Consider the following 72,089-nt stretch of genomic DNA (forward strand, 5'->3'; position numbering starts at 1 on the left):
CCACCTGCTCCAACAGATAAATACCTGTGTATTTAATTGGATCGCTGCATATGCTCGATGCCAGCACGTAGACTGTATTCGTTTTCGGTATATCGCAAGAGAGAGATGCGGTAAAAATCTGTCTGATAAAATTAACGGAGCTTTTATAGTTCGTAATTTTTCTCTTCTTGATGGTACAGAATAACGATGATAGAATGTTTGGGTGACAGATGTGCATGGATCCTGAGGGTCGGGGATCTGCTTCGATGTTGAGCCTGCCTAATTTTCCCAATAAGAAACAACACCGTAACTGTTGCACTGTCCTTTATACTATGTCGTGTTGCAGCGGGCTTCTTTAAGCGCTGACCTCACACATCGTATATGAGTGGCAGAGCTACGACGTTCCCACTTCCACCGAGTGGTCAAAACATGCTCCTATAGCATTAACTCAGCTCACTCTGTTTCTACACAGGTTGCAGAATGTGGTAGATACTGCTCTCTCCGACGTCTGGGTAAAATTGCTAAAATTTATCTCACAATCAACGGCGGTGAGTATTACAGTACATAGCTCCATATCAATGGTGTCTTTTCCATCCCGACCGTCCACGGGGTATGCTATTGATTACCGTATGATGATTGACTGACACCACTCCATTGAAAAGGAGGGAACCTTGGCAGAACACTGGACATCTGCTACTTGTCATTGTGGAACATGGGATTAAATGCAGAGGTCATCACCTTAATATAATTGTTTGGAATCATTCCTCATTGCTACAGACTCGTCCTATTTCAATATGCTGCGGTGCCCTACACATGTTTTTATTTTTACTTTACTTTTTTCACCAATAAGATAACAGTACCTCATTTTATTTGTGCTACCTCATGCGTGTTGTGAACAGCACCTTCCGGCGATGGTGAACACTGGAACATTAATCATGTACATGACTGCAAAATGAAGGAACAATGCTTTTCGAAACAGAGGACCGAGACATGCTCTACCCTGTCGACGGGAAGATGAGATTAACTGTACAGGTAATTACCTTCGAATAGCTGTTGAAAGCGTTCTACAATACCGCAAACTCTTCCAGTTTCCATATGTTGTTACGTCTTGCACATGTTTGTCAATGAGAAACATTGCATGTGTGTTTTATTTCTACCAGCCTGTGTTGTAGCTGCATAGTTTATGCCATGTGATCTTCAGTTTTCTGTGAGAGCCAGAGGACTGAAAAGTGTTAATGTCGGTTTAGCAGTAGCTGATATAGGTCTCTAAGCCATGATAGAAAAAACAAAGTGTATGGCGGTGTACACCGATCGGGCGCGTTACAACTGAAAAAAAAAAACAATGTATTAAACTACTTATGAAGGAGCAAGGCAGGAAACTCTCTCGTGTGACTGATAGTCTGTTGGATATGGTCGTCCGTCAGTACAGTTGATGAAACATTACCTAGGAGTGTGGAAGCAACTTCGATCAGGAACAACCTGCTCCAATGAACCAATACCTGATATGTAAAAGGATCGCCCCACATGTTTGGGTGTCGTACATGAATGCACCCTGAGAGACACAGACCTCCTTTAGACTACCTGTATGTAGTTTGGAGATGTATTGCAAAGCAGTAGCAAAATCTTCATCCTTCGCCCATGCCGTGTATGATGTGTAGTCTTCCTAATTTTCCCAACAATAAACACCACCATAACTGCTCGTGCTATCTTTTCTACTACCTCGTGTTGCAGGGGAAATCTTCGCTTGGCACTGGCCTTACACACTGTAAACTGTTGGCAGAGCTATGACACCATCTACCCATTTCCACCCAGTGGTCAAAACGCGCTCGTGTCGCATTAACTCAGCTCGTTCCGTTTCCCCACAGTATACAGAAGAGCTTAGATACAGCACTCTCCAACTACCATACAGGTCAGACTCAAACTGGAACGATCACTTAGGAGCAGCTATAAGATGCAGAGGGACTGTCTAAAAAACAGGGCTCGAGTTGTTGTTGTATGGTATCCTTAACAGATAGGTCCGAAAAAAGGTGACTCGTTTCGAGGTACAGGAGTATATGATTCACAAGCGGCTGTAATCATTAAAAGACATATCTCTACACTATCCAACGCAAATATGTGGTTGAATGGGTAGACTTGATTCCAAATTGCGGACAGCATTCCTGCCTGAAAGCGTAACACTACCAGTGACCCGTGTGTGCCTGTAGACTCAAGACTGCTTTTAACGCAGGGTGTTGGTAACATATGCGATATGATCGTGTTCTTAATAGTACGTTCAGTAGTGGAACAAGTTCGTCGCCACCTCCACTCTGACGTCATTAAAGATGGCGGCCGTGACATCAGCTGATGATGCGAGTACCATTATCCAAGACGGGGGCCCTGAAGTCAGCTGATGACGCGAATACCGTTATCCAAGATGGCGGCTTTTAGTGGGAAAGCGCCACGACCCTCTGGTGGGAGGTTAGAATTTTTGGAGGGAATTTGAATTATGTGCTTCTACAGGTCCCCCCGCCCCCTGTATCCAACTTTGTTGCATGATGGTGCGACATCCTCTTGGAAAATGGGTGGGAATTTCGAATTTTGGAAGTAATTTTGGTCTAAGAACCTACTCCTGCAGCTGAGGGGAGTTAGTATGGTGTTGCCCCCACCAAAGACTGCTAATGATGCCGTTAAATTCCAATATAATTTGTTTAAATTTGTTGAAACTTGTTTAAATTTGTTATTTACCTGCAGCACTAGTGGCTTTGTGTGGTGCTACTGCCACAAGAGGCTGACAAGGGAACCTCCCCATCGCACCCCCCTCAGATTTAGTTATAATTTGGCACAGTGGATAAGCCTTGAAAAACTGAACACAGATCAATCGAGAAAACAGGAAGAAGTTGTGTGGAACTATGAAAAAATAAGCAAAACATACAAACTGAGTAGTCCATCGGCAACATAGGCAATATAAAGGAGAATGTAAGCGCATGGTCACCGTGGTCCCGTGGTCAGCGTGAGTAGCTGCGGATCGTGAGGTCCTTGGTTCAAGTCTTCACTCTAGCGAAAATTTTACTTTCTTTATTTTTGCAAAGTTATGATCTGTCCGTTCGTTCATTGACGTCTCTGTTCACTGTAACAAGTTTAGTGTCTGTGTTTTGCGACCGCACCGCAAACCCATGCGATTAGTAGACGAATGGACGTGCCTCTGCAATGGGAACCGAAAACATTTGATCCAGTAAAACACGTCTTATATATTCCATACGACACTGGTGACGGCATGTGCGTCACATGACAGAAATACGTTGTGGACCCACCTAACTTGCACACTTGGCGAATGGGTAAAAAGATTCTTCTACCTTGCCCGATTTAGGTTTTCTTGTGGATGTGATAATCACTCCCAAAAAAGTGATGAAAACATAAGAGTGTGTCACATAAACTGCAACAAATGAATGCAACAGTTTCACAGTCGCACAGTTTCATCTGTGCTCTCTCAAAACATACGTTTGTAACGTTTTCAAATTTTTCCGTGTGTAGACCTGTATATGTCCAAGGAAATCTGAACATGTCCTGGAATTTTGGAGAGCGAAGTTGATTATGTTTGAGTGCCTGAACTCTGATAATTGCCTGAAAATAAAAATTTTCAGTTGATGGAAGACTTGAACGAAGGACGTCTCGATCCGCAGTTCCTCACGCTAACCACGGGACCACGGCGCTACTGAGCTCGGATTATTCAAAAAGTTGCCTATCTCGCACATGGACTACTCAGTTTGTATATTTTGATTACTTTTTCATAGTTACACACAACTTCTTCCTGTTTTCTCGACTGATCTGTGTTCAGTTTTTCAAGGCCTATCCACTGTGCCAACTTATAACCAAATCTGAGGGGGGTGCGATGGGGAGGTTCCCTTGTGAGTTATCAGTTGCTGGTGTGGAACGAGCATGAGGAAATGTTATTGCCAGACAGGGGGAGTTTTAATAGCTGTATTACATGCATTCATCCAGTCAACGAGTGGATCCATAACCTCCTGCATGAAGAATGGAAGCTTGCATTAATGCTTGAACATATGAAGAGAAAGAATACGGTCCTGCAAATAAATGCTTTGCATAACACAACACCAGGAAACATCTGTCTCAGCTCCCACCCCACTAGAGACAACTGCCTCTGTTCCTGCAGACCAAAGAAGTGAGTTCACGAGTTCACCACTAGGTCACGTGATCATGCATATCAGTCACGCTACGCGGTGTGTGTACCGTCTCCCCACCCTCTCTCAGTCGCCCGAGCGTCTGACTGGGCTGATACCTGTAACAACGAAGACATGCCACTTTCAGGCCAGCTGGCGCCAGTGAGAGTCCGACCGCGCTGATACCTATAAGAACGAAGACTCGCCTGCTTTCAGTCACGTAACACAAAGAGCTACCTGTGAGAGTTCAAGAATGCTTTCATAACAGCGACAACAAAGGCAACATGAGCTTTCCCAAAAACAGGTATGACGTGAACAAAGGCGATGCGCTGCTAGTGAACACACGCAGGTGTTCTTAACAGCGATGAACAAAGAGCTGCTTCAAAGCTCTTCGGTCGTTACGATTCATAGCATCAAGAAAACATTCCTGGACTTATCAAAGGATTGGAAGACCATGAAATGCGTCTATTAAATACAGTACAAATTTAGCTCCAGCTCTAAAGAGTTCGAAACATATAACGATTTAGTACAAACATGTTCATATAAGCCGTCGATTCCAGCGATAGCACTGCTTGAAATTTCATCTTTTCCATTGTACACATTTCCCAAATAGTAAAATTCTTCGTTTTTATCATTTGAAGGCTTCATAAATCATTTGCTTCCGTGTTTATGAAGCTAATCTAAATGTAAGAAACGCTAGCGTTAATGCTAACAACGTCAAATTTCTCGTGTGTAACATTCGCCGTGGAAAATCACGAAGCTCGCAGACTTTAAGGGAGGTGCAATACCCCATCAACCGCACGATAACTGTTGAAAACATTCTTGCATCCAGTATGGTTGTAAAAGATACTCCCTTCCTTCATCCAGCTATTTGCCACAATATATCTAAAGTGTTCCGATTTCTAATTGCATTCTCTGCAGCTGAAATATCTGCTGAATGCACTGAGCTCATAATACAGTGTGGTTAATTAATCGAATACACATAATGACTCCAGATTCAAAGGCTGAATTCAGTATCATCCAACGTGTATTCGAAATAGCATCATTACTAATAGTATGAATTCTATCGCTGTAAATCCATTAATTATCAGGGACTCAGGTCTCTTCGACGTTTTGGACACATCTGGCTAGTTCAGGTTCCAGTCGCTAGGGATGCTAGTGGGCTCACCCCAAGAATCTCAACGCCCAATGGTTAACATCTTGGTCACGTGGGAGGACGCTTGGCATCCTATTTAAACCCCAGCATCCTTGTGTTCCCCCTCTTTCCTACACAGTCAGCCAGTCCGTCTGTCTGCATTTCGTTTTTCTTATCCACAATAATCATGGAGAGATATTCGGACAACTGTAATGGCGAGGGGAAGAGCCCCCGCCTGAACGAGGTTCAACGTATGTTATTACTTTTGAATGAGTGTCATTTAGTGAGTGAAATCCCCGTTTAGAATACAGAACAGCTCTGTGCATGCGTGAAACTGAATTTGTTTTCTCCTCATTTCAGAATTCTTCGCTGAGGTGCTGGACAATCCGGATGATGGGCTGGGAAGTGGGAATCCAACACCGTCGCCTCAAAAACGTGAGTATTAAATTTGTTTTGTGTTTTCGTAATATCCCGAGTGTGCAATAATACTGTAATATAACGTATACTTCATTGATGGTGTTGTAGATGAATCGGGAGAAGGTGCACTGCAGCCCTCTAATTTAGATCATGGTGTTCTTCACCAGGGGGATCAGCCATCTCTCCTGCATAAGATTCGATTCCATCGATATGTAAATACATTTTTTTGTGTGCATACATTTTTCTAATTCTAATCCTTTTTTTTCCTATTGCTACAGGTCATTTGGATCGGCTCGATGATTAAACGTGCACTTTCAGCGCAAGGCATTTATCGATGCACAGTTTGTGGCGGATGGGGACTTCGATCCTGAGATTAATGATGAGGGTCTGGCTGCTGTGACTGAGGCGTGGTCTGGGAATGAAGAAGATGACTATTATTATAGCTTTCATATTCTTATTATCATTCATACTTCCGCATAAGTATATTTAAATATGCTCTATAACGCAATGCTTATCATTTTCTTCACGGAGGTGAAGCCTCTAAAGGCCATAGCGCTTGTGGCAGGTGTCAGGGCATGGCGCACTGTCATTAGAAATCCAGTACGACGAGCAGAGCCGTGTGTCACGCTGATCACCGTGAAGCTACTGGCCACAGTACAACTTGCCCAGACGTGCACGTTGTAACCTCTCCGCAAAAATTATTAAATGAAAAATGAGAATGGAGCCAAGTGTAACCTCCTCACACAAAAATTAATGAATGATAACTGACCATAAACCCTCACAATAATATTAATTAAATAATGAACCATGTACGAAATGTAACCTGCTAACAGATATAATAATATCTGGTAAATTTTATAAGAACAGCAGCACTGACCTTCGGCCCTGTATTCTGAATAAAAAAAGCAAAAATTCTTACCTGAATAAAACTGCGAATATATCTGCTCTTATGTAAAAATTTTTAGCACAGCTTCGTGCAATGCTGGCGTATATTTTTTTCTAATTCTTGGAGGGAATGATCATGCAATGGAAATATTCTTTAAATTGAAATGAATGCTTTTCTTTAAAAGAGTTACTTTATAAAAAAATTATTATTGGGGCAATTTTTTTCAACAAATTAACTACAATTAACATACATTATTAAATATGCGCAAGGCTGCTTCTTTACCTTCTACAACAATACTCATCCTGCAGAGTCCCGACCAGACCAGACTGCCGACACGCGCAGGCACGCGCCGACCGCCAACTACTGTATCCGACTGACTACTACTATCGACTCGCGCAGACTAGCGCAGACTCGCGACAAACAACAACTAACAATAAACTACTCTCTGGTCAGAGATTCTGTCATGCCTCGCCCATCGCCGGCAAAGCATACGTCTTACATAACCCTCCACTGGGGCGGGGGGGGGGGGGGGGGGGGGGGAATTTGGTAGCGATGGTGAGTCAATTGGACTTGCCATGAGCAACAAATTTTTCTTAATTAACTAACTTTACAATCACAGAATATATATATATATATATATATATATATATATATATATATATATATAGGTGCAGAACATGAAATAAAATATAGTGCATATGCACTGAGTACAGAACATATCAGGCAATGACAAAATGTATACACAATGAGTACAAAACATTAACAAATGGCAAAAGTGCACACACACTGTAGTACAGAACATATCAGGAAATCACAAATGTATAGGCAACGAGCACAAATCATATTGAGAAATGGCAAAAGTGCACACGCACTGTAGTTCAGAACATATAAGCAAATCACAAAAATGTATATGCAATGAATACAAATCATGTTAACAAAATGACAAAAGTGCACAAGCACTGTAGTACAGAACATATCTGGGAATCATAAAATGTATACGTAGTGAGTACAAATGGCATAAAGTGCACACGACTGTAAAACTCTCTAATATTTTTACAACAAATAAACATAATGAGTACAAATAATACTGACAAACGACAAAAGTGCACACGCACTGAAGTTCAGAACATATCAAGTAAAGACAAAATGTATACACAACGAGTACAAAGCATATTAACAAATGGCAAAAGTGCACAAGCACTGTAGAACTCGATAGCATTTTTTACAACAAATAAACATATCAAGGAGTGAAATAAAGTGCACATGCACTATAGAAATCTTTAGTATTTTTAGGACAACTGATCTTGTTAAGAAATGAAATGAAGTGCAGACGCACTGTATATGTCTTTATGATTTTACAAGAATTAGGAAAGGAATGGGAAGGATTGCGACATTGTTGTAGCACTTCAGTTTGCACGCAGCTGCACTGAAAGTCCATATCTTTCTACAGAAGCACAACACCAAGAGAGACAATCTGAAGCTCTTTTCCTTGAAGTATTAATCAGTGTAGCCAAGACACTGAAATGTCGTAATAATATTCCATGCTATCATTTTGGTAGTACGCTAGGTACACCAAACAGTGGGACCATAATAACATCTCCATCGCTCAAGGTGGTGGACAGCATGTCGTGTCAACACCACATTCTTGTAAGGTACACCAACGTAGAATTAGTGCAAAACCCAAATATATTGCTCCATGATCATGAGGATAGACAGGACAAACGGATATTGCAGTAATTTCTGGTAATTAGGTCAGAAGGTGAAGGACATTAAGTCACATAGTAGTCTTCATTGAGAATTACACTAGCCTAACAACTGATTTGAGTAATTGGTGGCACTCATCGCCCAGTTACTGAGCATTTTGTACCATGTATGTAGTATTACAGAATAATGTTCATAAATTATTTGAATATAGTAATTATTGGCACTCATTGCCCAGTTATAAACCATCAGAAGTCATCATTCAAAACAGAAGCTAATAAATGGCATAGTATTAACATAATTCACTTAATTATAGTAATCATTGGCATCATACGTCATCTTATTACAGTAGACAGTGGCATTGATTGCCCAGTTACAAAACTTTTTTCTTGTATTCTTCAGAAGTCATCATTCAAAATGAGTTAATTATTGGTATAGCATTTATACATAATTAATCTAATTATAGTAATCATTAGCATCATAGGTCATCTTATTACAATAAACAGTGGCATTCATTGGCCAGTTACAAAGCATTTTTTTTATGAATTATTCAGAAGTCATTATTGGAGTGACATACTATTCAGAGCTGATCAGTATTACTCAGAACTTTCTTAAACTAGTAGCATTATTTGAGACTGGTAATTCCTTTGTTTGTTTTCGAGTTATTGCTGCAAATGAAGATGTGTAACGTCATTCGTCATGAGTCAGCTGTAGCAAGGTTATGAAACAAGTAGAGTATATGTGATCACATTCATAAATGACATAGGGTTAATAAACAACTGCTTATAGCACATTAATTTCATGAATAATTTCTCCTGCAAAATATACAAAATGGATTATGAAACTGAAAGAAGAAACGCATATTATGCTGAAAAGTAGTGAACTTCGAATTAACAGGTAGTGAAATCATCATCATCATCATCATTTAAGACTGATTATGCCTTTCAGCGTTCAGTCTGGAGCATAGCCCCCCTTATACAGTTCCTCAATGATCCCCTATTCAGTGCTAACATTGGTGCCTCTTCTGATGTTAAACCTATTACTTCAAAATCATTCTTAACCGAATCTAGGTACCTTCTCCTCGGTCTGCCCCCACTCCTCCTACCCTCTACTGCTGAATCCATGAGTCTCTTGGGTAACCTTGCTTCTCCCATGTGTGTAACATGACCCCACCATCTAAGCCTGTTCGCCCTGACTGCTACATCTATACAGTTCATTCCCAGTTTTTCTTTGATTTCCTCATTGTGGACACCCTCCTGCCATTCTTCCCATCTACTACTACCTGCAATCATCCTAGCTACTTTCATATCCGCAACCTCAACCTTGTTGATAAGGTAACCTGAATCCACCCAGCTTTCGCTCGAATACAACAAAGTTGGTCGAAGGATTGAACGGTGCACAGATAACTTAGTCTTGGTACTGACTTCCTTCTTGCAGAAGAGAGTAGATCGTAGCTGAGCACTCACTGCATTAGCTTTGCTACACCTCGCTTCCAATTCTTTCACTATGTTGCCATCCTGTGAGAATATGCATCCTAAGTACTTGAAACTGTCCACCTGTTCTAACTTTGTTCCCCTATTTGGCACTCAATCCGTTTATATTTCTTTCCCACTGACATTACTTTCGTTTTGGAGATGCTAACCTTCATACCATAGTCCTTACATTTCTGATCTAGCTCTGAAATATTACTTTGCAAACTTTCAATCGAATCTGCCATCACAACTAAGTCATCCGCATATGCAAGACTGCTTATTTTGTGTTCACATATCTTAATCTCACCCAGCCAGTCTATTGTTTTCAATATATGATCCATAAATAATATGAACAACAGTGGAGACAGGTTGCAGCCTTGTCTTACCCCTGAAACTACTCTGAACCATGAACTCAATTTACTGTGAACTCTAACTGCTGCCTGACTATCCATGTAAAGACCTTTAATTGCTTGCAAAAGTTTGCTTCCTATTCCATAATCTTGTAGAACAGACAATAACTTCCTCCTAGGAACCCGGTCATATGCCTTTTCTAGATCTATAAAGCATAGATACAATTCCCTGTTCCACTCATAACACTTCTCCATTATTTGCTGTAAGCTAAAGATCTGGTCCTGACAACCTCTAAGAGGCCTAAACCCACACTGATTTTCATCGAATTGGTCCTCAACTAACACTCGCACTTTCCTTTCAACAATACCTGAGAAGATTTTACCCACAACGCTGATTAAAGAGATACCTCTATAGTTGTTACAATCTTTTCTGTTTCCATGTTTAAAGATTGGTGTGATTACTGCTTTTGTCCGGTCTGATGGAACCTGTCCCGACTCCCAGGCCATTTCAATTATCCTGTGTAGCCATTTAAGCCCTGACATTCCACTGTATTTGATGAGTTCCGACTTAATTTCATCCACCCCAGCCGCTTTATTGCACTGCAATCTATTGACCATTTTTTCCACTTCCTCAAATGTGATCCTATTTCCATCATCATTCGTATCCCATTCTACCTCGAAATCTGAAACATTACTGATCGCATTTTCACCTACATTGAGCAACTCTTCAAAATATTCCCTCCATCTGCCCAAGGCATCCACAGGATTCACCAGCAGTTTTACTGACCTGTCCAAAATACTTGTCATTTCCTTCTTACCTCCCTTTCGAAGACTGCTAATTACACTCCAGAATGGTTTTCCAGCAGCTTGACCCATAGTCTCCAACCTGTTTCCAAAGTCTTCCCACGATTTCTTCTTGGATGCTGCAATTATCTGTTTGGCTTTGTTTCTTTCTTCAACATAACTTTCTCTGTCTACCTGGGTTCTGGTTTGTAGCCATTTTTGATACGCCTTCTTTTTCCTTTTACAGGCTGCCTTGACTGTATCATTCCACCAAGCTGTTTGCTTCATCCTACTTTTACACACTACTGTTCCAAGACATTCTTTAGCCACTTCTAGTACTGTGTCCCTGTACCTTATCCATTCCATTTCCAATGACTGTAATTGACTACATTCAACTAACTGGTACCTTTCTGAGATCGCTGTTATGTACTTGTGCCTGATTTCCTTATCCTGAAGTTTCTCCACTCTTATCCTCCTACATATGGACCTGACCTCCTGCACTTTCGGCCTCACAATCCCAGTTTCACTGCAGATTAAATAATGATCAGTGTCATCAAAGAATCCCCTGAATACACGTGTGTCCCTCACAGTCTTCCTGAATTCCTGATCTGTTATTATATAGTCAATGACAGATCTGGTTCCCCTGCCTTCCCAAGTATACCGGAGAATGTTCTTATGTTTAAAAAAGGAGTTTGTGATTACTAAGCCCATACTGGCACAGAAATCCAAGAGTTGTTTCCCGTTCCTGTTGGCCTCCATATCCTTGAAATGTGTATAAAAAATATATATGTTCTCTAGCTGTCCTTTCCAAAACCTTCAGTCATCATACCATGCGATATAAGACATACTGTCAAAACGAACTGCAACTAATACTTAAAAGCTACATAGCATCTCTTAACTAACAGCAATTATATAAACTTCATCATTATTTTCATCTGCAAAGAAAAACTTCATTACCCATATCACCATAACTCCATTATCATCATCACCTGTAAAGTAAAACTTCATTATTCATAGTAGCACATTCTTCATCATTATTCATCGCCATTCATTATCATCTGCAAGAAAGTCACTTCATTATTCATTATACAACTATTCCTTATTTCTAGCATATTTCATCACTAAAACTAAGATGTGTTGTTCTGTATGACAGCCTGCATCAATCGCCTCGTATTCTGAAAGAAAAAATTAGTTAAGACTGCTATCATACGATGTGTATAGTATATTCTTGTTAATGCTTATTAATTTTGATCCATTTACTCTTCATCACGAGGTTTTGCATCCTCTTTCGTTCATTCCGAAGGTGAAATTCCCATTTCTGTTTAATTTATTTGGTTTACACGTTATTTCTTTCTGAAAATGATGAACAAAGATTAATGTCTTGCATTTAATTCATATACCCATTAGATAAAAACTGGTTTATAGTAACATAATTGAGCATACAGCATAGCGTGACAGAAAACGTAATATGTCAAAAACATCGACAGCGTTCAGAATCAGGTGTACCCAGTGTATCACAATGTAGCAGCAAAAAAAGTAAAGTAGTCACGATGTTGAGGTATCATATGGCAAAATGTTAAAGTCAACTGGTGTTTGTTATATCTTAAATATTTCATAGTGCATACAAACAAAACAGGAAAACAATCATACATACACGAAAAATGGAAAATGTGCACGGACTGATATATAACGACAAGAAAAGCGACCTGCTAACCTTACCTTGCCGGGCACTTGCCAAGAAAAAATATGATAGTCATCAGTAAGTAGTCACATAGATATAATTCCATAAGCGGTCAAAAAATGTGTAAGTTCATCTGGAAAAATATGCACGGTCTGATGTGTAACGACAAGAAGAGCGACCTGCTTACCTTACCTTGCCGGGCACTTGCCAAGAAAAAAATACATTAATATAATTCCACAAGCGGTCAAAAAAAAATTAGTAAATAGCACTACAGTGTGATAAATCATATAGTATGTTCATTCAATAAAAGGTTTGATGTTGGATATGTGGTGGTTCCCTTAGCTTTTTCTGGTTCTCAAAGTTTCGACGTGTACTACATTGGGGTGAGGAATACTGCGAATCCGATATGGACCTGCGTATAGTAGTTCAAATGTACTGCACCTACCTTTTCCTCTATTGGACAAATAGCGTGTACGTACTAATATCTTCTGTCCAATGTGAAAGTCACGGCGTGTACAAACCTGTTTTTGCTGTCCTCTCCGGCGCTCTGCGCCACGTTTGATGTTGTTCAGCGCAAGGTCAATTATTTCATGGTGTCGTAGTCAACGAGATGTAGGAAATGTTACTAATTCTTTAATTCTGTTAGGTGGTTCAACATTTTTCAGTATAACAGACGGAGATAGCATAGTAGATTCATTCGGTATGGAATTGATTACAACTTGGAATGAGAGTATGTGTGTGTCCCAGTCAATATGCTTTTTATGGCGGTAAATTCAACACAGTTTACCAATTTCTTTCATTAATCGTTCACAAGGGTTCGAAGAAGCATGGTACCTGGATATATAGACCGGAGAAATGTTTCTAGCTCGTAACATACGTGTCCATATAGCAGATCGAAACTGTGATCCATTTTCGGAAATTACTTTCAACACAAGCCCTACATGAAATAGAAAATGTTTTACAAATGCTTTCGAAGCAGTTTTAGCAGTAGTTTTGCGTAACGGAGTGAAGGTGACAAATTTTGAAGTGAGTTCAACAGCGACAAAGATGTAGCAAAAACCTCTATTAGTTCTGGGAATCGGACCAAAAATGTCTACAGCGGCCATGTGTCTTAATTTAACAGGTACAATGCGATGTAATGGAGGAATATGTGAAGTCGTATCTGATTTAGCTTTCTGGCAGATTTTACATGACGCTAAAACTCGTCGAATACGTTTCTCCATGTTGGTAAAATAACAGTTCTGTCTCAGTATAAGAAAACATTTTCTAGCTCCGTAATGTGCATAACTTAAATGAATATACCAGATTAATTTATTAACAAGTTCGCCAGGAATGCATAATAACCAATTGTTGCTGTCAGGATGAGAGCGGCGAAACAGAATGTCATTGCGTACAGTGTAATGGTTTCTAATGGTAACATTATTCCTATTTTGCCAAAGGTGTTTAATTTCTTTCCATACGTTGTCTTTACTCTGCTCTTGTGCTATGTCTTGCAATGACAACGAAATGAAATTTTCAAATGCTACTGGTTGAATGTACATGACGCTGAAATTTGCTTTGCAGAAGTTGGTTGTGATGTCTTGCTGATTGTTGCTGAGAGAACGGGATAGTGCGTCTGCTACAATATTTTGTGTGCCGGGAATGTGAACAATTGTAAAATTAAATTCCTGTAAATAAAGTTTCCATCTACTTAATCTGTCGTGTGTAAATTTAGCCGAAAGTAAAAATTGTATCGCTCTTTGGTAACTGTAGTGTGTCTTCCATAAAGAAAATGCCTAAATCTGGTAAAAGCCCATACAACAGATAATGTTTCAAGTTCTGTAACAGAATAACTTCGTTCAGCAGGTGACAGAATGCGACCTGCAAAAGCGATGTTTTTAATTACTGTACAACCATCTTCTTCAAAAAAAATGGTTCAAATGGCTCTGAGCACTATGGGACTTAACATCTGTGGCCATCAGTCCCCTAGAACTTAGAACTACTTAAACCTAACTAACCTAAGGACATCACACACATCCATGCCCGAGGCAGGATTCGAACCTGCGACTGTAGCAGTCGCGCGGCTCCGGACTGAGCGCCTAGAACCGCGAGACCACCGCGGCCGGCCCCTCTTCTTCAATTTCCTGAAAAATATGTACGCCTAAAGCGGTGTTAGAACTGTCGGTGGCAATGGAAAAATTTCTGGTAAGATCTGGGTGCGATAAAAGTTGTGCATTCAACAAAGCATGTTTCAAATAACATTATCGTGAACAAAATTCTGCTTGTCAAAAGTATTGCTTGCGTTACTGGAATATGCAACCTGTACTGTATTTAATCAAATTCTATCTGGCATGTTATTATTTTCAGGAGGATGCTGTGGCATTTCAACTATTTGAACAGTTCTGTTATTTCTTCCTGACGTATTACCTTCTGGATGATACCTACTGTCTGGTTCATTCATGATAATATGTTGTTGCTGATGTTCTTACTGCTGATAAGACCGACTGTTATTAAACGTACGCTGAAAATTGTGCTCATTATTTTTACGTCTGTCATGATAGTCATTTCTATACGGGGCATTGCGATAGGAACTGAAATAGTGTGTTTTCTATATGTACTGATATCCTTGTTGCTGTGTGTTACTATTTGTCAGAGCTGAGACTATACGTGCACGCGGCGAAACATTAAAGCTTGGTTGACCTTGTAGACTGCATTGTTGGTTAGGTATGCTAACCGGCTGGTTTTGTTGCTATTGCGGTGAAAAACCTCTATTGTTACTAAAATGCGTTCGCTATTGCTGATAATTTTACACATACTGATGATTAAAATTTTGCATGTTATTAAAGTTCTGGTGGTTGTCGTTCCTGGAGCGTCTAATGAAAACTTGTCACTTTCGGTAAAACTTGTCTTATCGGGTTTTCTTTACACTTTTCTTAATCCTAGATAGAGCAATAGTTGAAGAGCTGTTTTGATAGATATAAAGGATAGTAGAAGAGAAGGCAGCAGTGCAGAAAACTAAAGATGAAATAACACTACTACGGCTCGGGGCCCTGTGCACGCTACGGCACATATTCATTAAAGTGTAATGAATCCTCTGATTTTAATTACGTGCTGCAAATAAATTTTAGCTTTTACGTTACAGGCAATAGCGGTAAAAATTCAGAAGCAAATTGCTGTATCCATGCTAATTCTAATTTCTGCATTATAGGCAATGGCGCTGAAAGTACAAAAATAAATTGTCGTATACGGTTCCAAGCGTGTACCTGTGCTCTGTCATTTTCAAATACCTTAGACTTTTTTACGGATGAAAATTGCTCGTAATCAACGTTATCGTCACTGAATGTGTGAACAGGTTCACCATTACATAAGAATCTGTTTGTCTGTGTCTTTTCGGATTTTAAGTCACGTAGTTTCTGTAAATTACCCAAATTATACTGACTGTGTGAGTGTGACAAATGTTCGCAAAGTGGCGTCTGCTGTGATGTATTAAACGCTGAAACATTTTTCATATCTGTTACCTCTTGCTGTAAAGTTGACAATTTTCTACGTAATGTATTATTAGACGAATCTATCTCACTGATTGTCTGCTGTAGATTTTGGAATTCAGGTGTTTGGTTAAACGAAATCGGTGAGGTATCGTCTGATTTGCTATCATTATTACTTTCAATAACGTCAATACGACTGGCCAATTCGTCATATTTTTCAGTCAGTATTTTTACCTGATCATCGTTTTTAGTGTCACAAGCATTAATCTGTTTTTGTATTTTACGTGTGGTTTCGTTCAATTTTTTAACGTCAGCTTTGATGACATCGGGATCTTGAATTAGTTCTAATTGTTCAAGTCTGTCGGTCACTGTCTGAAAATCTACTGTGTATGTGTCTGTTTTTGTTTTAAGATCGGACATTTCATAAAGCAATTCTGTGTTCAACTGTTTGATTGTATTAATTTCGTCTGATACAGTAGCAATATTGTTGTCTACGTATGTTTTTGCTTTCGTAAACAATTTGCGTTTATCTTCCTGTCTCTGCGCGGTAATTGTTTCCATAACTTGTCGCTTTACTTTATTCTGTTCCTGTATAAAGTTACGGAAACGCATTTCACTGTTTTGTAGGTGGTGATTAAAACGTTCGTCAATTTGACTGTTCTGTTGGTCGAATTCCGCGTCTACTTTTGCATCCAGCGTGCGTGAAAGTTCTGCTGTCATTAATTTAAACTCGTCGCGTAACTGTGTTGTTTTTTCAGAGCATTGTTTACCGACTGCACTAATTTCGTCTCTAAGTGATTCTGTTGCAGCTGCTTGCGTATTCCTTAATTCTTGAGCAACAGATCAAATTTCTTCACTGCTTTTCCTAGCACAAGCCTCAATTTCCTCACGTAGTTGTTCTTTAGTATCATGACATTGCGCGGCAACGGCTGCAATCTGTTCACTAAGCTGTCTGGAATTGTTGTCTAATTTTTCATTCAACTGTTTGGAACTGTTGTCTAGTTTTTCATTAATGTTGTCATGTTTTTCATTAAGTTGTTTGAAATTTTCATTACGTTGTTTGTTCTGTTCACTAAGTTGTTTGAAATTTTCATTAAGTTGTTTGTGGTTTTCCTCTTGTCTTTCATTCGACTGTTTGGAATTGCTGTCTATTTTTTCATTAAGTTGTTTAAAAAATGCCATAACTTGATCCAACCCAATATTACCTACTCCATTCTCTGTGCTGTTTGATGGCGTACCTGCAATTGTCACATTTTGTGTGACCATTTGGTCATTCTGTAACTTCTGAAAGGGTTTGCCAATCGGATGTGCACTATCAGTCACTACACTGGAATTAAATAAATCTGTCGTACTCTGATTACACTGTTCATTTCCATTACAAAAATTTATCTGTTTGTCACGTAAATCCTGCAAACCGGGTGTGTTAAGCTGGGCAGCGCTCATTGCAACAGAACGTCCCGCGTCATCAATTGTCGTTACATTAACAGAGGACACAACTGAATTCGTCTGTTCATCACTAGGATCAAAATCAACATTGGTTGCCGGTACACAATGATTGTCTGTAATTGAAGGATTGTCATTATTACACTGCGTGTGGCAAGTACTATCGGTCAAATTATTTGAGTCGGCTATTTCACTAATTATACATCGCGATGTACTGTTAACAGTTTTTCGCGGCATTTTTACACAAATCAAAATTGTTCGCAAATGAAACAAAGACAATGCAAAATCCAAAAAACACTATTACAACAAAGATCAACAAATTGCCGATGCTCTGTGGAAGAAAAAGTGACAAATTGCAAAATGTGTTGCGCCAAATGCTAATTACATTTAAGTAAATAAGAGCAGATATATGACTACTTCTCAGAAGATTCACAAAGAAATACGATCCTGGCCGGATGTCGCCAAGTGCAACCTCTCCGCAAAAATTATTAAATGAAAAATGAGAATGGAGCCAAGTGTAACCTCCTCACACAAAAATTAATGAATGATAATTGACCATAAACCCACACAATAATATTAATAAAATAATGAACCATGTACGAAATGTAACCTCCTAACAGAAATAATAATATCTGGTAAATTTTATAAGGACAGCAGCGCTGACCTTCGGCCCTGTATTCTGAATTAAAAAAAGCAAAAATTCTTACCTGAATAAAACTGCGAGTATATCTGCTCTTATGTAAAAATTTTTAGCGCAGCTTCGTGCAATGCTGGCGTATATTTTTTTCTAATTCTTGGAAGGAATGATCATGCAATGGAAATATTCTTTAAATTCAAATGAATGCTTTTCTTTAAAAGAGTTACTTTATAAAAAAATTATTATTGGGGTAATTTTTTTGAACAAATTAATTACAATTAACATACATTATTAAATATGCGCAAGGCTGCTTCTTTACCTTCTACAACAATACTCATCCTGCAGAGTCCCGACCAGACCAGACTGCCGACACGCGCAGGCACGCGCCGACCGCCAACTACTGTATCCGACTGACTACTACTATCGACTCGCGCAGACTAGCGCAGACTCGCGACAAGCAACAACTAACAATAAACTACTCTCTGGTCAGAGATTCTGTCATGCCTTGCCCATCGCCGGCAAAGCATACGTCTTACAACGTCACAGGGTTCGCCACCACTGGGCCCCCACCCCCCTTCCGCACCTCCCTTGGTCGCTCTTGAAGGTGAACAGAGGCACCAGACGACCACCGACACCTCAGTAATTGGTAGTAGACTGGCCAATTTAGGGGTGAGCCCACAGCCTCGGCCTAGCATTATCTGCTACGCCACGCCTGCAACTGGGCCCGGCTGTTTCCACTGGCTCGACACCCGCACCTCGGCCCTGGCTCTTCCCACCCACCACCAGCAGGTACTGCGCAACTGCAGGTGTATGACACAGCAGACCGCATCGCCAGCTCAACCCAGTATTAGTAGTAGTAGTAGTAGTAGTAATGATAGTGAATTCATGGCTAGTGGCAGTTCCCTCTCCCATCCTTTTAGTGAAGGGCCTCAGGTTAGTGGTGCCATATCACAGACGCTTCAGAGGATCGAATATCGTTCACCAAGATCGAGAACCCAGCACGAGGGTACTGCGGCCCTGTTTGTTTTCTAAGAGCGTGCCTTCCTGCCGTGGAAACGGAGCTCCTCAAGGTAGTCAATGATCTGTGGTATCCTGCCATTAAATGCAGTGTGGTGCCTTGCATCGAATTATCGCACTCCCCAAAGGTGAGTCCTGTGTTGAAGAGACAACTCTTCATTATCTATGGGGAGGGGGGGGGGGGAATGGCGTGATAACGCGGAGCACATCAATCGCCAAGTGGTTTCGTAAATCTACCGTCAGTGCTATACTGGCCCGGTTTTCCGAGATGGAAGTCAAAGGTTCAGCTAAGGCACTCAGCCGAATACTACTCCCGGACATCCATACACATGTCTACAATCCGGTAAAGGAGGGTCAAGCTATATCAAGCTCCATCAAGATATAGCTAATAAGCAGGCATGCATTATTGTCGAAAATAGAAAATATCAGGCTTGTTTTGCATGGTCAATACGGGCTTGCGAAAGAAAGTACAGTTACATGGATCATCCTTAGTGTCCGAGTACATACCAAGTGTTGTTGGTGTTGTGGTCTTCAGTCCTGAGACTGGTTTGATGCAGCTCTCCATGCTACTCTATCCTGTGCAAGCTCCTTCATCTCCCAGTACCTGCTGCAGCCTACATCCTTCTGAATCTGCTTAGTGTATTCATCTCTTGGTCTCCCTCTACGATTTTTACCCTCCACGCTGACCTCAAGTACTAAAAATTGATAATCCCTTGGTGCCTCAGAACATGTCCTACCAACCCATCCCTTCTTCCAGTGAAGTTGTGCCACGAACTCCTCTTCTCCCCAATTCTATTCAATGCCTCCTCGTTAGTTATGTGGTCTACCCATCTAATCCTCAGCATACTTTTGTAGCACCACATTTCGAAAGCTTCTATTCTCTTCTTGTCTAAACTACTTATCGTCCATGTTTCACTTCCATACATGGCTACACTCCATACAAATACTTTCAGAAACGACTTCCTGACATTTAAATCTATATTTGATGTTAACAAATTTCTCTTCCTCAGAAACGCTTTCCTTGCCATTGCCAGTCTACATTTTATGTCCTCTACACTTCGATCATCATCAGTTATTTTGCTCCACAAATAGCAATACTCCTTTACTACTTTAAGAGCCTCATTTCCCAATCTAACTCCCTCAGCATCACCCGACTTAATTCGACTGCATTCCATTATCCTCGTTTTTCTTTTGTTGATGTTCATCTTATACCCTCCTTTCAAGACACTGTCCATTCCGTTCAACTGCTCTTCCACGTCCTTTGCTGTCTCTGACAGAATTACAATGTCATCAGCGAACCTCAAAGTTTTTATTTCTTCTCCATGGATTATAATACCTACTCCGAATTTTTCTCTTGTTTCCTTTACTGCTTGCTCAATATACAGATTGAATAACATCGGGGAGACGCTACAACCCTGTCTCACTGCCTTCCCAACAACTGCTTCCCTTTCATGCCCCTCGACTCTTATAACTGCCATCTGGTTTCTGTACAAGTTGTTAATAACCATTCGCTCCCTGAATTTTACCCCTGCCACCTTTAGAATTTGAAAGAGAGTATTCCAGTCAACATTTTCAAAAGTTTTCTCTAAGTCTACAAATGCTAGAAACGTAGGTTTGCTTTTCCTTAATCTTTCTTGTAAGTTAAGTCGTAAGGTCAGTATTGCCTCACGTGTTCGAAAATTTCTACGGAATCCAAACCGATCTTCCCCGAGGTCGGCTTCTACCAGTTTTTCCATTCGTCTGTAAAGAATTCGAGTTAGTATTTTGCAGCTGTGGCTTATTAAACTGATAGTTCGGTAATTTTCACATCTGTCAGCACCTGCTTTCTTTGGGATTGGAACTATTATATTCTTCTTGAAGTCTGAGGGTATTTCGCCATCTTGCTCACCAGATGGTAGAGTTTCGTCAGGACTGGCTCTCCCGAGGCTATCAGTAGTTCTAATTGAATGTTGTCTACTCCGGGGGCCTTGTTTCGACTCAGGTCTTTCAGAGCTCTGTCGAACTCTTCACGCAGTATCGTATCTCCCATTTCATCTTCATCTACTTCCTCTTCCATTTCCATAATATTGTTCCCAAGAACATCACCCCTGTATAGAACCTCTATATACCTTTCTGCTTTCCCTTCTTTGCTTAGAACTGGGTTTCCCTCTTGATATTCATACAAGTGGCTCTCTTTTCTCCAAAGGTCTCTTTAATTTTCCTGTAGGCAGTATCAATCCTACCCCTAGTGATATACGCCTCTACATCTTTACATTTGTCCTCTAGCCATCCCTACTTAGCCATTTTGCACTTCCTGTCGATCTCATTTTTGAGACGTTTGTATTCCTTTTTACCTGCTTCATTTACTGCATTTTTGTGTTTTCTCCTTTCATTAATTAAATTCAGTATCTCTTCTGTTTCCCAAGGATTTCTATTAGCCCTCGTCTTTTTACCTACTTGATCCTCTGCTGCCTTCACTATTTCATCCCTCAAAGCGACCCATTGTTCTTCTACTGTATTTCTTTCCCCCATTCCTGTCAATCGTTCCCTAATGCTCTCCCTGAAGCTCTCTACAACCTCTGGTTCTTTCAGTTTATCCAGGTCCCATCTCCTTAAATTCCCACCTTTTTGCAGTTACTTCAGTTTTAATCTACAGTTCATAACCAATAGATTGTGGTTAGAGTCCACATCTGCCCCTGGAAATGTCTTACAATTTGAAGTAAGTAGGTGATAATATTTGTAGCTGCTATAACTTTGATGGTGTAGAGTTCTCCATCAAGATCCAGGACATATCTAAATTTGGGTGCAGAATACTGGCCTATCGGTTCATGTTTATGGCCTGGAGAAGAAAAGCTAGTCAGATGAGCAAGACAGGCATACTCTCGTCGGCCCTTCCATTTCTGAAAATATTCCGGTGAGCATGAGATGCAAGTAAACATGCTGCACATCTCTGAAGGTGCTAATTATCACTATGTTTGGATCAAAGACATGACCTGAATCCTTTCCTCCCAACTATCAGCTAATCGTCATCCAAAACATATATGCTTAATCTTCATATATCCATAATTGAAATGGACGATTTGGGACATCGTCTAATACGTATAATATATGTTAAAAAATGGCGAAATTCCTCCAGATGTATTAAGTTGCTGGTTTTATTGGCGACTAGTTTCGATGTTGTTACAACATCAACTTCAGGTCCATACGTGTTGACAGCAACCGTATGTGTCTAATACTAGAAGTGAGTTGTGAGATAGCCGTGTTCCATGCGGAAGGCAGGTAGTAACTACCTGCCTTCCGCATGGAACACGCAACGTTTTCATGACCAAATCGAAGCAGAATGAAGAGTTGTACTGTATAATAACGTGACTGATTGTCATATTGGCATGCTGCCGTTAGACAGAAAAGCGGAAACACCTCATAGGGACCACTCTCATCTTACAAGGAAGTTATGTGGTGCAGCTGACAATGCATGCAATTTAAAATGTCAGCTACACTACTTGCTATTAAAATTGCTACACCACGAAGATGACGTGCTACAGACGCGCAAATTAACTGACAGGAAGAAGATGCTGTGATATGCAAATTATCAGCTTTTCAGAGCATTTACACAAGGTTGGCGCCGGTAGCGACACCTACAACGTGCGGACATGAGGAAAGTTTCCAACCGATTTCTCATACACAAACTGCAGTTGACCGGCGTTTCCTGGTGAAACGTTATGGTGATGCCTAGTGTAAGGAGGAGAAATGCGTACCATCACGTTACCGACTTTGATAGAGGTCAGATTGTAGCCTATCGCGACTGCGGTTTATCGTATCGCGACATTGCTGCTCGCGTTGGTCGAGATCCAATGACTGTTAGCAGAAAATGGAATCGTTGGGTTCAGGAGGGTAATACGGAACGCCGTGCTGGATCCCAACGTCCCCGTATCACTAGCAGTCGAGATGCCAGGCATCTTATCCCCATGGCTGTAACGGATCGAGCAGCCACGTTTAGATCCATGAGTCAACAGATGGGGACGTTTGCAAGACAAGCATGGACTATCTGCTCGGAAACCATGGCTGTGGTTACCCTTGACGCTGCATCACAGATAGGAACGCCTGCGGTGGTGTACTCAATGACGAACCTGGATGCACGATTGGCAAAACGTCATTTTTTTCGGATGAATCCAGGTTCTGTTTACAGCATCATGATGGTCTCATCTGTATTTGGCGACATCGCGGTGAACGCACATTGGAAGCGTGTATTCCTCATCGCCATACTGGCGTATCACCCGGCGTGATGGTATGGGGTGCCACTGGTTAAACGTCTCGGTCACCTCTTGTTCGCATTGACGGCACTTTGAAAGGTGGACGTTACATTTCAGATGTGTTACGACCCGTGGCTCTACCCTTCATTCGATCCCTGCGAAACCCTACATTTCAGCAGGATAATGCACGACCGCATGTTGCAAGTCCTGTACAGGCCTTTCTGGATACATAAAATGTTCGACTGCTGCCCTGGCCAGCACATTCTCCAGATTTCTCACCAACTGAATTGTCTGGTCAATGGTGACCGAGCAACTGGCTCATCACAATACGCCAGTCACTATTCTTGATGAACTGTGGTATCGTGTTGAAGCTACATGGGGAGCTGTACCTGTACAAGCCATCCAAGCTGTGTTTGACTCAATGCGCAGGCGTATCAAGACCGTTATTAGGACCAGAGGTGGTTGTTCTGGGTACTGATTTCGCAGGATCTATGAACCTAAATTGCGTGAAAATGTAATCGCATTTCTAGTATAATATATTTGTCCAATGAATACTGAATGGGATTAGCGTTATGGCGTAAGAAAATCCATTGCCCGACCAAATTATAAGCGTGTCACCATGTTCAGTAAGAACTTTGTTGCCGTGGAGATGGAAAAGATGCAGTGGAGTTTACGAAAGCTATTTATGTGGGGATGTGCATACTAGACTTATCCGAACTGCACATGTCCCACTTTCATTATGAGTTTGGTGAAAACTCATTTCGCAGATCCTAAATTACTTTATGTGGATACAGATATCTTCATCTATTGAGTGAAGAACTCCGATCGATATGAAGTAATGAGGTGCCATGGTAATGAATTCGACAGACCTCATACATGGCCGACAATCCTTATGCTACTATTCCAAAGAACAAAAAGGTTATCGGTCTTATGAACGACGAGGTGAATGGACTGCCGATTGTGGAGTTTGTAGGTGTACACTCAAAAGTGTATGCTTATTGCACGTTGGAAGGTGCCACTCAGAGGCCGGCTAAGGGTGTGCGTCGTATGGTATCGAGAGCCCTCTCTATCGAAGACTATTTGTGGTGCCTGTGCAGCGGTGCTGCGCCGCAACCACTTCATATGGTACAGCAGACCAGTTTTCGATCGGGGAGACACGAGGTGTACACTGTACTGCAGTCTAAAATTGGTCTGTCGCCTAATGACGATAAAAGGGCCATTTGTGATGACGGGACTGAAACACTCCCGTACTCACACTAATCACTTGTAGCGAGAGAAGGGGTGGGGGGAGAGAGCGAGAATGAGAGAGAGAGAGAGAGAGAGAGAGAGAGAGTACGCGGAGTAGTACTATGACCGTTTTATCATAGTGTAAGTAATATTGTGATTGTGTGTGTGTGTGTGTGTGTGTGTGTGTGTGTGTTTTTGTGTGTGTGTGTGTGAGTGTGTGTTATAAATAGAATAGTTTTTTTTAAGATATTCGCCTGCCTCCAGCCATCCAAGTCAGAATAGTTTTTAAGTGTACATAGCTCACAGTCCATCAGAATGTTTATTCTAAAAGCCTTTGCTATTGTGGACTGTTGAAATTAAATTTAAAGAGTGCAGAGTCAATCAGAGTTAATGTAAAATCTGTGCTACTGGGGCTGTGGAATTTATTTGCAGTAGTAAAGAAAGTATCTCTGCACTAGTTTTTAGCGTAGATTAATAAAAAAATTCCTACCAGTGTTAATGTTGTAGCGTGTAAGTTAAAAAGTTACATTTAAAAAGCAGAGTCAATTTGTACCTCGTGAATACTATATTACACCTAAAAAACTACATTATACCTTAAGAACTGTATCGTATTTGTGTGAAGTGAATAAACCAAGAACAAAATTAGTCACTATACGTCTTTGTTGTCGTTGTTATTGCATTAGTATATAAAGGCTGTGCATGTCTCAAATGGGATTAGATTTGATGAAAGGAGGGTGGGGTGTTCGGTTGTTTTGGGGAAGAGACCAACAGCGAGGTCATCGGTATCATCAGATAAGGGAAGAATGGGAAACATGTCTCAAATGGGATTAGTTTTGATGAAAGGAGGGTGGGGTGTTCGGTTGTTTTGGGGAAGAGACCAACAGCGAGGTCATCGGTATCGTCAGATGAGGGAAGAATGGGAAACGAAGTCTGCTGTGCCGTTTCAAATGAACCAACCCGGCATTTGCCTATCGTTATTTAGGGAAATCACAGAAAACCTATATGAGGAAGGCCGGACGCGGGATTGGGCCGTCGTCCTCCCGAATGCGAGTCCAGTGTGTTAACCACTGCACCCACTCGCTCGGTAGTTTGCTGAAGATGAATGCTATTAAGAGGGTGAAGTTTAAGACGGAAGATAACAAAATAAATGTAATGATTGCATGAGATTTCGCCTATTGTGCTGCACGTATAAGGTTTTGGGAGCGGGCGGCACGTGATCGTGTTCGCTTCCAAAGACATGTGTGAAATATGGCTGAAATTGTATCTCCTGTGCTTGAACAAAGCCACAAAGGATCTGGGCAAAACTACTTGCTGTCTAAGTAGGAACTAGATAGAAAGAAAGAAAAACACAGAATGTGAGGTAGAAAATTCATTTATTTTCATTAATCCAACTTAAAAGTAAATTTACATTTTCATAAGCAGACACAACACTATTTTTACACAACTCCTTCTTCTTCTTCTTCTTTTGAACTTATGAATAGCAGGACACCAGTAGAATTCCAGGTCTAGAATAGATGCAAACCTAAAGATTCGTTGCATCCATGCGATCATCTCCTTGCCTTTGACGAAGATGATTGTCTCAGGCTGATCGAATATTCTAAGTGACGTCATCATTTCTTTATAAGGTATACCACGATCGTCCCAATGGAGTCCATGAAAGAAACGTGGTAGCCACTTTGCACTTCTCTTTGTTTTAATGCACTTCACATCCTTGAAAGGTTTTAGACGATGAGTGCTTGCTACGAATGTTTCTATTATTCCATCAACTTGTGTGAAGGCTGTTATTACGTAATAGAACCTTTGAACATCAGCTACGATCCTTACACTCTGGGGTAACGTCGTGAACTGTTCTGGAGCTAGCAGAGCACCTTTTAAATTATACAACTCGCTGTACAACACCTGTGAGTGGGCAGTAGTTAACAACACGATCATGCAGAAGTAGAGCATACGCTGCAGTGTGATCTGGTGAGTTTGTTGAAGAATCAAATTCAATCCGTACATCTACCGGTCCTGATCTAATTACCTCATTCTGTTTTGAGCAGTCAGTCACGATTATTGGTGCCAACTTCTTGATATTCTGTGGACTGAGTAGACACACCTCATTTTCCACTCCTTCATAGTAAGATGCACAGAATCTCGCATACATGTCAAATGAGACTGTATACATTGCTGTCCCACTGTAGATGTAAACTCTCGTGTCGATAGTGTTCAGAATTCAAGTAGACTCTGACGTTAGTTAACTTGCAATGGTCAAGTTCAGTGGAGTCTTGCATTCCCACGCCTTTGAGTTTGATATGCAAGTATGATGAATCGAGGTGCCTCCAACTGAACTGATGTTTTAATAGCCCACATATGTGTTGATGCTGTAGGTAAGACAGGGTATTCCAAAAGCTCCCATGACCGGAAAGTTAGCGGCAGATAAGTGCTGGCATTTAGAACTTTTAAAAATTTCAAGTGTTCCTCGTCAGCAACACTGATTTGGGGCATTTTCCATACCACACAATTCATCTTGATTTTGACGTTCTCTGCCTTTGTTTGAGTGCATGAATTGGCATCACTTGCAATCCGCACCAAAATAAGTTTCCTGTTTGGCGTTCATAATAATTCGTTGCATGTCCTAAAAGTAACCCATAAGCTTTTGTAGAGGCATGCACGCAGTAAACCGACTGTATCCGACATCTGGTGCATCTATGAACCAGCCCGCATTTCCCAAGCTGTTCGAAGCTGAGATTGAGGCTGAAACGTCTGTCTTAAGGGTTAATGCTAGCCCGACATTACGTTTGCGGTCGATTTCTATTCCATTAAGTTCGTAACGGTTCACTTGAAACAGGAATGCCGCAGCATTACGTTTCAGCTTCGAGAATGTTACCGCAGTGCCATCAGTTTTCTTAAATGTGCAGTCCAGATGGAAGAAGCTCTTGCAAGGTAGTGTTAAAGGGTCCTGCTGTTGAATAAAAATCCTAATTTCATCATTTTTGTTAAATGCTGTTGCAGCGTAGGGCTTATGTGACTGGAATTCATGATGTATAATTCGATCGTCATACTCGACTGACTGCATTACATTGAGTGTCATTACGCACGGCTTGAGACCAATTGCAATAGGGAACTCGTAATTAAGGCGTCTTATCACCTTCCGCTTCTGTGGCACACTGACTGACTGTGAGCTCTGCGTGGTAGCTTTATACTTTAACCCCGTCTTAGATGCAGATGTGCAACAATTTCTTCACCCCGAAAGTCCACAGGTCGATTATTCTGATCCACAATACGTAGCTCCAGGTACTCCAATGTCTGAACTGTCACCAGGAGGTATATCGCGTTTGTGGTGGTCAGAACTATCTTGCACTCGATTCCAACTGTAGGGAAGAATCTGTAAATAGAGTGAAGCAACTTATCGTAGAGGTATGAGTTTGTAGCTATATTACATTCAAAGTGGATTGTGCTGACTGGTAGTATGTCCACAGCCTGATCTGATGCGTAAAATGTACTGGAATCCTTCACCAAAATCCGGTCTTTCGCTAAACCTAGCAGTGAACCTATTGAATCTTCGTGCCTAAAGTCGATCAACGCATTCTTTGTTCGTATATCAGATCTAAGCATATCGATGATTGCGCGCAGTTCAATTCCTTCTTCAGAGTGTTTCAAGACTTCGTTTATATCATCAATGTCGCAGGCATCATGTTGTATTTCTAAAATCTCCTTCTGACCATCAGTTTTCAGATGAAGTTTATTGTTGGCCTTTGTGATATTTGGGATGCTGTTACACGTATCCAGAGCAATCAGCGCAATACTCTAATCACCAGAACTTAAATAAATCGGCGGAAAGTAATTTGCACGTAATACAGACGGTCGTTATTTTAACTTCAGAGTGTACGACACCGCATCCAAACCTCACCTGATGGGTGGGACACTCAATGATATCTCTTATAAACATTAACCGTCCTGAATGTTGAGCACACACTAGTCTTTGGTGTTGTTTTACATGCTGTTTCATCAAAGTTGTAAGGAGGAACATGATGCAGGGATGACCACTCAAGTATGTGCTGAAGCCCTGATATCGCTGAAAATTGTAGAAGACTCGTCTTCTGCTGGTGAAGTATCGTTGCAATTCTTCCGATGGCTGTAAATCTCCAAATGAATCAAAACAATAAACTGTATTTGCACTTTTCTTGACACATGAGACCCAGTGGGTTCCTGTACCGCCTGCAACATCTAAATCCACAATTGCGCATTCATTAGTTCGCCACATTGTCTTCGGTAAAGTATCTCGCATAAAGACACCACGGAATCCTGGAACGTGGAATTCTTCTTTAACAACCTTAAGGAGATCTTTATTCGTGAGAGCTCGATCAGGTAGAATAGCTTAAGGCCTTTTTTTTTATTTATAAAGAGGCCCAGTCATTTCTTGCACGGTTTCAAGTATAGGCACTTCCCAGTGGCTGCAGCTTCCATGACACGATTATGGCTTCTTACCTCCTCTAGCTGTTATTGAGCGTTTTGAGCATTCTTGACCGTTTTCCCTACAGCTACAGCCCCTCCTGTGAGTGAGCCTGCCCCTGATAGTGCCGCAAGTGCTGGAACAAGGAACGGAATAATTCCGCCTGATGTCTTGGGTAAAGGCACAATGCGAGGTGGTTTAATATTGCCCTTCTTGTCGTTCTTTTTCTTACTCATCATTGCAAGCTTAGCTGCACACATCGAAGTGGGAATGCAGCTTTTCAGGCAGCCTGATTTCTTCTTCTCTTCCCCGAAGCGGACCGCGTTGCTTTCATAATTCGTTTTAAACTCATCACTCCTAAGCCTAACTTAATTTTACCACTTTTATGACCCACGAAAATTAAATCGCTTCCTCATTTGAGCTTGAACTGCTCTGTTCAGACGCTCCATAATACTCGCTTTCAGGAGGGTTAACTTTGAGTAGTGGTGTATTTCGTAGCGCTCCATCAGTCTTGAAATGTTCATTGTAAAACTCATGATCGGTTTTAAGGTTGTCCGGACATCGGATCGTCCCTGTTCGCAGCAAACGCTCGAACACCGTAGCAACTTCTCTCCCTGTTTTTCTTTTAACAGGGAAGGCTCATGCGAATTTAGAGTATGTATCAATGACCATTAAAATATACTTGAAACCTTTATTCTCACGGTTGTACAGACCCATATCCACAAGATCGGCCTGCCATAAGTCATCCAATCCTTTAATCATCACATGTCTGTGAGGGTATGTTCTGCGTGATGGTTTGTACAGCTCCCGATCTACTGTTTCCATACTTGCTATTATTATTATTCGATGATCCCTCTTTCTCCAAGTTCTGAAATTATTGAGACAACCTCATTCGAATCTCATGTATTACCAGCTGCAGCTGAAACCATGAACAGACCAAGTCATTCTATTAGTTCATCTGCCTCATCGTAATATATAGACTGTGGGGGTTGACTGCTCACTCGTTTATGTTGAATGTCAAGATCTTCACCAATTCTTCGGGGTTGCTCAGTCAGTAAACGTTGTATAATACTAGTGTATTTAGAACTCTGTCGGCTTGTCAGTGTTCTGTCTGCATTCTTATATAATTCATTCAACTGTAGTATTTCTCCATACGTCTGGCGATCACTGGCAGACTATTTTAAGTTGTTTGAGGCTCTTAGGAAGATGAGTTTCATTAAGCTTGGTGTTTTCTTAAATTCTTCATCCTCGATCTGTATTGTGCTATCGGTTAAACTTATGGATTGAGAGCCGAGCGTGTACGGTCTCTCCTTGCTGACACCGAATGTTCTGTCTATCCTAGTCGTGTACTGGTTAGTGAAGTCAGCAATTTGATCGTTCTCAACAGTGCCATCATCTCGTGATGCTAGCTTTCTGATAGATTCGGTAACGGATTTAAATATCTCTCTTAGTATTTGCTCCCCCTCCACATGCCCCATCCTCAACAAATGTATTTTCTCTCTAACAGCTTTACGCACCTGAATGACTTTATGCTTAGTCGACATCTTGATGCATCCTAATCTGAGCTCTACATATCGCGAGGCTTTATACATGCTTTGTTCTTGTTGTTATTGTTGTTGTTGTTGTTGTTCTTCTTCTTCTTCTTCTTCTTTCCCGGATCCTCCTCCCCCTCCTCCCCAACAATAAGAACATCAGCTTCTATTTTTTGTTCAATTGCAGTAATTCTTTTCTCTAGCCGGTGTTGGTTAAGTGCAAAAACTTTCTGATTGTCCTTTAATTCCCTTACAGCCTTACTGGGTATGTTGAGTACTCCCTCAAGAGTTTAAAATTTCACATCAGTATATATGCGAGCATTTTGTCTATGTAAACCTAACCTCTCAGACTGGGCGCCGGACATGCGTGCGAACTTGTCCATGGTGTAGAGTACACGGATGCATTCACCTATTTAGTACGATTATATATGGAGAAGCTCCTGTAAGTTCCGACTGTACCTACCATCATTCAGTTTTCGAGCTTTATCAATAACGAGACATCCATACCGTGAGTGATTCCCGCAATCTCCACAGATCTTCACAGATTCATTGTACGACATGTGAGTCCCCACATGAGCCTGGTAAATGTGTTATGAATTGAGATTGTCTTGTTTGAATGCTATAATGATGTTGGCGTTATCCCTGACCAACTGTTTCAGGACGCTGGAATATGACTCAGATAAAATACGTCAACACCCATATGACGACCAAAGCAGAGATATCTACGGATCTGATCCTGCTTTTCAACAGCTACATCGTCAAATATGAAGACCGTGTTTGGCTTTATTTCTTCAGCTGGAGGGACGTTTTCACTTTCACTGAATGTCCTGTGCATTACACCATCTACGCCATCTAATACTCTCTGCAGCAACTGATACTTGGGTTGAAACAGTGATTTGGAGAATATGTAGACATCCTCGAAGCCAACTCCGTCAATGTCTGTTAGCAGAGCCATGAGAAGATTTGTCTTGCCACAGTAGGAGGGGCCTACAATTATAGCTCTTATGCTGTGGGCAAGGAACACTCCATTCTTCTTATTCTTCTTCTCCAGATCTTCATCGTCACAGGACCAGTCACCTAAAAAGTCCTTGTGGCTAGGGTGTTTTCACCCAGCTTGCCATGATACCAACTGTGTTAGGTCCTGGCGTGCAATAGGCTTTCAAATAAAAAGTAAAATGTGCATAAATACATGTGACATTATATACATGGTCATTTTGTCTAAAAAAATAACACAAACACAAATTTGAGATAATAAATATATTTCTTTACTCACCATTGACAATTAGTCATAACATTATCACCATAAAAAAAGCACTCGTTTTTTTTTTGTTTTAATTGGTGCAGCAGCTGTGCAGTATTTGGAAAACAGCTGCTTCTTATATCCCTCAAATTCTGCACGCATATTCCGCAATGTTACCGATACATTGCAATAGTCTCGTATTCCATCAGTAAATTTAATTTTAACATTTTCCACACCTCTTCGACGAATAGAGCGAGACTTCGGCACTGCACTTATACAGGTACTAAAATGGTGATCTATATCTTCTATGTGAAAACTACATGTGTGAGGCGAGTTCATGATATCAATGTATACAGCTTGAATATAAGGGAGCTGTCTATTTAATCTTTCCTTCATAGTAGTTATCGCTGAGTTCATATTGATCAGGTTACTATTGTTTATTGCTGCATGTAAATACTCTGCCTGTTGACACTTTTAGCTCTTATTGTACCTTCATCATACATAATATACTCACAGATAGGCCTCCACAGTAGATGTCCTGGTAGGATTGTGGCGTAACATATTCCATAGTCATATGCCTCTTGATGTAACCTTTTGCGTTCATCCCACTCATAGTCTGAAAAACGCACTTTAATACTTTTTGGCACATTTTCGAGCACCAACGCAGCTGACACATCACCGTCTTGTGAAACTTCAATTCCTAGATGAAGACATTTTGAACCGCTAGTTAAGGTATAGCATGAGGCGAATAGTGACGGTGGCGGTACACTGCGGGTGGGTAGCTTCTCATCCACAACGTCCACACTAGCGCGGTTAGCCATCTGGTCTTGCACTGATGCTGGAATGTCTCTTGCATTTGGCTCAATGGACGGTGCGTAGGATGGATCCCAGTACAATGTTGCACCCTCGATAGTATCAAGCAGCACGGACAACAGGGTCTCTTTATCCTGATGAAGAATGCTGCGAAGCTGTGTTAGATGATCCGCCGAAGCCCCAGTAGCGGATCCCTGCGAGCTGGGACCTACTGACCCCAACAGGCTGGAGCTTACAACTAAAGGGTGTGTGGGACCCGATGGGATTGAACTTTCTGGACCCTGCATATTGGATCTTGATCGCACCACAAGTGTGGCTCCAAATGTTGTGGAACTGGCCGGTGCCAACAGGTTGGATCTTGCCAACATGGTGCTGATCCCGACAAACTTGAGGGGGACGCTATGGATATATGTGGTGGAGAGAGAAGAGTAATCATCAGCATCATATGTTGTTGCTGCAGAAATTATAATTACAGAGCAAAATAGATACTTACTCTTCTGCTGCTTCCTCCTCCTGTCTGCTGGGCTGACTGGCGTTTCATCATCCTGGCTGACTGGCTGGCTGACTGACTGACTGACTGACTGACGGAAATAGATTTTGAGCAGCTGCTGGGCTCTCCTTATATACACCATGCCTACATCATCATGATGCTGTGCTCCTATTGGGTGAACACGATCATATGACCTATCGCAGCACCCTCTAGCAGCAAACTCGCTAACTAGCTCAGTTCTTTGGTCTGCTGGATTGGAGGCAGTTGTCTCTTGTGGGGTGGGAGCTTATATGCAGGTTTTAGAATTGACAGACAGTTCCAGCAGAGACAGATGTTTCCATGCATTGTGTGATATATCTTTAATGCTTCTTTTTGCAAAGCATTTATTTGCAGGACCGTATTCCTCCTCTTCATATGTTCACACATAATGCTCGTTTCCATTCTACATGTAGGAGGCTAAGGGTGCAGTCCTCAGCTGTATGCTTACAGGCAACATGGCTGTTAAACTCCTCCTGGTCAGAAACCAATAGTTGTTCGATAGAACACATTCTGCACAGCCATGAGGATGGAGATGATAAGTTGCTTTTCAATGGTATATATCATGTACATGAATATGCTTCCACTGAAGCGAAATGACATCGACTACCCACCTCTTCCATTTTGAGAGAGTGAATGTTGCGTGCTGAATATCTTGACAGTTTGCACATGGGCATAAGCATGTGTTTGTTATGACATGCATCTTGGTTCCATCCCTCTGCATTGTCACAATCTGCTGAACTGAATTCTTCTGCTTCTTTCTCCTACACTCTTCCATTATCATACACTTCCATACCTCATGTGGTGAATTGTCGATACAGTCCTCATTCAAATGTGTACATGTACTGCAGCTATTGAAAGCTGCTATATCCTTCACATTCATCTCAATGATCGAACACTGCACGATGGTTCCTCAGTGACACCTCAGCAAAGGCTGAACGTGTGCCACCAATTCTGGTCACATGAGAGGAGGAAAAAATTTCCCTCCAAAATCGAAATTCCTCCCCATAGCAGGACCATATTCTTCCTCTTCATACGTTCAGACATTAATGCTCGTTTCCATTATACATGTAGGAGGCTAAACATGCAGTCCCCTGCTGTATGCTATGCTCCATCATGCAAAAAAGTCGGAAAGGGGGAAGGCGGGGGACCCATAGAAGCACATAATTCAATTTCCATTCAAGAATTCAATCTTCCTGCCTTCCTGCCAGGGGGAAAACATTTTCCCGCCAAAAGCCGTCATCTTCTATAATGTTATTTGCGTCATCAGCTGACGTCACAGCCACCATCTTGGATAACGGTACTCGCGTCATCAGCTGACGTCACGGCCGCCATCTTGGATAATGGTACTCGCTTCATCAGCTGACGTCGCAGCCGCCATAATGTATAACGTCAGAGAGGCGTGATGACTGCCTTGTTATACTACTGTTGTCCTTACGCGAAATGCATGTTGTGGGATGTAGAATTCCTCTGTGGTCAGCTTCAGATGTCATTTCTCAATAGTGTTCCTCAGAAAGAGAATAGTGTTCCTTCCATGGATTCCCAGTTGTCCTACTTCATGAGTATAATCTGACTACTGGCCACACACACTGATTCTCAGGATCCAATTAATTAAGCAGCCTATCGAATTGATATCAATGATGTGCCACCTGGCAGGTGGATGAGATGGCTAGGGCGCCACAGAAAGATTCTTGACAAGCGTTTCTTTTTTTTTTTTTCATTGCAGCGATATCTTTTAACAAAATTTCCATGTCCCACCTACGCAGGGCGAGACAGCTCCTCACGAATTGTTTCGTAAAGGCTAGTATGATATAGCATCGCACTGGTAAAAGGGGACCTGTCACAGTGCACAAAACAGCTACGTTCTCTTCAATTATAGCTTCTTGCTACCAAACGTAAAACGAATGTCTTTTTTCCGACATGGGTGCCAGTGGAGTGAAATATTGTCTGAAATGTTTGTAATACACACGTGAATGACAGTTTGTTTACAAATAGTGAATGGGAGAGACGCTCTCAGGTCGTATAACTTCTTCAGCAAGCTGAAAGAAGTTGTTTAATGAAGATTTGTTTTCTGCAGCCGAATGTAAAGGCTATGAGTATACCGAGTTCGCTAATAAAGCTAAATGAGAAAGGACTTAGACTATTTTCGTGAAAGGAGGATATTTATTATGGTCACAAATGTGTTTTCCTTTTCTTAATACATGCTTGATTATTGACGTTTTGATGTCAAACAAAAGTGTTCTCCATCGCAGTACAGAGGCCTGTTGGAGGCACTGGGGGCCTACCTAGTATGTGTCAGGTCACCACCACAGGTGCGCTCACCAACCATTAGGTGGGGCTGGGTCACTATACTTTAGATGTGCAAGTTGCACTTCAGGTGGCCGCCCTTTTACCTCCTATTGTTTAGTTGACTACACATGCTACTGTGTTGGCGTAGGAGGTTAGCCTTAAGGGGGCGGCCAGATGGTGGAAAGCTGAGTGCTGCGTGCTATCTGGATCATACTCCAGATGGGGGGAATTATGCTACATAATTTCCCCTTAGTGTTGTCTAGGACCACCACCTGAAGGCTTGCCGGATATCGAGAGTGGAGCAAAGGGGGCAGTAGCGAGGGCACCTCAGCTGTGACCGGTCACACGACACACCTGGTCTCTGCCTAGGGGGCGGTGCATGGGGACTCTGTCGCTAAATTTTAGAGGAACAAGTTGCACTTAATTGTGTTGGCATAAAAGCATCACCCTAAGGTGGCAGCCAGATGGTGGAAAGCCGGCAGCGGCAAGTGACTGCAGAGGATGGCAACAAAGGGAGGCAGCGATGACACAGAGAAACTACGAGATGCTCAGTGGAGCAGCTGCCCATTTCAAGAAGCCTGTGTCCTCCCCATAGGTGGATGAAGGGAGGGAGGGAGGAATGGAGGGTGGGAGGAAGAGGGCCTCGATTTCCTGCACACATTCAACTACTGACGTGTCTGCAGTCTTTTAGGATGACGATTTTCCCCAGTGCATTTGCTGCGTTACGACCCATTCATTACGAGTGCTGGTTTTTTCACAACAATTTCGAAGCGTAATTAAAACTGTGACGCTTATTTTTCCATCATTTGTGGTATTTTCTTTTGGAATCTGGGCTGTAGGTTTTTTTGACCGGGCATCTGTCTCAAACTCTGACGTAAAACAGCGACAGTGTATGCTTACAGGTAATGCGCTTTTTAAACTCCTCTCTGTCCAACACCTTCATCTCGTCTGTTGAACTTCGTTGCAGCCAAAAAGAATACACGTAGTGCCTTATACCCCTGCCTTTCTCCTGCCAGCTTGTAGGTGAAGAATAGAGTTTGAGTGTGTGTGTAGGTAGTTTCGAGTGTTATTGCGAAATTCTTTCCCAGCAGGCTACTGTATGGTATCATAAGTTTTTGAAGTGTATTGGGCTCTTATGCTGTCCTTGTGTAGCTCTAAGCATATAATTGCGTAATCAGGCCCAATCTTTGTGATTAATTACGTGATTAGGGTCGATATTTGGTTCAGTTTCCCAACCAAAATAAATAAAGTACACTAACCTAACCTTCCTCTCCCGCATCTGGACAATTTCCATGTGTTAGTGGGTGCACTCGGGCTTTCCATTTATCAGAATCAGGGTTTGAGTCCCAGAAAGGGCACAGCCATTTTTAATTTCCCATCAATTCCAAGCGCCTCTGGTGGTTTAATTGTGTAAGGAGAGTACACTTCGGCTTTCCACCAAGGAGGACCAGGGTTCGAGTGCTAGAAACGTTACCGCCAATTTTAATTTCCCATCAATTCCAAGGTGGTGGCTGGGGTTGGATGTCAGCACAGCCCTGGGACAAATAAATTCCTTCCAAAATCCGAATTACCCACCAGAATTCTAAATTCCCACCAAAATTCAAAATTTCGATCAATAAGGTAGGTTGAGTGAGGAGGAGGGGTGGGTAATGCGATTGGGAGGGGAAGGAGGGGGCTGGGGCACACGTGCAGCTGAGAAAAACACATAACGCAATCAGGCGGTAGAGGTGGGCGTGTTCAGGTGGGAGGGTGGGCATGTACAGGGCCGAAGGCAGGTGTGATTAATTGATCATCGTAATTAATTTGCATACCGATTTGATATCAACATTGCACTGAAAACACCACTACATTACTATTGTTAAACACTAATAATTATTATTAATCTATGTATCTGATTTCGATATGTACACGAAAAAAATTATAGATTTTGGGTGACGGTGTGATCTTTATGACTAGCAAACACTTTACTTTCAGTGTTGGTCAGACTGAAATGTGGCTACCTGTGGTTCTACTAATACCACATATCAACAGTAAATTCAGATAGTTTGAAACTGAATTACTAATATTCTAAAATAATAAATGCATTTTGAGTAGTTTTTAATTGAAGTACAAATTCAGTAACATAATGGATGCACCTTAAGTTAATTATTATGTATAATGTTAAGTCACTGAGATACTGATATTCGATCTATGAAGCTGGTGCATCTTTTTTTGCCTTAAATGTTTTGTTGGATAATCTTTGACTGACTATGTTAAGTCCACGAGTTTATTACACAATTAACTGCTATGAGGGTAAACGGACGCAATGTTATACATATACAGCTAATAATAACGATGGAACATTATACATCTTATAACTGGTTCTATAAGTATGCAGGTGCGTAGCTGAGATGGGTTTTTTAATACTTAGTTAATGTGATGTAAGTTGTGATGTACACTCCTGGAAATTGAAATAAGAACACCGTGAATTCATTGTCCCAGGAAGGGGAAACTTTATTGACACATTCCTGGGGTCAGATACATCACATGATCACACTGACAGAACCACAGGCACATAGACACAGGCAACAGAGCATGCACAATGTCGGCACTAGTACAGTGTATATCCACCTTTCGCAGCAATGCAGGCTGCTATTCTCCCATGGAGACGATTGTAGAAATGCTGGATGTAGTCCTGTGGAACGGCTTGCCATGCCATTTCCACCTGGCGCCTCAGTTGGACCAGCGTTCGTGCTGGACGTGCAGACCGCGTGAGACGACGCTTCATCCAGTCCCAAACATGCTCAATGGGGGACAGATCCGGAGATCTTGCTGGCCAGGGTAGTTGACTTACACCTTCTAGAGCACGTTGGGTGGCACGGGATACATGCGGACGTGCATTGTCCTGTTGGAACAGCAAGTTTCCTTGCCGGTCTAGGAATGGTAGAACGATGGGTTCGATGACGGTTTGGATGTACTGTGCACTATTCAGTGTCCCCTCGACGATCACCAGTGGTGTACGGCCAGTGTAGGAGATCGCTCCCCACACCATGATGCCGGGTGTTGGCCCTGTGTGCCTCGGTCGTATGCAGTCCTGATTGTGGCGCTCATCTGCACGGCGCCAAACACGCATACGACCATCATTGGCACCAAGGCAGAAGCGACTCTCATCGCTGAAGACGACACGTCTCCATTCGCCCCTCCATTCACGCCTGTCGCGACACCACTGGAGGCGGGCTGCACGATGTTGGGGCGTGAGCGGAAGACGGCCTAACGGTGTGCGGGACCGTAGCCCAGCTTCATGGAGACGGTTGCGAATGGTCCTCGCCGATACCCCAGGAGCAACAGTGTCCCTAATTTGCTGGGAAGTGGCGGTGCGGTCCCCTACGGCACTGCGTAGGATCCTACGGTCTTGGCGTGCATCCGTGCGTCGCTGCGGTCCGGTCCCAGGTCGACGGGCACGTGCACCTTCCGCCGACCACTGGCGACAACGTCGATGTACTGTGGAGACCTCACGCCCCACGTGTTGAGCAATTCGGCGGTACGTCACCCGGCCTCCCGCATGCCCACTATACGCCCTCGCTCAAAGTCCGTCAACTGCACATACGGTTCACGTCCACGCTGTCGCGGCATGCTACCAGTGTTAAAGGCTGCGATGGAGCTCCGTATGCCACGGCAAACTGGCTGACACTGACGGCGGCGGTGCACAAATGCTGCGCAGCTAGCGCCATTCGACGGCCAACACCGCGGTTCCTGGTGTGTCCGCTGTGCCGTGTGTGTGATCATTGCTTGTACAGCCCTCTCGCAGTGTCTGGAGCAAGTATGGTGGGTCTGACACACCGGTGTCAATGTGTTCTTTTTTCCATTTCCAGGAGTGTATTTATTGTTGTTCCACGAGACAACTGTACAGTTTTATGTTACACACTTTGGTGTGTCTGTTGTTTTTTCATACAGCAGACACAATGATTGTCGGGTTCTAGACAGAAATTAAACAGTAATAAAACATATCGTTACAGCAGTGTACTTCACAATACAGTACTTAACCTAAGGAAGCTATTAAGAAGGTTGGTCGTGAATTGTCATTTCAACTGTCGAATGTATGGAAGGTTTTAAGGAGCCCACACGGTTAACACTTGTTACATGCTCTAAAACCACAGGGCCACTGTTTGCAAGCCACGTAGAACTAGTAAGACTTTTCTGATATTTAATATTCTGTAAGGTAGAGACTTTGCTTCAAGGACTTTGTCAAGTATAACAAGGATCCCTGTAGGCACAGGTACCAGTGTTGACAGAACTAGAAAACAAGAAGGCAGGCGCATACAGTACTAAATGTACTAGTGATTGGGTTGCATCAAAATAAAATAAAAATGGCTTACTGACACTGCTTTTACACCTACTAATCAAATGCCATCACCGCATACATGAGAGATCGACGCCAGCTGAAGACAAAGATAGACCGCTAGGAACTAAGGCAGAATGACAGACACTGGTGAGTAGTCTCTTCAGCCATGTATGTCCAGGAATTTCAACTGCATTGAGAACTGCAACACGACTTATTGTTGTGCCAGCGTCAGAGGGAAATACACGTGTGCAAAGGTGGCTAGGGTACGTCACACCCGACCTTGTAATCGGTGTAACATTTTTGAGCTGCCAGAAAGTTTATGTAATATATAGTTATTTATAGTATGCTTTGATTTATTTTTAGGTTTTTGTTTCTCAAGGTGCCTTAGGAAGAAAATGGACATCGGCTACAAGAACTACTAGAAGTAGTTCTAGAAAACTGTTCAAATGATAGTCCCGGTGACTCCGCGAGTGAATAAGAGATTGACAAAGTTTCTCAAAGAAGCGAAAGAGGCGATTCGGAGCAATAGTGTATTTGTATGATTCGAAACCGTTAAAATCCGCGTTAGCAACTCCATGCCTAAGGTATGTGGGATTTTTTATACGTTCAAAGACGGTACAAAATGGATGAAGGATTGTCCTGAGCAAAGTGTTCGTATTCGTTCAGAGAATATTATTACCAATTCTCCAGCATAAAAGGTGCTGCAAAACATGCCAGAACAGAGAATGAATGTTGGAGTTATTTTATAACTAACAGTATGTATACAAGGGCGGCGTACCTGATGACAATATTATGGAAATGGAAGAGGATGTAGACGAAGATGAAATGGGAGATACGATACTGCGTGAAGAGTTTGACAGAGCACTTGAAGACCTGAGTCGAAACAAGGCCCCGGGAGTCGACAACATTCCATTGGAACTACTGACGGCCTTGGGAGAGCCAGTCCAGACAAAACTCTACCATCTGGTGAGCAAGGTGTATGAGACAGGTGAAATACCCTCAGACTTCAAGAAGAATATAATAGTTCCAATCCCAAAGAAAGCAGGTGTTGACAGACGTGAAAATTATCGAACTATCAGTTTAATAAGTCACAGCTGCAAAATACTAACGCGAATTCTTTACAGACGAATGGAAAAACTGGTAGAAGCCGACCTCGGCGAGGATCAGTTTGGATTCCGCAAAAATGTTGGAACACGTGAGGCAATACTGACCCTACGACTTATCTTAGAAAATAGATTAAGGAAAGGCAAACCTACATTTCTAGCATTTGTAGACTTAGAGAAAGCTTTTGACAATGTTGACTGGAATACTCTCTTTCAAATTCTAAAGGTGGCAGGGGTACAATACAGGGAGCGAAAGGCTATTAACAATTTGTACAGAAACCAGATGGCAGTTATACGAGTCGAGGGGCATGAAAGGGAAGCAGTGGTTGGGAAGGGAGTGAGACAGGGTTGTAGCCTGTCTCTGATGTTATTCAATCTGTATATTGAGCAAGCAGTAAAGGAAACAAAAGAAAAATTCGGAGTAGGTATTAAAGTCCATGGAGAAGAGATAAAAACGTTGAGGTTCGCCGATGACTTTGTCATTCTGTCAGAGACAGCAAAGGACTTGGAGAAGCAGTTGAACGGAATGGACAGTGTCTTGAAAGGAGGATATAAGATGAACATCAACGAAAGCAAAACGAGAATAATGGAATGTAGTCGAATTAAGTCGGTTGATGCTGAGGGAATTAGAGTAGGAAATGAGACACTTAAAGTAGTGAAGGAGTTTTGCTATTTGGGGAGTAAAATAACTGATGATGGTCGAAGTAGAGAAGATATAACATGTAGACTGGCAATGGCAAGGAAAGCGTTTCTGAAGAAGAGAAATGTGTTAGCATGGAGTATAGATTTAAGTGTCAGGAAGTCGTTTCTGAAAGTATTTGTATGGAGTGTAGCCATGTATGGAAGTGAAACATGGACGATAAGTAGTTTGGACAAGAAGAGAATAGAAGCTTTCGAAATGTGGTGCTACAGAAGAATGCTGAAGATTAGATGGGTAGATCACATAACTAATGAGGAGGTATTGAATAGAATTGGGGAGAAGAGGAGTTTGTGGCACAACTTGAGAAGAAGTAGGGACCGGTTGGTATGACATCTTCTGACGCATCAAGGGATCACAAATTTAGCGTTGCAGGGCAGCGTGGAGGGTAAAAATCGTAGAGGGAGACCAAGAGATGAATACACTAAGCAGATTCAGAATGATGTAGGTTGTAGTAAGTATTGGGAGATGAAGCTTGCACAGGATAGAGTAGCATGGAGAGCTGCATCAAACCAGTTTCAGGACTGAAGACAACAACAACAACAACATGTTCAATACTATATTTTGAAAGGTGGCTACACTGAGCCACAGCGCCAGAGTTTGCGCCAAAGAGTTTTATTCCGCCGCCTCCACTGGCAGTTCTTATCGAGAAGTCGTGGTGGAGAGTGCCTATCGAGATGTGGCAGTAGTCAGTGCTTGTTGAGTAGCAGTAGTGAGTCGGTGTTGAGATGTTGTAGTAGGGAGTGCTTGTTCCATGTTTTATGCAGCTGTTTGATGGGCTAGACAGCAGATGTTGTTCGAATGGAGATATTGTAATGATCAGAGTGCTTTTCGTCAATATATATGAAGGTAAAAAAAATTCCCTTTTCAGTATTTCAATGTCTTAAATAATGCGTCATTATAAGTCAACAAAGCATCTGGCTTGTGTTCTTGTATTAGAGTGTAGTTCTGGTTTTCTTGCGCAATTATAGTATTTCTATTTTTTTTAAATTACTTCACTATAAATGGTATTTAAAATTTCTTGTCTTACTGAAGAAGAACCGTGCCAGATGTGTACGTTGAATCACACTTCCACACACAGAACAGTTACACTTGTGCTTTGGTTTCGTACGTTTTATAGTTGCTGGGGACTTAATTAATTAATTGTGTTAACGGAAATTTTCTTTCATTCTTTGTTGTTATTCTATGCAGTCATATTGCGTACTAAAACTAGTCAGGGCCAACCATTTACGAGACTTCGTAATCGGACTTACAGCTACTAAAAAAAAATTAAAAAGAATTTGCATTCATAATAATAATTAAGTCCCCATGCACGTGGCGACCGCTGCTTCGGATCGTCCCTTGGAATTCTTCTAATTGTATAAATAGCAGACAGTAGTATTGTTTTAGTAATTCGTAGTTTAGTACTTGTAGTCTATATTGCATGTGTAGATTTGGTAATTGTCATTCTTCTAATGGTATTTTTTGCAGAATTTAATTTTTGTTGTCTTGTATATGGGTTTGACAATTTTGTGCAATTATGAAGATTTCAATTGTTCGTTGATCGTGTTTGAGGGAAGCATTTCGTGTGAATGGTGTTGTTGGTGATAAAGTGTCATTGTGTGTAATTTTCGTATAGTGACGAATTTTGTACATTTTGTAAATGATTACGCGATCGATGAAAAAGGCAAAAATGATGAATAGTGAGAATAACGAAATTGTTAACATGGCGAACTCGCCAACACAGGAGAACAGTATGATGAATAATGAAGTTGAAAACAATTTAATAAGTCGGGAAAATAGACCAGAAACAGATCACAATTTTTCACAATCGAAAAATTTTAAGAATACGTGGTTAACGACAGAAGATATGGAGCAGTTGATGAGTGCTATATTAAATTTGGGATCACAAATAGGAACAATTGAAACCAAGATGAAAGCAATGACAACACGGTTAGACTCACGAATAGAGACATGCTTCAAAAACATGAAAGATGAATGAATGAAGGAAATTAGAGAAGAAGTACAACCGATTTTGAATGCTCACAATAATAGTTTAATTTCATCAGAAATTAGACAAGAGGAACAGGACAGAGAACAGGAAGAAAAAGATCGCGTGATGGTACAAAAATTTTCAGAGTTAAATTTACAACGTGCACACGATAAGGAAGAAATATTTGAAAGAATCGAGGAATCCGTACCAAATGACAGGACAAATAACTTAACGCAACAGTATGAACAGTTAACTACTAAATGTGACAATACCGAAACCGGAGTCGCGACACTTACGGAAGACGTAAATAAACTGAAAGAAAAAAATTGGTAACTTATCGGAAAGAGTTGAGGAGATTTGAGATAAATTGACAAGTCTTAGTTTAAATGGGGACAGAGATTCTGATGATACAGCACCATTGCCATTTGTAGAAACCGAAGAGTACCAGAACATAAATAAGCATGTTGAAAATGAGGGAAAATTTAATGAACGCGTTAAAAGGGAATTTGAGGCATTACAAAAGCAAGTCAAACAAATTGAAGGCAAAATCGTAGGAAAAGACAGCAAAAGAAATTTAGAATCACAGATAGCAGAAGGGTTTGAAGAAAGTAATTTGTTTCATTTACAGGATGCAACAAGAGAGCGCCAGGCGCGCGAACTTGACAATAATCGACATTGGGACAGGGACAGACGCGGTAGGTCTTTGTCGCCACGAGGCGAAAACTTTGACTATAAACACTTTTTGACTGTTCGGAAATTTAAGATCTTTCGCAATTCTAAGAATGACATACATCCATGTTCATGGTTAGATCAATTTATGTACGCACTTCCACGAAACTGGCCACTAAGTCACAAGCTGGAAATTATGTGCGGCTGTTACTGTCCTCAGGGGATTCACTACACTAAGTGAATATGTGCCGTAGCGTGCGTAGGGCCCCGAGCTGTAGTGGTGCTATTTCCCTTTTAGTTTTCTGCACCGCTGCCTACTCGTTTACTATTCTTTGCATCTGTCAAAACAACTCTTCGACTATCAATCTATCTAGAGAGACGTTAAAGAATAACCGGATATGACTATTTTACCCAAAAGTGATTTCGGAAATTACCGTTTGGACTTACTGCACCTTCAGCAGCATTCATTCATAGTTTAAACGAAATTTTACCTGTTTATCTTCGTGACAATATTACTTCATATGTTGACGATATTCTTGTTGCGAAATGTTCTTGGAGTGAGCATAACAAAATTTTGGATTCATTATTACGTATCTTTGCAAGAGTTGGGATTACTGTGAACTTGGAAAAATCTGAATTTGGTCGTTCTCAGGTGAAATTTCTTGGTCACATTATTTCTACAGAAGGTATTCTTCCTGATCCAGAGAAATTAGACGCTATTCGTAATTATGCTGTTCCTACCGCAAAACGTGATGTTCGTAGTTTCCTTGGTGTCTGTAATTTTCTTAGACGCTTTGTTAGATTGGACAATTTGGCCACACCTCGTTTTTGCGATCTATCTGGAAAGTTCTTTTTAAACGAAAATCGGTTGACAACTCTTTTTGGTTAGTTTGTATTCCTGATGAGTGGGTCAACAAACTGATTTGGTACACACATTTCAGTTATGCACACTTTGGTCCCAGAAAATGCTTTCATAAATTACGAGAAAATTGTTACTTCAGTAATATGGAAAAACGTATTCGATTTGTTCTTGCCAAATGCAAATTATGTAAAAAGGCTAAGCCGCCAACTATTTCTCACAGAGCACCGTTGTTTCCTATCATTCCAGCGAAATTAAAGGAGATGGCTGCAGTCGATTTGTTTGGTCCAGTGGTTCGTTCTACTAATGGTTTTGCGTACATTTTCGTAGCAGTGGAACTGACATCAAAATATGTGTGTTTTACACCTTTACGCAAAGCAACAACTCGTTCAGTATCTAATGCTTTCATCAAACATTTTCTTAAAGAAGTGGGTCATGTTGATAAGGTTATATCAGATAATGGATCACAGTTTCGTTCTAAAATTTGGCTTCGTACTCTACGGCGTCGTAAGATTAAACCAATTTTCATTTCACTTTTTCACCCTCAATCTAACGCCTCAGAGAGATGGATGAAGGAAATCAATAAATTGTGTCGACTTTATTGTCATCAGAATCACAGAACGTGGGATCAGTACCTTCATATTTTTCAAAACATTCTGAATGAACTCCCTAATGACTCAACTTCTATACCGCCTATATTGATATTAAGAAACAAAGCACCGACAAATCGCATTTCTGAAATCGTTCCTTTTTCGCCTTCACGGAAACTGCGGCATTCTGAAGTTGTCAACCTGGCTCTGCAAAATATTGCATCTGCGGCTGCTAGAAGAGAGAAATCAGCTAAACGTCCTGGTCGTTTAAAAACCTTGTCAGTTGGTCAAAAGGTGTTAATTAAGTCTCATCGTTTGTCTCACAAAGGAAAGGGATTGTGTCGCAAATTTTTTCTGCTTTATAACGGTCCATATAGAGTTCGCAAAATTATTCATGATAACACTGTTGAAGTAGAAACTCTTAAATCTCGACGCTCCAAGGGAATACATCATATATTGAACGTTAGAATTTTTTCTGGAATGACATACTTTTGAGAAACTAACAGCTATACGTAAACTCACGGAGAGTACAAGGATACCGCGCCGTGTTCCGGCGGCGGCACATACTCAAAGCAACAGTCAAGTCTGCGCGCCGCACAAGGCAGTCGTTGACCGCAAACAATTACTTCCTACGTCACGCGTACCTACAGCTGATCGAGCGCTCAGTGCGAATGCACTGACAGCCGTAAACAAATACACAGTCTAATATCTCTGATTAAATTCAGTATAAAGCTATAGTGACTTGATAAATTATGTTATTAACGTTCAGTATTTTTCAGGAAACGGTTGTATAAAATATTTAAGACCTTCAGGTAAATTCTGTGTGTGTCCCACGTTAAGAGGACTTGCTATCGAGAAATTTTCAGGAAGAATGTAATTTCGAAGAAGAAACTAATAAACTAAAAAGGTAACTATTAATTGAGTTTATTTTTCAGGTAACATATTTCCACTTAGGTACGCACTTTAGACGTAATTTGCTGCTCGCTATTACGTGATTCATACTTTGTACTAAATTTCATGTTCTATGAATTTACTGGTGAAGCGACGTGCTTGCGTACATTAACTGATTTTGACAATGATTGATTAATGAACAGGGTTGTTACTTGTGTATATTATGCATCGCTTGGCTGCACTGCTTTTTCACTGATGTCATTTTTTTTAATTATGTGCCAGCTGTGCTTATTTATTTAAATTATAATTGTCACCCGATTAATTGTGCTGACTGTGGTTATGTATGTAAGCTATATTTTGTGATTAATCTGCTTGCGCCTTCATGTTTACTTATTAAGATTTCATATGAGCATTTATTTGCTTATGCTGATATGATGCTAATGACCTGATTATTATGTAAGATATATATTTGCTGCTTTGCGTATGGATTGCATATTTATACATTTCTGTTTGTTGTCATAACTACTCTTTAATTTGGTATATAGAAATGCTGATATGCGGTGTACGAACATGGAGTTTAGGTCACACTATGGTATTAATTATAGATTGTTTGCTTGGCAGAGCCTCGTTGTAGGAATTGTGCTGCATCCACTTGTTGACATTCTGTTCTCTACTGGTATATTTACTCGCTATTGCATGTTTTGCTTACGGTCAGTGCCTTATATTTTTAAGATAAGAAACTGAACTGCTATAATTCTACGAACGACGTTGGTACAAGAAACTTCATTGAAGTCACATGAGCTGGAGGTTTTATGGAAGCTGTATAAATTTATACTAATAGGAAGGAAGCTAACGACATGAAATACCAACATCAGGCTTAGACCGTTGACAGTTATTACACTACATTCTTCGTGAGGAATTGAAATAGCAAGTGACACTTGACACAAAAAATACTTCACATGTTTGCTTCTGCCATGATTCTTGAAGTGGTGTACACACTGTGAAATATTATGATCAATCACGCTCCGTATTCGTACTTAATTACTGAGAGTTATTCGAACTAAAGTCTGTTAGAGGTCATGTATGCATTTCTTTTATTTAATGATGGACAAGGAAACCAAATTGTATTTTATGATTCATAATGAGTAGAAGATATGGGTCAGATGGATTACACAGAGGTTGTGTGTGGACATTGTGACTTCGGATTGCATGGGATGATGAATTGAAGTTTGCACTAGGATTTTATCTGTACTTGTTCGAGGAGACTGACTAGAGGAAAGAGTTGTTACGGAAGTGAAATGATATTGGTAATAAGGTTTATAAGTATCGACGTATTGAAGAGGTGTTATTGAGGTATTGAGATTATGTGATGCTGATGATTATTGGAGTTTTGGTGGATAAGAGGTAAAGTAAGTGAGGAGCATATTTTTTTTGTTGGTTTATATGGAACAAGGAGGATGAAGATGGCAGACTAGAACAATCAAGTAGAAGGAAGATTGTCTACACACACACTTTGTTAAATCAATAAGCAGTACATACTTTTTTTTGAGAGAGGAAGTAATTGCATATTTTGGCACACTGACAGTTGTTCAGAAATCGTACATTTTGATTTGGCTTGGCAAACATTGGTCTTGACATGATGACTACGACGTTGACTAACTATTATTGACTGTTATACATTGCTGCCACTACTACTTGATACACTTGTCGAACATCAAATTTTGACGGAATTGCATTTACACAGTTAACACTGTTCAATTACACAGTAGTACTTAATGTGGATGAAAGATGAGTGAGTGTGTTTTGTGTGTTTCCCTTTCCTAATCCCAAATAACTGGTACCGATCTATCTCCTAAATATTATTTTATTTGTTTGTTGTGGCTTGCACTGACACCCACAAATATTATAGGTTTACTGTTATTTGTGTATTGTAATAGTTAATATGAGAATTATCTGATATCATTTGTGCATTTATTATAATTTGTATGTTTAGTGTAAGAGCATTGATAATAATTTTGTAAAAGCAATTGTGTGTGCATTCAAATTGTTGTTCACACCTGCACGTGTTCAACATTGATGTGTGACACTTAGAAATGTTTAGTTTCTGCTGATGTACTGTATGATTAGTGATAGTGAATGTTATGGACTGTTACTTGCACTTTTTCTACATGATTGGGGCCACTAGGACATGTTCAATTTCTGCTGATAAACTCTGATGAACTGTGTTATTAGTGATAGTGAATATTATGGACTGTTACTTGCAGTTTTTCTACATGATTGGTGCCACTAGGACATGTTTAATTTCTGCTGATAAACTCTGATGAACAGTGTGATTAGTGATAGTGAATATTATGTACTGCTGTCTGCACCTGTTCAACATTACTGGGTGCCACAGATGGAACTGCTTCTACTGAAATGATGTCAGTTATTGGTGTCTGCACCTACTTAACATTACTGGGTGCCACTGATGGACTGCTTCTACTGAGATAATGTCACTTGTTGGTGTCTGCACCTGCTTAACATTACTGGGTGCCACTGATGAAACTGCTTCTACTGAAATGTCACTTGTTGGTGTCTGCACCTGTTCAACATTGCTGGGTGCTACTGATGGAACTGCTTCTACTGAAATGAAGTCACTTGTTGCTGTCTGCACCTGCTGAACATTACTGGGTGCCACTGATGGACTGCTTCTACTGAGATAATGTCACTTGTTGGTGTCTGCACCTGTTCAACAATGCTGGGTGCCACTAATGGAATTGTTTCTGCTGAATGATGTCACTTGTTGGTGTCTGCACCTGTTCAACATTAATGGGTGCCACTGGTGGAACTGCTTCTACTGAGTCACTTGTTGCTGTCTGCACCTGCTCAACATTACTGGGTGCCACTGTTGGAACTGCTCAACCAGTGATGAGATGTCACTTGTTGCCGTCTGCACCTGTCAACACTGCTGGGTGCCACAGATGGAATTGTTTCTGCTGAATGATGTCACTTGTTGGTGTCTGCACCTGTTCAACATTGCTGGGTGCCACTGATGGAATTGCTTTTACTGAAATGATGTCACTTGTTGCTGTCTGCACCTGTTCGACATTGCTGGGTGCTACTGCTGGAACTATCAACTACTTTTTTTTTTTTTTAATCATTGAAAGCATTTTATGTGAACATTTGTATAAACTGATTTTTGTGTATTGTGTAAACTATTATGTAAAGTCACATGTATGAAAGAATTTGTATTGCTTACTGTATTTTATATATTAGGTTATTGAAAGGTCAGCGCAAAGCCAAAATTTTATCTAATTATGTGATATTTATGTATTGATATTATCTTTTACTTTTGTCTGTATTTTTGTGGACGAATTTGGTGGTATTTTCACCACCAATGCTGGCAAAAATACCATCAAATTCTGGCCTGTGGAGGAAGGGCATATGAAAAGTGGCTACACTGAGCCACAGCGCCAGAGATTGCGCCAAAGAGTTTTATTCCGCCGCCTCCACTGGCAGTTCTTGTCGAGAAGTCGTGGTGGACAGTGCCTATCGAGATGTGGCAGTAGTCAGTGCTTGTTGAGTAGTAGTAGTGAGTCAGTGTTGAGATGTTGTAGTAGGGAGTGCTTGTTCCATGTTTTATGCAGCTGTTTGATGGGCTAGACAGCAGATGTTGTTCGAATGGAGATATTGTAATGATCAGAGTGCTTTTTGTCAATATATATGAAGGTAAAAAAAATTCCCTTTTCATTATTTCAATGTCTTAAATAATGCGTCATTACAAGTCAACAAAGCATCTGGCTTGTGTTCTTGTATTAGAGTGTAATTCTGGTTTTCTTGCGCAATTATAGTATTTCTATTTTTTTTAATTACTTCAGTATAAATGGTATTTAAAATTTCTTGTCTTCTTGAAGAAGAACCGTGCCAGATGTGTACGTTGAATCACACTTCCACACACAGAACAGTTACACTTGTGCTTTGGTTTCGTACGTTTTATAGTTGCTGGGGACTTAATTAATTAATTGTGCTAACGGAAATTTTCTTTCATTCTTTGTTGTTATTCTATGCAGTCAGATTGCGTACTAAAACTAGTCAGGGCCAACCGTTTACGAGACAGCGTAACCGAACAGACAGCTACTAAATTAAAAAATTAAAATTATTTGCATTATATTTAATTAAGCCCCCATGCAACTTACACATACAAATAATCAAATAAGCAATATTAAGGGAAAACATCCAGAAAATTAAGAGCTGTAGCACATGAACGATGTAACGTTTGAGGATTTCAAGGCTTTTATTAGGCTTTTGTATACAGTGGGGCTAAACCGATCAACTAGACAAAACGATTTGTGGCGTACAGATGGTACTGGAGTTGCAATCTTTCTCCAAAATTGTTTGACATTCGATGATAAGAACATCCGGGCGAAAGGAAAAAGGCTGACAGTCTAGCTACTAAAAGAGTTATTTTTAATAATTTTGTTGAAAATATTCAACAACACTATATGCCGTCTGAAAACCTTACTATTGATGAGATGTTGTTATCTTTATGAGGGAGATGTCCTTTCTGTGTATGCATGCCAAACACGCCAGCGAAATACGGCAGAAAAATATATGCTCTTGTAGATTCGAAAACATTCTATATCCTCAAACTGGAAGTATACTCGGGAAAACAACCACGAGGACCTTAACAGCATAGTAATAAAACATACACGAAGTGATCAAAAGTATCCGGACACCCCCAAAAACATACGTTTTTCAAATTGGGTGCGTCGTGCTGCCACCTACTGCCAGGTACACCATATCAGAGACCTCAGTAGTCTTTCTAGAAATCGTGAGAGAGTGGAATGGGCGCTCTGCGGAACTCATGGACTTCGAACGTGGTCAGATGATTGGGTGTCACTTGGGTCATACGTCTCTACGCAAGATTTTCGCACTCCTAAACAACCCTAGGTCCACTGTTTCCGATGTGATAGTGAATTGGAAAATGTTCAAATGTATGTGAATTACTAAGAGACCAAACTGCTTAAGTCATCTGACCCTAGACTTACTCACTACTTACACTAACTTATGCTACGAACAACACACACAAACATGCCTAAGGGAGGACTCGAGCCTCCAACGGGAGGGGCCGTGCAGTCCGTCACATGACGCCTTAAACCATGCGGCCACTACGCGCGGCGTGAACTGGAAACGTGAAGGGACACGTACAGCACGAACGCGTACAGGTCGACCTCGACTGCTGACTAAAAGAGACCGCCGACAGTTGAAGAGGGTCGCGATGTGTAACAGGCATACATCTATCTAGACCACCACACGGGAATTCCAAACTGCATCAGAATCCACTGCAAGTACTACGACAATTAGGGAGGAGATGAGACAACGTGGATTTCATGGTCGTGTGGCTGATCATAAGCCACACATCACTCCGGTAAATGTCAAACGACGTCGCGCTTGGTGTAAGGAGCGTAAACATTGGACGATTGAGCAGTGGAAAAACGTTGTGTGGAGTGACGAGTCATGGTACAAAATGTGGCGATCCGATGGCAGGATGTGGGTATGGCAAATGCCTGTGAACGTCATCTGCCAGTGTGTAGCGCCAACAGTAAAATTCGGATGGTTTGGTTGGTTGGTTGGGTTGTTTGAGGTTTAAGGGATCAAACAGCAAGGTCATCAGTCCTTTGTTTCAAATGTGCTCCATTCCGCTAATGGGACATCTCAGAAAAGTCAGAACAATAAAACGGAAAAAGGTAAAAACATAAAAGGGCAGTCATAATGTCATTGGTAAAAAACAAAATGAGGGAAGTCGGCAAGACAAAGAACCCAACGCTATGCTGAAGCAGCAGAGGCAAGACCACCTCTGACTTAAAAGGTGCAACCGCTAGAATGTAGAAGTACGTATGGGAAAAGGAGACTAACCAAGCCTTAAAAAAAGTGTAAAAACAGATTAAAAGGGGAAGAAAAGAGGATTTCGGTCAGGGAGGTGAATCGGGAATCTCCGAACACTGCTTACAGTGGGAGACACCCAAACACTCACCGCCCTGCCCCAATACCAGAGAGAGATTAAAAACCTTAAAACTGAAAATAAAAACCACTTTCCCGGAGGAAACCGAGAACCAGAGAGACCATCCGGGAATCGTCAGCCAACATCAAAGGTAAAGCGTGGGGGAGTCTGTACTTAGCACGCAGAGCCAAAAGAAGGGGGCATTCAACCAAAATGTGGGCTACCGACTGGAAGGCTCCACAACCACAAAGTGGGGGTGGCTCATCACACAAAAGAAAACCATGGGTCAGCCTGGTATGGCCAATGCGGAGACGAAACAGTATGGTCGAGTCCTTTCGGGAGAGGCGAAAGGAAGAATGTCATGGGCCTGGTATCACCTTAATTGCACGAAGTTTATTAGACAGGGGAGTAGCCTCCCAAGAATTGGCCCATGACTGTGCGAAGTTGGATTTGATGTGAAGCCGTAAATCCGCTGCAGGAGGGGCTACAGAAAACGGGGGTAAGTGACTGCTCCCCCACCCAAACGATCAGCGAGCTCTTTACCCGGGATACCCCCATGGCCAGGGACCCAACGAAAGTCAATGGAACAAGCAGCACAGTGAATATCAGCGAGATGGTCATGGATGGCAGAGACCAAGGGATGGCGCGAAAAACACCGGTCAATGGCAAGAAGGCCACTCATCGAGTCCGTACATAACAAAACGCGGTTGTGTTGAGACCGTTTAATAAAGGTAAGGGCCTGGGAAATTGCCATCAATTCCGCAGTAAACACCCCACATGTAGCTGGCAGCAGATGATTTTCCGTTCCGACAGAGGACGTGAAGGCATACCCCACATGAGCAGCAGATTTAGAGCCATCAGTGTAAAAAACAATAGCATCCCGAAACCCCCATAAAATTTGGCGCAAAAAGGAACGGAACACCACAGGGGGGGATGGAATCTTTTGGACCTTGGCGGAAATCCATCCGAATTCGAGGCCGAGGAACTAACCAAGGGGGGGGGGGGGGTGGAGGGGAGGGAGCGAGGAAGGCAGGACAAAGAAGGAAGCTGAAAATCATGGCAAAGAGACGCAAGGCGGAGCCCAACCGGTAAATCCGCCCAAGGGCGGGAGTCGGGTGGGCGACGTCCATTGTCTGGGAACAGGATAGAATAGGAAGGATGAGTGGGAGAGGAATGGATAGCGAGTGCATAAGACACCAGAAGTTGGGACCGCTGAACAGAAAGGGGGGGAGGGGATCCCAGCTTCAACCAGGAGACTATCAACAGGGCTAGTAGGGAAGGCACCGGTGGCCAAAGGGATACCACAATGGTGGACTGAATCCAGCACGTGCAGTGTGGAAGGAGCAGCTGAACCATAAACTTGACAACCATAGTCCAACCGAGACAGAACTAGAGCACGATAAAGACGGAGAAGGAGGGAACGGTCCGCACCCGAAGAGAAGTGGGCAAGGAAGCGAAGGACATTGAGTTTACGGAAACATCCTACCTTCAGATGTCTGATATGGGGCAGCCAAGTGAGCTTGTTGTCAAAAAGAAGACCCAGGACACGAAACTGTGGGACCACAGGGAATCGGTGGGCATCGAGATAGAGTTCTGGATGAGGGTGGATCGTAGTACGGCGACAGAAGTGGACCACCCGCGATTTTAGAGGAGAGAATTGGAACCCATGTGAGAGGGTCCATGCAGAGGTACGCCATATAGCTCCCTGGAGCTGCCGCTCTGCTGATGCCATCGAAGAGGAACTAACCCAAATGCAGAAATCATCCACATACAGGGCAGGGGCGACCAAAGGACCGACAGAGGCCACAAGTCCATCGATAGCAATGCGGAAAAGAAGGACACTCAAGACAGAACCCTGTGGGATTCCTGCCTCCTGGGTCCGTGGAGAACTAAAAACAGTACCAACTCGCACTCTGAATGACCGATGGAAAAGGAACTGGCGGATAAAAATCTGGAGTGGGCCCCGAAGACCCCACTGATGAAGGGTAAGTAAGATGTGATGGCGCTAGGCTGTGTCATAGGCCTTGTGAAGGTAAAAAAACACTGCAACCAAATGGAGGCGCTGGGAAAAAGCCTGCCGAACTGCGGATTCCAAACGAAGTAAATGTTCAATTGGAGACCATCCCTCTCGAAAGCCACACTGGTAAGCGGACAATAGATCCCGAGACTGGAGGACCCAATTGAGCCGATGGGCTACCATCTGTTCAAGTAACTTACAAACAACATTGGTCAAACTAATTGGCCGATAGCTGTCAACAGATAGGGGGTTCTTACCAGGCTTAAGGACAGGAACCACGATGCTATCCCTCCACTGAGAAGGGAAGTCACCCTGGAGCCAGATACGGTTAAACACCTGAAGAAGATGTTGCCGTTGTGGAGCACTGAGATGTTGAAACAGTTGGTTATGAATGGAATCTGGGCCGGTGGCTGTATCATGAGAAGAAGAATGTGCAGAAAGAAATTCCGATTCAGTGAAAGGTTCGTTGTAAGATTCTGACTCACAAGGGGTAAAACATAAGGTGGAAGCTTCAGCCCGCTGGATAGGAGGCTGATGCTGAGGCCACTGCAAAATGGGTCGCAAAATGTTCTGCAAGATCTAATGGGTCCATACAATGGCCACCTGGGAGGTGAAGGCCTGGGAGGGTCGACTGTCGATGGCAACCTTGGAGAGAGCGAAGTGTAGCCCATACCCGTGACAAACTGACAGTAGAACCAAGGGAAGAAACGAATCATTGCCAACATATCCGCTTGCCCTGTTTGATTAAATAACGGGCTTTAGCACGGAGGCGTTTAAAGGTAGTAAGGCTGGCTACGGATGAGTGCCTCTTAAAGTGTTGCGAAGCTCGCTGGCGATCACGGATGGCAATGTCAATGGCCGTACACCACCATGGGACTTGCCGGCGACGAAATGGTCCAGATGAGTGCGGGACAGCAGGGTTAGCAGCGCGAACAATCGCGTCAGACATGTCACGTAGGACGTCATCAGTACAACCCGACAAAGAGGGAGAAAACACGACCTGTGCAGTGTATCGAAGCCAATCGGCGCGTTGGAAAGACCAACGAGGTAACCTGTCCATCGGGGAGCGGGAAGGGAGCGAGATAATCAACGGGAAATGGTCATTATCACAAAGGTCGTCGTGTGGCGACCAGTGTAATGAAGGGAGGAGAGAGGGAGAAGAAAGAGAAAGATCAATGGCAGAAAAGGTACCATGACCGGCACTGAAATGAGTAGGGGAGCCATCATTAAGAAGGCACAAGTCGTAGTCTGCAATAAACTGGTCTATAAGAAGACCTTGTCTAGATGGAAAGGCACTACTGCCCCACAAGGGATGATGAGCATTAAAATCCCCAAGGAGGAGGAAGGGAGGAGGAAGTTGCTGAAGAAGGGTAGTTAAGGCACAGGTGTAAGAGTCCTGTCAGGAGGGAGATAAAGATTGCAAACTGTGTCTGTAGAGTCTAGGTGGACCCTAACAGCAACCGCTTCCAATGTAGTTTGAAGAGGAATCCACAAGCTAGCAATGTCTGTATGGACCAACGTACAAACACCACCAGAAGCCCGCAGGGGTCCGACCCGATTTCGACAGAAAACACGGAACCCACGGAGGGTCGGTGAGTGAGAATCAGTAAAATGAGATTCCTGGAGAACCACACAAGCTGCAGAGTAAGACGAAAGAAGACATTTCAATTCCGGAAGGTTAGTATCCATTACAATTCCATTGCAGAACCACAGAACGATGAACGATGAGTTAAATGGGGGCTGAACACGCTAAAGCCAGTCATACTGCCAGATTCCACCTGTCACCGACAAGGAGGGGGCGACATCCATGAACGACAGGTCAGAATCCGGTTGTGAAGTCAGGGAAGGGACCTCTGGTGACACCAGAGGCTCTTTGTCCCGGGACTTATGTTTCTTCTTCTTTTCAGGCTGAGATCGAGGAGGGCTGTGTGGCATAAAGGAGCCAGCTGCAGCAAGATCAGGAACAGAAAGAGACCGGGCGACCTTGGGGCCGACAGACCGCGGCTCACGCGGCAGCAGATCTTTGCCCTGGAAGGTGCCATGAAGGGGCATCCAAGGAGAGGCGCCCTTGACCGGCAGACGCCGAAGGAGTGGGACACTTCTCCGGCTGGGGAGGGGGAGCAGCGCCCAGAGAGGAAGGTGTGGGAGCCGCAGGGGAAGGGGGGAGGAGAAGGGTCTGGGATGGGGGTAAGGAAGGGGGAGGAAGGGGTGAAGATGTAACCAGGGTGTAACTAGATGTCATGGACACAGGGTGCAATCGTGTATATTTCTTACGGGCCTCTGTGTAGCTTAAACGATCGAGGGACCTATACTCCTGTATCTTCTTTTCCTTCTTATATACTGGGCAATCTGGTGAATGTGGAGAATGACTACCAAGACAATTTACACACACAGGTGGGGGAACACAGGGACTCCCCTCATGGAGTGGACGTCCACAGTCACCACAGAGAGGGGCCTGTGAACAGCGGGAAGACATGTCCAAACTGCAAGCACTTAAAACACCTCATAGGAGGTGGGATGTGCGGCTTCACATCACATCAATAAACCATAATCTTAACTTTCTCAGGGAGGGTATCCCCTTCAAAGGCCAGGATAAAGGCACCAGTATCAATGCGGTCGTCTTTAGGACCCTTCTGGACACGCCAAACAAAGTGAACACCCCGCCATCCGAGATTGTCCCGAAGTTCCTCATCAGTTTGAAGTATGAGGTCCCTGTGAAATATCACACCTTGTACCATATTTAGAGACTGGTGGGGGGTAATGGACACAGGAATTGTGCCAAGATGGGTACAGGTACGAAGGGCTGCAGATTGGGCAGCTGAAGCGGTTTTGATCAGCAACGAACCCGACCGCATCTTGCTCAGGGAGTCCACTTCGCCAAACTTGTCTTCAACGTGTTCCACAAAGAATAAAGGCTTGACACCGGTGAAAGTATCTCCATCAGTCCTGGTGCAAATTAGAGAACGGGGGACAGGTTTCACCCCGAGCTGACGGGCCTGACCCTCATCCCAGGGGGTAGCCATGGAAGGGAAGGCCGAAGGGGCAAGAGAAGAAGCACTTGAAGAGTCAGTTCCACGCAGAGAGACGGCCACAGAAGAATGGCCAGAGTTCTGGACCCATATGCGTTTCATTTGCATAGCGTCCGCTCTGATACCACGCACTCCGATCAGGGGCTCTTCACACGGGCGCCACCCAGCCACAGCAAGGGCCGTCCGGCACGGCGGCCATATGCCGGGAGTTCCGATGTCCCAGGACGACGAGCAACCACTCCAAGGCATGCATGAGGAGGTCACAGCTCAGGTATCAGAAGTGTGATCCCTGTGTGTACAGGGGGCTCAACCAAAAGGGTAGATAGCGACCCCACCACACAGGCTGGCTACGGTGCTGGCTATGCACCCTAGCATCAGACAACGACGTGAAAGAAAAGGTGGAATGTACTAGGAGGGCGCACGTCGGAGACACTAGGTTAGGTGCTCTTCCCCAAATGGCTCACACTATGGAGGAGAAATTTTGTAATGGAGGTCAAACCCCAGAGGGGGACCAAGAAATGCCAAAAGGAGGAGATGATTATGCAACAATGCCGGATTGTAAAACAAACAGAACCAGGAGGATAGTGGGGGCCAACATAAGCAAGGACACCAAGAGAGGGATAGGAGAGGGCGACGGGAAAGGATCAAGGAGGGGAAGGGGAAGGAAATGCAGCCCTGGAGAGAAAGAAGGCTGCAATAGCTCGGGCCCCGTGCTCACCACGCACGTATCCACAAAAGAGTTGTGACCCCCTGGGGGGGTAAAATTCGGAGGCGGTGGTGTTATGGTGTGGTCGTGTTTTTCATGGAGGGATCTTGTACCCGTTGTTGTTTTCCATGGCAGTATCACAGCACAGGCCTACATTGATGCTTTAAGGGGCTCCGGAAAGGCTCAAAATCATGAAAAGTTCAATTTTTACTTTTTTGCGTTTTCTGAATCTGCAGACTATTACCTTTTAATATATATATAATTTATTCAATTCCGAAGACTACAACTATTTTTAAATTTTTTTTGAAATGTGTTCTACATGGGCGTGACCCACTGTGGCGCTGTTAAACTGCTGTCAAATGGTGTTATTATTAACGTCCGTGTTCATCAGGTACATTTTAGTGATGTGAGATAAAGTATGTGTTGTGGCTAACCTGTGATGGTTCAATATATATCGCTGGTGTGATTGTCGATTGTTTCATGTTTATTTACTCTGTCGTTATCTCGAACATATTCGTAATTAATTCTGTTTCTTGAGTCCCTGTTTTGTTGAAGTATAATAATGAGTAAAAGTAAAGTTATTAGAAATCCTCTGAAGGCTTTTAAGGAAAGGAGAAATGTTGGAAAGCCAAAGGTATGTGTTAGTACTGTAAACAATAAAGACGATAAGCAAGTGAGTGAACCTAACCTCTCAAGTACACCTGCCCATAGCAGTCAAAGTGGGAAAGAAAATACTTCACAGAAGAAGCTTGGTTCAATGAGTGAAAACTATGAATGTTTTATGGGCGAATCGGATGTGAATGAAATATTTGATATGTCGGTTCTCAAAGGAATTTTTTCAAACTGTGTAACATGTATTCATTGTAGTGAAGTTGGTCTGGAACTCTCCACAATAAAGCACGTAGGACTTGCTAGTGAAATACAACTGAAATGTGGTAAGTGTTCATACATGACCACCTTTTGGCACAGTGTTGCAGTAACTGCAACTGAAGAAAATGGTAGCAAAATCTACGAACACAACAACGAGCGATGCTTGCTTTAGACAACGAACGCCTTCGGGCTGCAGACAGGGCTGTAAAGAGTCTAGAAATACAAGCAAGAGTAAACAGGAGGAGGAACAAGAGGAAGCTGGAGGAGGAGTTTGCAGAGGATGAAGATAATCCATCCTATTGACCTGGAATGCACTAAAAAGTTAATCCAATCTTTGTCGCTCGATTCCCAAAACTTTTATTTTCTCATACTAATTACATGTTTTCTAAGGATCTTCCAAACATATTTGTTTCAAACTTTCAGAAAATGTTACACAGTACCTTCTGCATAATTTAACACAGCCTTTTTCCAAAAAACTGTATATTTTTGAATATATAAATAAAAAATTGCAAAAAAATGTTGTGAATTTTCATTACAATTGAAAAAAAAATCATCTTTAATAACTGAACTAAAATTTTGTAAAATCCCTGTGTGAAGTTGTAGCCCGTATTCCAATAAATAATCTGTAAAAAGTTCAACTTCCTACCTCAAATACTTTGTGAGGAAAGATGTAATTTATAAGCGTTATTTTAACATTGCAAGTATAGGGCATTCCGGAGCCCCTTAAGCACCTTCTTGCTTCCCGTTGTTGAAGAGCAACTCGGTGATGGCAAATGCATCTTTCAACACTATCAAGCACCTGTTCATAATGCACCGCCTGTGGCGGAGTGGCTACATGACAATAACATCCCTGCACAGAGTTCGGACCTGAATCCAATAGAACATCTTTGGGATGTTTTGGAACGATCACTTCGTGCCAGGCCTCACTCACTGACGCTGGTGCCTCTCCTCAGTGCAGCACTCCGTGGAGACAGGGCTGCCATTCCCCAAGAAATCCTCCAGTACCTGATTGAAAGTATGCCCGCGAGAGTGGAAGCTGTCATCAACCCATGGGTGGGCCACCACCGTATTAAAGTCCAGTATTACCGATGAAGGGTGCCACGAACTTGTAAGTCATTTTCAGCCAAATGTCCGGATACTTTTGATCACATAGTGTATGACATTTTAAACCGTATACTGCAGACAATGACGAAAACACGTAGGAATTTGACGTTCGATAACTTGTTTACTAGTCCCCCCTTATGATCCATCTCTTTGAAAGAACATTCATTGACTTCTGTTGGCACAGTCCATAAAAACAAGGCAAGTGTGCCTGAGATTTTCAAAAAGAAACAGAGGTGTATAGTTCTCGATTTGGGTTCCAGAATGACGTTACATTGGTGTCCTACGAATCTAAAAAAAATAAAGTTGTGCTGATTATGTCAACTTTACACTATGATAAAACATGGATCAATCGACAGGTGATAAAAGAAAACAGGAAATGATTACTTATTATAATGCAACTAAAGCCGGTGTCGATGTTGCAGATGAACTGAGTGCCACTTGCGATGTTGCCCGCAACAGCAAACGTTGGCCCATGACAATTTTTTGTGGTATACTCAATATGGCTACCATAAATGCCATCACAGCCTACAGAGGAAATAACAAAGGTGCTAAAACTCGCATGAAGCGCCGAGATTTCATTCGTAGGTTTGATTCTGATAAATGACAGTCTTCGAATTAGACAAGAAAATGTACGTCTTCCAAAGGAAATTCGAAAGATGATTGCTGTACTGAAAAAAAACGACAGGAAAACAAAACATTTTTGTGTGAGAAGCCAATATGGTTGGAGCACTCGATTTTTAGCTGCGGAGTACGTGCTGATTTGTAGGTGCTATGTTGCTGAGCCAATTAATCTCATAAGATCTTTTTTTTTCTTTTTCTGTTTTATAATTAGAAGATAATATCATTATGTTAGTTAATCAAAGAAACTGTAATTTTGTTTGAATTTTGTATGAAAAAATGTTAAACTTCTGAAACTTCTACTTTATCTGAGAAAATATAGACACTTTATTATTTCACCTCCCCCCCCCCCCCCACACCCAAAAAAAAGAGGTTTTAAAATTAAATATAATATTTTAATTACTCATCTTGTTTAATAAACATCATTATTAATATCCCAAATAAAAAATACTTAACACACGATTATAGTGTCAAAAATTCGTCATCAGAGTTTCGGGTATCTCACACCCACCTCATAGCTGGTGTAACAGTTTCTCAACTTATTCATGATGGGTTAAAGACGCTATTTTTGTGTATTATGTGGAAAAAGTTTCTATCAAGCACTACACCCAAATTAAATGGTAATTTATATCCTCTCTGGATTATGCAACGATACGGTGATGACGTTCAAAAGAAACCTACAACTATTAGTGCAAAGTAATTTTATTCGAGCTATAGCCGAATCAAACGGAAGAAGAAGCTGTACACATTTCTATAATTTCCTTTTTCCTGTTATCGCTGCTCTCAGAACTTCTTCGATCTATAGGAGCTTCAGAGGTAAGACAGAAGGGCCATAAGCGATGTGGATGCGTTCTGCGTCGAGTTGTAACCTCTCTGCCAGGGGCGTTAACCGAACTGCTCTCTGCGGCAACAAGTTCGCGCACTGCCCAAGCGTACTGCCGTCTCGAGTCGGACTGTTCCGCATTTTACGAGTGTCACCGAAACGACGTAGCCACACCGGTGGTCGTAAACAGTTTTAAAAGCGCAACACGGCGCCCCGCTCACCTCACTTTCCGTCACAGAGCTGGACCCCGCCGCGCCGTGCTTTGCCCTCCCCAACATCCCGAGCGTCTGTTGGCAGCCCTGTAGCGCTGCAGTGTGGCGGCCCTTGCCGCGGTAATGTCCCGCTGCGCGGGGACCAGATACGGTCCGCAGCCCGCCTCTTGTATCCTTTTTAAGTGTCGCGACACGGACATTAGTCGTAACAGCACTGCGGCGAGGGACGGAGTGGTCGTTCGGTGGACATGGCCGACAACTTTTAGTATCCCGGCTGAACGTGCCCGCGAAATCCGCTGCCTATAAAGGCCCGACAAGTGGTCGCCCACTTTCCGACTGCTTGTGCTCGCGAACAGCAGCGTTTACCAGCAGATGCTGAAAGTCTCTCGTGTAACATTTCTTAACAACTATGAGACGGTAGCAACAGATTACATCAATGATGTAAAACAATGTAACAAAATTAGAGATAAAGCACTCCCATGGCGTTTACTGGAAAAGTTCCCAACAAATAGATCACCATTAAATGTGGTAGATCAGCGGCGGCTGCTGTGTAAGAGTACAAGAGCACATGAAAACCCGAACTTTTGACACCTTGCGGATTTGTCGGTTATTTTTCTTTGATTGTTGTTAAACTCAACATAGATGTGGTAATCTGGAATACACGGCACTAAATCTACTGTACTATGAATTGCTACTCCTCGAAACTTCGTGAAGCTTGGTATCAGGATCGCGAGCGGGTCTTCAGTTGCGCCCGTTTCAATGTGCTTTTCCACATGCCCAACTGGTGTGACGTCATTGCCTTGCTGGTCAAATACATACGAATTTGATAAACAATGTGCACAGTTCACAGCATGCGCAGCAAGACATTACCAGACAAGTACAGGTTTACATCAATGTAAACAGGTGGTAGCACGCTGCAGCAGACTTTTATCCCTATCCCCATCCCCATTCTCTTGGCATAAATCGCGCTAGACGGTAGAACAGTCCTCAGATATGCCAATTCATCACGATATAGTAAAATTAGATCGGACGTCAGTATATGTTATACTGATAGAAAAACCTTTATTGGGGGTTTGTGAATGACTTATAGTATATTAAGTTTCGGATTTTATCTTACAGTAACCCATCTCAGGCGGTGACAACCATAAGGGCCTAAAGCATGTGTCGATTGTGAGAGTGTAGCATTTCTTCACGCTTCCGACATCTGTTGATCTTCTAATGAGTCAGGTTTATCTGCGATGCAAATCCACATTGTGTTTATGAAGACTGGCGAAACGCTATATAACTGGTTTCTCTGGCATTTACTTAAATGTGGGATCGAAGATGGTGTCTTTTAGGCACTTATTGTTACCTGCGCCTCATTTGTATTCTTGGCAAGTCACCGTGTTGGTAGGCATTACTCCTTGTATTATTTAATAAATTCCACAAATGGCACTTTGTGTTCGGAGTTGGTTGTTTTACTATGGAGTAATGGGCTTCGTGGCCACTCTCCAAATGAACTCTGTTCAATCTGATTTTCAATGCCAACAGAAAAGAAAATTACCAGCAAAAGTTAGTCACAAACGAACTAGGGCCTCCCAGACCAGATCCGTTGATTGAGAAAGTGACGAAATCTAGTAAGTGTCATTACTAGCGAACATTCGACAAAGAAGGGTATAGTAGCGTATGTTGTATGTTGTGTTGGTGCAGTGTAAGAATTCCTGATTTTCACCCCAGAAGTTAGTTTGTGGACTAACACATGTCTTCGGGATCTTGTACATTTGACTAAACAAAAGCTGAAATCTCCCATTTACATAAAAAATCGGAATGAAGAGTAACCAAAGTTTACACATTATTTCGTTCCTGCTCTAAACTGTAATCCATTATATACAAAACAACAAAATTCGACGAAACCAGTTCTTTCTTTTGTTAGACAAATTATGCATATTATTATTGGTAGTGGCTGTAGTTGATAAGCATAAGTGTTAGATACCAGATGTTATTGATTTCACACTCTCAGATTTACCTGAATCTAAAAATTTGTGGACATGAAGAATGTATACTCGCGAGCCGCAACTCAAATAGACAGCACCGTGAAATTACGAATTAGACTCAAAGTAGTTTATAGGAACAATAGATACTCTGCTTCATGCATGTACAAAACCAGCAGAAAAATGCTGTTATCAGAGCACAATGAAATGCGAATCTGTTCCCTTATAAAAGATTCTGGCTGGAAAGGGGGGTACCATACGCCTCAGTTTACCTTCTCCAGCACCTTTAAGAACTTCCCCGAGTTCTTTAGCTTGCGAATATACTTAAGCTGTTTTTAACATGCAACTTATCTCTCACTCCCACAAGATCCCCTCACTTTCACTCACCAATACCCACTAATGCGTCAATTACACCATCCATTCACACTTGGCCATTCTCACACACTCATTCAACCTACCTCATTCTCATTATCTCTTTGTGGCTCTGTAACTGTCACTTTCTCCTGCCTCACAGTCAGAGTCTCCCTCACTGTGCCCTAATACTAGTGTCTCCTCTCATTGTCGCTGTCTCTCTCTTGCTCTCTCTTACTGCTACTATCCTATTTATTCATTCTCACTGCTGCTCTCCCTTCTCACTGTCACTATCTTTCTCTTCCTTGTCACTGACATACACACTGTATCTCATTACCTCTGCCTCTGACCCACTTCTACTTTCTCCTTCTTTACTCCTCTGCCACAGGCACTGTCTCATTCACTCTTTTCGTAGCACTGTTCTGCCACTGTCAACTATGTTCCACTGCCACTGTGTCCCTCTCTTTCTCTCACAAAGCCATTGTATTCTTTGTTCGTTCTGTATTATCGTCTGATACGTCTACTATTGTCCAGTATTAATTACTTTTCCGCCGCTTTCTCGCTGCCACTTTATCCTTCTCTTTCAGCTTAAAAAAGTATGAATATATTCACATGCCAAAAATTTTAGTAAGTTTTTATAATTGCTGAGGAAGGTAGAATTAGGCAGCTAATACCCCAGTTTTCAGTCTTTTAAACAGGAGCACATTCACCTTTTCTTTGCTCAGATAGGAGAATTTTTCCCAGGTTCCCATCTTTTCCTTGCCATAGAAGGGCATTCTCTCACATAAAGGGAAGTTTATGGGCCAATAAAGTTTTGATAATTTGCTTATGTGAAATTGAAACAGTGCAAAATGAATTTAACACTTCAGACCACCAAAATTTTGATTTGTTTCAATACTGAACGATGGAGTTCCCAGAACCCTTCTGATTATGGCAAAGACACATTACAGAATTTTCTCTGTACTAAACCACTTTACAAACTACGTTTTCGCCTCACACCGGATTTTACATGCATATTTTAAGTGTAACAGTAACTTTGAACTTCTGTGTCTCGGAAAAAGATAAAGATACGCTATGTTATCAAAAGTATTGAGAGTTGGCAATACTCTCTTAGGATTTAAAGGTTGGCTACAGCGCGCATACACCAGCTCTGGAATCTAAGATATTGTTGTCGCGCTTCGCAGGGCAGGGATTAATTAGTGGCAGTTTGGAAGCCGGTGTAGGAGCCCGCCTGATGTGGTGCGCACGTGTGTTGGGCGAGGGGTCGTCGCCGAGCTGCCGTACTGCTGTGTCCGCCAGGATTTGGTATTGAGATGATATTTTTTATAATTTGCAGCGCACTTATTAATTTAAAGGAAAGGGTTTGTGTATGTGCGTAGCAGCAGACGGTAATTTTAATAATGATAGGAGTTGAATTCTTAAGGGAAACCATTGTTAGGCAAATAGACTAAATATTGATTTTTGTCATTGATTTCTTTTGTAATTGTCAGGGAATTGTTTCACGATGTATTTAATTGAGAAGTATTTCAGCCTGTCTCGAGAGTTTGATTAATTTGCAGTATTGCTTTATTGCCACTAGAGGCAGATTTACATACGAAACGATTGTTCAAGGAGCTTCTGGCGTTTTGTTAATTGGATGAGAAAGAATCGCTTTCAGAAGATAGTTTATGAAAAAAGTAATTGCTTGTTTGGGTTATCATTTATCGAGTTTGGATTTGACCAAACCCTTTCTCTTGAATTATATGTAGTTGTAGTAAGCAGCAGCAGCAGCAGCAACAGAAGGAGCCGCCATACAGAACATGCATTGCACTCAGCATGAGTAATAGGTTTTTTTATGTTTTTGTTAAATAATGGAATGCAGCAGATCAAGCAGTGGCAGCAGAAAGACCAACTAAGTTATTTGTTGCACACAGGACCAATAAAAAAAATAAAGTTTAGGCGATCTCCGTAATAGTAAAGTTAACAAGAGTACAAGCAGGAGATTTTCACTAGAAAACACGAGATAAGAAGATAGGGCTCCTGACTTTAAGTATCCGGACACCTGGTTGAAAATTACTTACATCTTCATGGCGCCCTCCATCGGTAATGCTGGAATTCAATACACTGTTGGCCCACCCTTAGCCTTGATGACAGATTTCACTCTCGGAGGCATACGTTCAATCAGGTGCTGGAAGGTTTCTTTGGGAATGGCGCCCCATCCTTCATGGAGTGCTGCACGGAGGAGAGGTATCGATGTCGGTCGGTGAGGTCTGACACGAAGATGGCTTTCAAAACATCCCAAAGGTGTTCTATAGAGTTCAGGTCAGGACTCTGTGCAGGCCAGTGCTGTTGGCACTACACACGCTGGCAGATGACGTTCACCGGGCATTCGCCATACCCACACCCTGACATCGAATCGCCATATTGCGTACCATGATTCTTCACTGCACACAACGTTTTTCCACTGTTCAATCGTCCGCTGTCTACTCTTACACCAAGCGAGGCGTCGCTTGGCATTTTCTGGCGTGATGTGTGGCTTATGAGCAGCCACTCGACTTCGAAATCCATGTTGTCTCACCTCCTACCTAACTGACATAGTACTTGCAGTGGATGCTGATGCAGTTTGGAATTCCTGTGTGATGGTCTGGAGAGATGTCTGCCTGTTACATATGGCGGCCCTCTTCCACTGTCGGCGGTCTCCCTCAGTCAACAGACGAAGTCGGCCTGTACTTTTTGTGTTGTATGTGTCCCTTCATGTTTCCACTTCACTATCATATCGGAAACAGTGGACCTAGGGATGTTTAGGAGTGTCAAAATGTCTCATACAGATGTATGACACAAGTGACACCAAATCACCTGACCACATTCGAGGTCTGAGTTATTGGAATAGCCCCTCTCAATCTTATGAATTTGATTGACTACCTAATTAAATTTATCAATTAATTACCTGGTAACCCCTCACCTCCCACTCTCCCTCTCGGAAATTAGCGGGAAAAAGACTCAGTTGATCTGTCATTTCAAGGGAATTTGATTGCAGTGTCTTGAAATCTGTTTAAACAATTTAGACAATGTACAATATATTGTTAAATTATTTATCACAGTGTATGGAATATAGTTCATTTATTTAGTTAAATAATTTCTCAGAAAATCGATTGCAGTGTATGGAATATTTTTTAAACAGTTTATACAATGTGTGGGATATTGTTCATTTAAACAATTTAGGGGAATCAAGGCAGTGTATAGGATATAATTAATTAATTTATTTAAAGAATTTTTGAGCAAATCTATCACCACCTCCGCCACCCCATCTTGCCCCCTCTCGCCCCCCCCCCCCTCCTTACCTGGAAATTTGTGGTTTTGTGGTGCAGAGGAAGGATATATTTATTTATATAAAAAAATCAGTTTCCAGGAGTTGGATTTCTCCTGCTCATCATTCTATGCTGTTTTGAAGGATGCAGGTCTTGTAAGAAGAACAGTAATTAAATCGATCACCCTTCTTTCTTTTCTGATCATTCAAGGAATACCATCATGCAACACACATCACACATGATTAGACAGTTAAAAATCGATAGCAAAGCACGCACCGCCCGCCGTCATCTATCCACTGGACCGCACACGCTACCAGGAGTAGGGATGCACCGGCGGCCCCACAAAGTGACGACATGGTCATCAGCTGCCAAACCACGCGCAGGTGTCAGTTCGGGTCCCGCAAGGATGAGGCGGTGGCATCCCTTTCTTACTTGACACCTGAGAAATACCTGTCGAAGTACGTGTTCACCTTGGCACCATTGCTGGCGCGATGACACAGAGCTGCAGGTTCAGCACTGAGCAAGATGTAACGTGACAGCCCGTCTGTTACTTTTCAGCCTCTTTTCAGAAATAGTAAAGTGCTGCAGAAATAGTTAACCATCACTTTTCTTGTAGCTTTTGTGACGTCTCAGCTTGTCTGAATGGTATTTTCTGTAATAACAGCACCCGTTTACGAAAATAGCCCTGAATAACGCCGAATGCATTCCTCTTTATGGTCCTAATGGATATGTAATTTCCTGGTTCAAATGGCTCTCAACACTATGGGACTTAACTGCTGTAGTCATCAGTCCCCTAGAACTTGGAACTACTGAAACCTAACTACCCTAAGGACATCAAACACATCCATGCCCGAGGCAGGATTCGAACCTGCGACCGTAGCGGTCGCATGGGTCCAGGCTGTAGCGCCTATAACCGCTCTGCCACTCCGGCCGGCGTAATTTCCTGCTTTATACACATGTCTCAGAAACAGTTAACGTTCTCACGGCTAAATGCCTTCATCATGTCAATGAACGCTCACGAAAACAACATTAATCATAAAAGTATTTTTCTTGTCTGGAAGGAGAGCTCTGTATAAGCATAGAGGGGAAAATCACAACAATTACGCAAACAGAACTCTTAGAACTTTCCGTAGATAACTTGCCCCCATCTTGTTCGAAACGTTCTGTAGGGCTCCTACGTCACGGCACAAAGAATTTCTTGTGAATGAATGGAGCAATGTGATTCGCTGTTACTGAATTCACATGCCAAATTACTGATGCTGCTAGTGTGGAAGCACTGTCCGCCATTTTCTTTCTGCAGATGAGACCTTCAGCGGTAAAACTATTTTGTACAGATCGCCATATTGCACTGACAATTAAACCCTGCAGAAAGTGGTCTACAGATAGTCAAATACATCCCACAAATGATAAATGTGTGTCTGGTTCCCAATATTCTTGTGAATTTTATCTAAATTTCGCATCCAAGAGATCATCCCGTAATTTAGTGATAGTTTCTAATGATTGATTGGACACTGAATGTGTAATTATTATGGACTGTACCAAACTTCAACAATGCTCACTGTGGCAATAGGTTCTGACTATGAACAGCACTATCTTCAACAATTACTTACTGTGCACATTGTTTTCGTTTCCGTTTTGTGAGGACAGCTAAATTTCAAGGAAGGTGTTTTAAGGATTTCATCCAGTTTCTCTGTTAGTTGCAAATGCTTACCACACGTGACATTTTGAGAACTGTACAGTCTATGTTAGGTTACTGCACTCAAACAATCTTGTTATAGGACAGCAACCAAGTGTAGTGAATATCCATTCACCTGTGCATAAATTATGATCGGCCATAAACCGTATATTATTCAACATCTAAATTCAATTAAAGCGTTTGATCTGCAAACCTGAGGTGGTCCACTTCATTTAAAATAGCCTACTTTAGTCAATCACTTTTCAGCCACACACTATGGAGGTGCAGCCAGTGGCGGTATATTGGCGCAGGTAAGTATGATTTGTTACAAGCAGGATTCGAAAAGTTTTCCGTGGCTCACGGTAGAAACCTGCGCAGAGTAGTAAATTGGAAATGATTGGTTGGATGTCTGTCAAGAAGACGTGGTGTCCTTTCAGATGTATGCAGGTAATGTAGTCGTGCCTGGGATCGGTACTGCGTTTATTATGGGGTACCTATTTAATGTCTTACTTTGTAACTGGAGTGTTATGCTGTGTAGAGTGTTGTACAGCTATTGGAAGCTAGATCGAAGAGGTGGGGGTGAGGTATTGGTGCGCTTATGTGTTGTTGGAAATAAGGAGCAACCGGAGCAGGGCTCGTGAGGAATCGTGAAGGCGTGTGATAGACAAGATGCATAACGACTGGCTTTACTTAAGTTGAATTAAGTCTGTTTAGTGGTATCTGTCAATTAAATAACAAAAGGGTTTCATATGATGATACTTTTTCCACCGCCTTGTCAGAGATAGAGCGAGAATGCTTATCGTAAATGACATAAAAAACTGGAAGAGATCAGTCAATAACAACCCACAACGTCTAATCGTAAGTTATGAGGCAAAATAACTATGTTTTGCCCCTTGTTAATTTTTTATGTATTATCATACCCCAAAAAATGTAAATGTCGTGTGACTTGGGCCTCAGCGGAGAAAATGTCCGATCTAGCCTGGAATCGAACCCAGGCCCTTAGGATTGACTTCTGTAGCGTTGACCACTCAGCTTGGTTCAAATGATTCTGAGCACTATGGGACTTAACATCTATGGTCATCAGTCCCCTAGAACATAGAATTACTTAAACCTAACTAACCTAAGGACATCACACATATCCATGCCCGAGGCAGGATTCGAACCTGCGACCGTAGCAGTCGCGCGGCTCCGGACTGAGCGCCTAGAACCGCTAGACCACCGCGGCCGGCTGACCACTCAGCTACCGGCGGCGGACATTATCATACCCTAAAGTATCCGAACGACGTGAATTGCGTTTCCCCTGATTTTCATGTAGCCCGCATAACGTAGCTGTCTTGCAGTTCTTCTGAGCTCTTTGCATTACAGTCGTTTGATCACACAAAACTGATGCCACGAGAGATCACTAGATAACACTGTTCTTTCCAGATGTAAATCAAAACCACGCTGTTTCAAATACTAGGAAATGCATCATTACAGATTGGAAGACAGTTGTAAACGCATATAAACTTAATTTTACTGCAGTAGGTGACATTTAAAAATCATTGACACACTCATTACAATCTGAATTAACTAATTCCATCACATAAGCTGATTAAGCAACGTTTAGGCAAAATTAAATATTTTTGTGAATATGTTACATTGAGACAATATCTGGACTCCTAAAGTTCTGCGATAATTCAAAGTATTGTTGCTCTTTAGGAGGTTATCCCACACTTGTGAAACCTCATTCCTGATACGAGTGATTTGTTAGAAACTGGATTTTGAACTAACCAGTTAAAAGCAAGGTGATTAACAGCAGTAAACGCTCTGTGGAAACCTCACGATTAACATCGTATCCCTAGTAATTTCTCTGTACACATGATTGAGCATTTATTTGTCCACTTGACTGAACTTTAAGCGACATGATGAATTTCTTTGTTCTGTGTTTGGATTCAAACGAACCATCTATAGCTATTGTAGCTAACCAAAGCTTTCGTGCCTGATCGAGACTCGATCACAGCAAAGTTCTTTGTTGGTGACTAGTCACAGACAGTCGTGAGATATCGAAGGTTTCATCAATATAAGTTAGTAAATCTGAACTTGAAAATTTTTGATCTCTACCTGCAATCCTATCGAGACCCTCATCTCCCACTAACCATGAAAACTTTTGAAACAATTTCCGATAAATAAGTTTGCTCACGTTTAAAACGAAGTGCCGTGATATAAAAGTTTTGTTTCAGGTACTCGAACCCAGCACGTAATTAGATTGTTAACTAAGTAAAGTAAAATGCTAGAAATCGAATTTTTTCACCTGCGGGGAGATGTTTGAATTTCAAATCTTGATACATTTTTTTTATTTTTTTCTTGACTGGGAAACGAAACCGGCACCAACAGCCGTGATTTTCTATCCACGAGTTGTTTGCTCACCGTTAGTCTGATGTGTCCATGTTTGACTAAACATTACGTTGTTGTTGACAACGCATGAATAGACGTTAGAAATGAAAATTATTTATCACTAGTAGTTCGTTGTGCTTATGCTAGGGCTAGAAATGAAACCATTAAATTTTTTTGTGCTGGTGCAGGATTCCAAGCCACATATGTGCCTTTTGTAGAGACCTAAAGGAGTTCGAAGGCTTGGGGAAAACAACGAAAATATCGAACTATATCGTTCCGTGTAGGTCAGAAACCACGAAGAAGAAGATGTGAATTCGAATCCCGGTCCAGCACCAAATGTTTCAACATCTCAAGTTTAAATAAAATAAGAGCCGTGTGTCCTGAAATGACCAGTGGCTCGTTACATAAGATAACGTTTCTAGCTTAAGGAAGCTCGCTCGCGACAGATTTTCTGTTTTCCGCGACTTTCATCTCTGTTAGGCCACAATCTAAAACGGCTCTGTCCCAGTTGGCTCTGAGCACTATGGGACTCAACTGCTGTGGTCATAAGTCCCCCAGA

Source organism: Schistocerca piceifrons, chromosome 5, assembly GCF_021461385.2.
Source record: "Schistocerca piceifrons isolate TAMUIC-IGC-003096 chromosome 5, iqSchPice1.1, whole genome shotgun sequence".
Classification (NCBI taxonomy): Eukaryota; Metazoa; Arthropoda; class Insecta; order Orthoptera; family Acrididae; genus Schistocerca; species Schistocerca piceifrons.